The sequence below is a fragment of the Rhodamnia argentea genome, chromosome 1, assembly GCF_020921035.1.
Source record: "Rhodamnia argentea isolate NSW1041297 chromosome 1, ASM2092103v1, whole genome shotgun sequence".
Classification (NCBI taxonomy): Eukaryota; Viridiplantae; Streptophyta; class Magnoliopsida; order Myrtales; family Myrtaceae; genus Rhodamnia; species Rhodamnia argentea.
In genome coordinates this window covers 11,293,824-11,354,771 of record NC_063150.1, presented here as the reverse complement: position 1 = coordinate 11,354,771, position 60,948 = coordinate 11,293,824, and the positions used below count along the sequence as shown (strand labels likewise).

Here is a 60,948-nt window from a genome sequence, read left to right as displayed (position 1 = left end):
AATGTCAAAAAAATTGAGCTTAAATCTTGTCCATGTATTTTATCTCGAGTTATAATAGCTGCCTGCCTAATCTGAAGTATTAATCTTTTTTTTTTCTTTTGCTATCTTATATGAACTACAAACATGTCAACATAAAATTGCGCTTTCTGTTGCCGGATGTCCTTGCTAATTGATTGAACGATAGTTCTCGATCCGTGGGAAATTGGCAATTAGGCAGCCTAAAAATTCATGAACATGTTGACCTCTTCCAAGAGAATTCAATGTGAAAGAGCGTTGCTTAAGTTCTTGCATTGCACGACCAATGCGACCTTCGATAAGAAGAGACCATTTTCAACACATTCCGGTTTTGATGCGAGCCTGGAATTTACATATCTTGATGCACAAACGTCAACTTTTTAGCCTCGTGTCAACCTCTCGAAGGGCGCTTTGATTTTGTTAATTAATAGGCTAATTAAACAAGAGTCCCGCTAGCATGATCATGTAACCGTATCACGGTGGAATGCCAGGGATAAGATCAGAGATGGGTCTTGTCATAACTTTTATATTTTTTTTACCATTTATAATACTTGTGGTTGAGATTACATCGTTACACCGTTACACCGCTCAGCTTCTCAAATCCCATTTAACAACGTTGGGGGGTTGAAGCGGAAAAAAGAAACATTAAAGTGGTTCACCATTTCAAGATTTTGTGCCATGTGTCAAGCGAGGGATTATCTAAAAATTTTCTTGATTCATTGTTAACTTTTGTGTCTCTAATACTTCTTCTTTCCCCCATTTTCTCAACCATAATTCTTCTTCTTCTTCTTCTTTTGTATTTTGTATTTTCCAGCAAAATTTTTAAAAATTTCTACTTTTCATAATGTAAATATTAATAAACCTCAATAGAATTTTTCATATGACTCGTGTAGGATTTGTTGCCCTTTTCCTTGTCATGGATTCTTCTTATTTGTCTCAAATCAAGCCCTTACATTAACTTTCTCGTCTTGAAACCCTTATGTTAATTTTCTCGAATCATCCATGATGATAAATTTCAAGAAACGTTAGTGAATTTCCAATATCATCAGTAAGCAAAATCCAAAAAATAAAAAAGAAGAAGAATTCCCATCCTACTGTAATTGAAAAATTACTAGGATTGCAGATCCTAAACCATCGATCATAGGTGTGACCTTACAGATCCATTCTCGTAAAGGAATGCCAATGATATCTATGAGTGTTTCCATAGTCCTAAAGATCACAAATGATTACTCAACCAAACCAAGAACGTTACATTTTGTTTTTCCCTCTTACTTGGTAATTCTCAGTTACTCTTGATCATTGGACCAAAATCCTTTTGCTGAAACTAGGGCATTCAAAGTCAGGAGATTTTGCAGGTACGCAAATCAACATCGACCATTGCCTACCATCATTAGGTCCTTGTACCTCGTTCAAATAACTATACCACACTTGCAGGAGAGAATCTAGTCCCATGTGGTTTGCAATTATCATTGCCAAAGCAGGGAGAGAGTAACAAAAAGGCACGTTCATAGTTGGAAATGGGTGACCTTTTAATAACTAGGAGATTTAGATGCATCTCTAGTTTAATCCATTGGCTAGGAAATGTAGTTCTTCTGATCAAACTCTTTCGCAAGGAAGAAGATAATGGATTCACATGGGGAGAGGTCATCCTGGTTGGACCCCAAGGCTCATGTGAAAACGAGATGAGAGATCCGAGTCATTGGCGTTACCATCAAGTTGGACTTTTTCACCTCTTCTAGATATTATCATACCTTTAAAAAGAATATTGAGTTAGCATCCACACAATGTCAAGTCGATTCTCACACCGACCTCGCTTGAATCCACTCTTCAACGGGTGCGTGAACTCATTATCGTTCTTCTCTGTCGACCTGCGTTACTGCGGGGATCGGTTTTTCCAGAAGGACGCAGTTGATCATCAGGCCCACATGACTTGGGTATCATCGAGTGCACCAATGATAGCGCGCCAACCGTTTGTACACGATGGAGCCTACCTTCGGAACTACAGGAAAAAAGTGGGAGAGAACACATTCTCGAATAGATACCATCGACAACCGTCCTCGATATTAAAAACATATAAAAGGCACTAAAACAAATTGGTCCCCCCTCCTTTGCGCATAGGGATGTTAACTATTTCCATCATACATGAAAGTAGACCCTTCTCCAAGAAAGTGCATAAAGATAATGTAGGGCATGACCCTTCAACTAGGGCAATGGCAAGACCACATGGCCAGGGTCAAACTTCACAAAAACAGGCCAAGCACAAATTGACATCCCCATTGTCCAACCCCACTTTTGTTTGAGTGGGCATATACATCATCTCTACATCAAGAGAATGTAACGAGATATATGAATCAATTCAATGCAAAAAGGTCCAGCTTGCCCTTCTAGGACCCTACCCTGGTCTTCCAAGAGCAGTACACAGAATGAGACTTGACGGTGCAATGAACTGTTCCATTCCTAAGACCCTGGTCGCATCCATCCGACCAGCCTCGCTGGTGGATGGGATCTTTCCCAGAGATTGTGACCGGATTTTCATCAGGGTTTTAGGTTTTTGATTCGGACAGACCAGAACCGACATTTCTTCAGGAATCAATCTCTATCTAGCCGTAGATCCTCTCTCAAAACTGATACCAGCATTATGTAAGAGAGGGTTTTGTTTTAAAAACAAAACAAAAGGGGTTTTGCTGTGCAGGTGATGAGATTCTTAATCAAGGAATTAAATAACTGCAGCACTTGGAAAAAAGCTGGGAATTAGTGTTGGGATGTGGTTCAAAAGGAGTGAGGATATGACCAAAACCAAGAGATTTGGTGCACAATCCTGATGGGGTTTAGTGGCATTGGGAGGAGTAGATTGGAGCAGTGCATGTGAGGCTCAGTAAAGAAGACAAAATGGAAAAAGAAAAGAAATAAAAAGAGAGAACTAAATAAATATATAGATACATAAATAAATGTGACAAAAAAAAAATAGGTAAAGATAAGGAAGAGGATGTGGTCACTATTTGTCCACTAGAAGAAGGGGAGATGGTTCATGATTTTGATTGGACTAGTCAAGCAATTAAATAATTGGGGTGATCATGTTATACTTCTAGAGGTCACATATCAAAGTGACTCCATCTGATTCATTGAATCCCCATGGAAGCTTTTCCCTTTCTTCTACTTCACTTTTGAACATTTTCCTTTCACTCTTAACCATTTGTTGGGTTTCCATGCCTTCTCAAATGAGTATCATAGACAAATTGTGGTTTCCTTTTGTTGTTCGTTAATAAGACTCGTGGCCATTTTATTGGGATAAAGAGTTTGCTTGTTCCGCTGAAAACTTCCTATTGCTGGAAAATGTTTTCAGGAAATTCATTTTCAGAGAAAATGAACCATTTTCTGACGTTTATTTGTACCGAAAATAAGTTGAAAAGAACCATTTTTATTGTTATTTTTAATAGTAAGTGAAATCCACTAGGGACACCTTGTATTGTTAAAGATTGTTTTTTTCCTTTTTACCTGAAGGGAAAATTGTTTCGTTTTTTTCCCAATCTAAGTTTATTGTTTTTAGTCCATGTAATATGCTTTTTGTTGCTCCAATAGTTTACAGTCATCCAAATGTTGGAAAGTCCTAAAACAACTCTCCGGAATTGGTTTTTCACTAAGCAAACTCATCCTACAGCCATTTCAGTTAAATTTTTTAGATTGAATACTTGCTAGATATATAAGCATAAATATAGACTTTGTACTTTTTTCTTTTCACTTAATTTAAATCTTGCAGCAGATGTACCTTAACTTTTTTTTAAGCTCCAAAGCCTACAATTTTCACAACATATAAATGTTTTTTAAGAAAAATTATTCAATCTTCTAGGATGTATTTAGTAAGCATTAGAGATTAAATAAAGTCAAAGTACGTCCAACGTGAGGTTTTGATTAAGCAAAAAGATAAAAAAGAATCTTTTTTTTTTATTATCTAAACATGCTAATTTTGGCAAGAAAGCAAAAGAGTTGCCTTTTGTTTTAGGAAAATGTTAGGGATGGTATAATCTCTACTGTAGATCCACGTACCGTCATCACATGTTTTGTATAAATGACTCATTGATTGAGAGATCGTGTGGTAAAAAACAATTGATAGTACTATTCTTTATAAAAAATAATAACTAATAGTACTATCGGATCATCAAGTCAACAGCTTCCTTTTATGAAAAACACAAACAAAAACCCTGCTATAAACATATAGAGCTAGTGCTAAAGCACTAATTAGGACATTCATCTTTTAGAGTTGAGATTGGTTGCACAAAAGTTTAGGACTTACGTTAATGTGAGGATGTAATTTGAATATTATACTTGTTAGTGTCATCTCCCTAAATGTAGATAGAGGCTATTCAACTACCTATATCTCTTCTACCCGAATGAGATTTGTTGAATGTATCTTCACTTCACAACTGTGGATCATGGTCCAACTCGAAGTGAAGTGTGCAAATGTCCAAATGATGACGAACTCGCCGTCGTCCGCCAAGCTAGATGGCCAAGACCGACCATTCGAATTGAACACACGGTGGACGCCCTTCAAAAAGAAAAGAAAAACGAACGATCCACCAAACTCAAGATGGCACCCCGTTTAAAACCATGAGCTCAAGAATTATTATCCCGCCAATTCCAAAAATTTCGCTGGGTTTTCAATAAATATAAAGATCTTTAACGTGTCCAAGCCTTTAATTTCAAGGTCACAAGACTTCTTGGTGACGCTGAGAGTTTCTTTTACGAGAATTGGGTGCTAAACACATGATTTTGAGAGACAATAAAGTGCGTGAATCTCCATAACTTTCAATTTCCAGTGACTCTAATTATTGTAGGTCTTTGTGATCCCATCATGTGCTTCATCGATTAAAGTAACAACAATCAAACACACTTTGAAATTGTGGAAGAAGCTTCATACCTTTTTTTCCCTCTCTATTTCCATTTGTACCCTTAATTATTCTATATAATTAGGTAGTCCCTTCATTAATGCATATATCATGTAGTTTTATCCTTATTTTTTTCTTTTTGTCTTCTATTTTATATTGTTCAAATTTTCTAATGTTAATACAAATGGACTTTTTTTTTTTATGTATTTTCTATACTAGACTTGCATATGATAAGAAGTCTAATGAATAAGGTAGCAGATTCAACATAACATAAATATTAGGTAATGAATATCATTAATCACGCTTAGGAAGTCAAATGATGATGGGTTTATAAATTAAAGAATAAAATGACGATGATATCAAAAGAGCGTTATGGGGCAAGTCCTAACCCTGTATCAAATGTTATTAGATAGTGAAATCTAAAAATTTAAGTTTTCACGCGTATATGTCAATAGTCTTCATTTCTTACTTGATTATGTATATTTCCCTCGATACTTGGATTGAGTTTCCAATCGACTTAAGTTAATAAAGAGCAATAATGAATACAGATCGGTAATTAAAAGATGATGACATCTAGTTTTGGCAAAACCCTTAAAACTTGAATGGGAAAAACTGTAGAAAACTCAAATGAAAAATGTTGGCTACTTTTGTTTGCAAGAGTGTAGGTTCTACACATGTTGGCTTCCCATACTGCGTCCAATGGAGTCACCTAAATTTGTGCTAAAATTATCATGGAATATTCACGATTCTTTTGCCTTTTAAAAACGTAATATATTGTTCGTCATTTTTGGTCAATTAGTATTGATTTTATAACATGAATATATAACATAATTCCCTCACAAATGAAAACTTATTTCACCTGGAAGCACGGTATACGCGCTAGTGTCACGCGAACTTTCATATCGAGGAAAAAAATCTGAAGATATAGATAATAGTCGACTATTTCGTTCGCAAGTTCTCAGAGATGACATCTTTGATTCTATACCATAATTAATAGGGAAAAAATCTCCAAAAACCATTAACTACATCCATTGTGATACATTTACCACAAACTTTTTTTTGGTGACACAAAAAACTCTAAAATTATGCTAGTGTGACCCATTTACTCCGATTTTTTTTTGTGATACGAATCCCAAACTTATACCCGTATAACACATTTACCTTAATTTTTTTCGTGACACCAAAAATCCTAAACTTGAATCCGTTTGCATTCCCTAATTTTTTGGCATAAGTTTGGGATTTATGGCAAACGGATTCAAGTTTGGGGTTTTTGGTGTCACGAAAAAAAAAAGTAGCGTAAATGTGTCACACTAAGAGAGATTTGGGGTAAATGCGTATCATGAGTACAAGTTTGGGATTTTTTGTGTCACAAAAAAAAAATTGGCATAACTTTGTCACGGTGAATTTGGTTTAGAGTTTTTGGCGGCTTTTTCATTAAATGATATATGCGGTGTTCATTTAGGCTCTCACTTACCGAAAATAAGTTGCACTAAAAGATAATTAAGGTTTGCATAAATGCTACGAGGGGAGAAGTATTTTGTGCTTACTCAAAATTCTAACAGTTCGATATTGATAAATCTGACGTCATAACCCATTGACATGATACAATTCAAGACATCTTTCCACATGAAATCGCAAAGGCCAAACGAATAAATTGATTAGAGAGTTGCTCAAGATATAACTCAAACATATATATAGATAATTTTGTAGATTTTCTCCAACAATTGTTCTTATACGCAACAGTTCACAATTTTAAAAAAAATAATTAAGAAATCACTATTTACATTAAACTTTTTAAATTATATTTAGAAGTGGTTTTTTGAATATTCGAAAAGTTGTTTCATTTATTATGCTTGACAACTACCCTTCCAAGCACATTGGTTATAATAATATATGAATTCCATATTTTGCCAGTCCTCCCATCAGTAGGACCGCATGAATGCCTATTGATCTTCTTCTGCCACGGAGGAAATCGTTCGGATCCTTCGAAATGCACAAGGAACTTACAGAGCACGTCTGGAATCGTGGACACACGAAGAATTATCGTGGAACCAAACCTAACATGGTTTGACCACGTTACCTATGTGCTTGGTTTGATATATGAGCATGCGGAACTGCTAGAACCGTAAGGATTTTTCTTTTACCGAAGCAGAATAACAGAGGATCGAGAGAAAAAATGGAGATGGATGCATTATTATCAAAGTACGAGAGAGATGGATGGGTCGTTTTCTTGTACACAGTCTCTGCTCTCTCTCTCTCTCTTCCATAACGGAGGACAGTCAGCTTGTATTTGTCACAGGGGGCAACAAAGTTATCCCTGTCAGATTGGCGTGCATCGCTTTGTAGAGAGAGAAAAAGTGAGAGAGAGAGAGTGAGTGGGGTCCCCGTGGTTCTCATCCTAAGCGAGAGAAAAAGCTTCATCCTTTGCTTTGCCCAAGTTATGCTAGAAAGAGGGCGACAATAAAAAATACATCTTTGCAAGAAAAAATGGAAAATGATGCATAAGCTTCTAATATTTTTGGAGGGCTGAAAAGTATAGAGCATTTATAATATGGGTGGTGAAAAAAACTCAGATGTGAACAGAGAGAGGTATAGAGAGAGAAAAGTGGTGGTGGTGGTGGGGGCGGTGGTGCTGATTCAAAGGAAAGTTAAGGGAGAGACTAAGCACGAGAGGAGGGGAGAGAGAGAGCCAGAGGGGGGGAACACTTGGGGCTTTGGCTTTTTGTGAGCAGTGAAGTGCGTAGCTCCGGTGGCTGTCAAAAGGAGAGGAACAGCTCATCTTTCCGAGAGTAGGATTGTCGCTCGCTCTTTTTAATTTTTCCGCTTTCATATGTTTGTGCGTGTGTTTTTTCTTGTTGTCGTTGTTGGGGTCGGGGTTATTTTGCTGAGGTGGGATTGTTCTTCTTGGCTTTTGCCACTGCAGAGGATACAGTGCTCTCTTTCGGCAAAAGGGAAAACACTGTTGGAGTTGCTGTGATCATTCTTGTTTTGATTCTCTATACCTGTTGGAGAGAGGAAGGGGGAAGAAAGATAGAGACGAGGAGGAGAAGAGAGGCAAGTGCAGTTAGGGCATCAGTTAGGTGGGTATTAAGAGATCCCTCCTCTGATTTTCCTCCGCCTCTGTTCCTGAAACTCCATTCTTAATCAGTTTTTTGGACCAAAAAAAAATCAGTTTAAGTGGTTCAATGTGAAATCCCCTGCTTTTTGCTGGAAAGTTTTGCAATTTCTAACTGATTGGTTTCCGGTCGGCGAGCTTCGTAGTCTTGGTCGTTGCTATTTCTTGGTACTTTCTTCTTTTGGAGCTGGATTTTGCATGATCTCTCTCATTCGTTGCGCAAAATTGGCGCGTTGGTGACGTTTTTGGTGTTGGGTTTTTCGAGCTGAGCATGTTCTTAATTGGGTATTTTCAGAACGTGGGGAGTGTTTTTTTGGGTGGATTCGCGGGTTGTGGTCCGAAGTCCCGGTCCTTGATTTGCTCTCACCTTCACCACTAACTTGAAACAATCTTGTTGGAATTGATGCCCTCTTGGTCGTGGTTATCCTGATAGATTCTCTTGAAAATTGATGCCTGTTGTCTAATGCATTGGAGGTTTTGCTCAACTCGTCATCAATACTAAAAGGTTTTGCTCCTGTCTTTGCAGGAGCTGTTGCAGTTTCAAGAAACCCAATGGGGGAAGCAAGATCTGTGAATTGAAAGTGGAGTCTGTTCTGGGTTTTTGGCTTTTTTTACCTCTCAAAGCTCGAATCCGGAGTTATTTGTCTGTATGAGAGTCTTTGGGAGGATAAAACAGACAGGATTAGAGACAGACAGACAAATGACATAGGTGTTGGTGGTGTCAGGTTGTGTGCAAGTGGGGTGTTTCACATTCACAGTGTTGGCTTTGAGAATTTATTAAACCAACCTTGAGGATGCGTTGGCTGTGTCTCCTTTGCTGACCCTTTTTGACCGGGGACTGTGCTCTGTGTTGCTAATTTAGGGGGCAAGTTCTTTTTTTGGGTCTGTTGCCATTCAAGTGAAGTTGAATTTATAATTCCCTTTCACACTCCTCCTCCTCTTGTGTGGCCTTGGTTAGTGAGAAAGATTCGGTCATACCAAGAAATATACATCCACTTTCGCCAAAATTTCTCTTCTTTCATTCTCACTCATCTTGAATTGCACCACGAATTTTAGCAGCCAAAAGTTCACACCCTACATCGGGAGTTTATGTACTTTTCTCCCCTGGAGAGAGAGATTTGCAGTCAGTGGTGGCCGGAATTTATGCGTCGCAGGAAGCTCTGAATCGGTTTTCGGAGGATAAATCGGAGAACTAGATCTTTCGTTTGGCAAGATGAAGTTTATGAAACTTGGATCCAAGCCGGATTCGTTTCAGGGTGACGGGGAAAATATAAGGTAAATCTTTAGATCCTCTTTAGGGAATCTATCATTTCTGGGATGTTTGGGCTGTGATGCCTTTTTTTGCGCTGTTCTTGCTCTTTGGCTTTGCATTTTGAAATACTGTTGACTGTGATGCATCTGGTTTTTTACTTCTATTGTTACTTAATTATATCTTTAAGATTGCTTCCGGAATCTCTTCGTTCCCCCATTTTGTTGTGGTGGCCTTAAATCTCAGGCTTGAGCTATTAGCAACCTATATTTTGCAGACCTGGACTTTTTTGTCTATGGCAAACATTGTTGGAGCTGATTCAATTTGGTATAGGTTTTACGTTCTGGGTCATCTTAGTACCACAAAGACTCGGGAAAGAAAAGGTTTACAATGCGGTGATCACCGTTATCTGTAGTTGCTGTATTACCCTACCTCAACTGTGATGCTAGAAGGATAGAAAGCGGAATTTCTCCACAATGATACAAAATAAAGCCCTATGTTCATCTCCATTTCTACTTGGATTACAATGTCTGCATTTTGTTCGTGTCTTTGTGCTTTATCTTTCTTCAACCATATGTTTGCTGCTTGTCTAGCCTAATTATGTGTACTTGGAGACTTTTCGGAACTTTTATGTTTAATAATTTTCATTTGAGAATAGAATCACCTAAGGTGAATTCTGAGAGTGCTTTTTTTCTTCTCAGATAAAAGCATGAAAAAAACCCTAAACTATGCTCACTGTGTCACATTTATCTTAAACACCAAACATCCCAAACTTGTATTTATATGACATATTCACCCTTCGTCAAAGTTCCGTCAATTAGAACCGTTAAAAATTTACCGTCATGGATGCCGGAAAGCAAACGATATTGACCGACGCCCATGTGGCTTAAGTGAATTAAGGACGATGTTGTTTTGGCTGAAAAATCATTTGACGAACATTGATGGATGGTAAATGTGTCATATAGGTAGAAGTTTGGGGATTTTTATGTTACAAGAAAAATTTCAGGGTAAAAATGTCGCGGTGGGCATAATTTGGGATTTTTTATGTTACAAAAAAAGTTCAGGCTAAATGTGTCGCAATGGGCATAGTTTGAGGGTTTTTTTTTTCAGCTATTTCCCTTTTTTTCTATGGATTCAGTCGATGGGACTGTCCAAGTGAAGTGAATTTTTTTTTTTTTTTCGGGGGGTAGGAAGGCAGACACAGTTTTAGTAGGCATGTCAAGTTGTGGTTTGATGCAGTAAACCTATTGCTCTACTTCCCTATCACCTGTGTAGTTAAAATATAGGTGTCCGGCTTGCCTATAGGACTCGAAATGACTCATTTGTGCATTCGACTTGTAGGATAATACCTAGCTAATCTAACATCTAATCATGCAAGCATGAGTTTAATGCAGCTAGAGATGAACAATGCTTTTCCTAATAATACTTGTGCGGTTGCATAAAGTTAATTTCACAATCATGTGGGGTCTAAGATAAATTAATTGGAACAGAGGAAACTGCCCATAGATGCTTTTAACTGCTGGTTTAGGTTTAGAATATAAGAAACGACCAGCAGTAACTATATTGATTCCGCCTTTCAAGTGCAAAGATATTGTCCTCTTCCTCTTGTATTAGGAGCTGTTCGTTGGCATCTCGTCTGTTTGATAAGAAAGATTACACTCATCTATTTGAGGTAGCTAACTTTTAGAGGGAATCAAGAAAGTGGCCACTTGATATTTTAATTCCTCTATGGTTGTCATGTTCATGCGCTACCAGTGTATTATTATTGCTCTTTGGACCGGCGGGTCTTACTTATATCAAAGCAAGCTGATATTCTCAATGTTTGTTTGGCCCATGTTGGGCTGTGAGTAAACATACTTAGCATCGGTTCTTAGGTTGAGTTTGCCCCCTTTCTTACATTTCATCAGCACTCTCATTGTATCCAAAGTTAGGTCGAGAGATTCTATTTACATGAAAAAGAACATCTACCTGTCAGTTTGGATTTTGAGATTTTCATTTACAAAATAGTCTAGCCTCTGCACCTTGTATTTGCCTTTGAAATTTGACTCTGCAATGGAGAGGTTCTGGTTACATCATCTTTCTTCAAAGAAGAAAAAGGAGGTTCTTTTATCATGTTTATGTGAATTTACTAACATTAGTTCACGACCTGTGTGATGGCCATTATAGCATTACTTGTTCTTTTGATTCTGCTACTTGAGATTTTTATCTTTGATACGACATTGCTAGCCTAAGTTGCATCACGTGCCTCTGTTCTCCGTGCCCTGCTTGTTTTATAAATCAATTATCTACTTGCATACCTGTAAGGGTAAAATTCATCTCATTCACTGCCTCTATCTTTGGTTACAGGTATGTTGCAACCGAGCTGGCAACTGATATTGTGATCAGCATTGGGGACATCAAATTTTATCTGCACAAGGTAAGAGTCAAATTGTGATTATTCAGATGTGCAGTTCTGCTGTATTGACTTGCCATATGGAAATAGAATAAAAATGGGGTCCTTGAGAAGTTTTTAGTATAAACCGTGAATGGAAGTAACTTGTAGCAGCAATTAGTGCCCAGATTCAATTATTAATTGAAAATCAGGAAACAAAGGAAGCTTGTAAATCATCTGGATGGACTTTTATAAACCACACAATTCGGAGCTCGTCTTATTTTGATCTACTTGTGATCGTGAGCAGCTACTTTCAATGATGCTATATATGACGCATATGTGTGCCTCTTGTAGTTTCCTCTTTTGTCAAAGAGCGCGCGGTTGCAGAAGTTGGTCGGAAGTGCAAATGATGATAACAGTGATGAAATCCAGGTTGGAGATATTCCAGGTGGACCTGCCGCATTTGAAATATGTGTCAAGTTTTGTTACGGGATGACGGTCACTCTCAATGCGTACAATGTAGTTGCGGCTCGTTGTGCGGCGGAGTACCTTGAGATGTATGAGACTATTGAAAAGGGGAATCTCATCTACAAAATCGAGGTTTTCCTTAACTCGAGCATTTACCGCAGCTGGAAAGACTCGATCATTGTTCTCCAAACCACAAAATCCCTTCGTCCATGGTCCGAGGAGCTTAAGGTGGTCAGCCGCTGCCTTGACTCGATCTCTTCCAAGGCTTCGATGGACACTTCCAAGGTGGATTGGTCTTACACTTACAACAGGAAGAAACTCCCTTCCGAAAACGGCAGCGAATCCCACTGGAACGGGGTAAGGAAACAGCAGGCGGTCCCAAAGGACTGGTGGGTTGAAGATTTGTGCGAGCTCCAGATAGACTTGTATAAGCGGGTGATAACGACGATCAAGGCAAAAGGTATGATTTCCAGTGAAGTGATGGGAGAAGCGTTGAGTGCATATGCACTAAGACGGTTGCCCGGTTTCGCCAAGGGTGTGATCCAAACTAATGACATGGCGAAGCATCGATCTTTGGTGGAGACTATTCTCTGGCTGCTTCCCTTGGAGGAGGGAAGCGTTTCGTGTAGCTTCTTGCTTAGGTTGCTGAGAGCAGTAATTTTGTTGGAATGTGGAGAAACGGAGAAGAACGAACTGAGAAGGAGAATCGGCCAGCAGCTCGATGAAGCTGTGGTGCCTGACCTTCTGTTCCGGGCCCCTGATGGCGAAGAGATGCTCTATGATGTAGATACCGTGCAAAGTCTAGTCGAGGAGTTTGTGATGCATAATTGGTGTGCTCAGGCTGATCCCTCTGTTGAAAGTGAATTCCATGAATTCAAAATGCCCCATCAACGAGGATCGGAAGCCATGGCAAGGGTGGCGAGGCTGGTAGATGGCTACCTTGCTGAGATTGCACGGGACCCGAATTTGCCGGTGCTGAGATTTGTGGGTCTTGCCAATCTGGTCTCAGGTTTCCCGAGAGCAACTCATGATGGGATTTACCGTGCCATCGACATGTACCTGAAGGTGCGTTCACACGGCAATCTCTGGGTCAAATAAATTCGACGAGAGAGAGCGATAGTTTTGGTTCTTTGGAAATGCGGTAAACTCAAGTGTGGTCTTGTGCAGGAACACCCGGACGTCAGCAAGAGCGAGAGGAAGAAAGTCTGCAAGATAATGGACTGCAGCAAGCTGTCCGCCGATGCCTGCATGCACGCGGTGCAGAACGAGCGGCTTCCACTGCGTGTGGTGGTGCAAGTCCTCTTCTTCGAGCAGATGCGGACCACCACCACCACCACCACCTCCTCCGGCAGCACCACGCCCGCCCTTCCGGGCCCCATCGCCGCGCTGCTCCCAGGCGGGTCCCACGGGAGCTCGAGGTCGGCCACCACCAACACCGAGGAGGACTGGGATGGCGTCCCGACCGCGGAGGAGATCAAGGCCTTGAAAGGCGAGCTCGCCGCTCTGAGGCTGGGAGAGAAGAGCAACGGCGGCGGCGGGAACTGTGACGGCCTCAAGAACAGCAGCAATGCCGCCGAGAAGGCCAAGATGAAGGGCCTGGTCGTCTCGAAGATCTTCTCGAAGCTGTGGTCGAGCAAGGAGAGGCAGGGGGAGATCAGCAGCTCGGACACGTCGGAGAGCCCCGGCTCGGGGAACGCGGGGGACGCCAAGTCCACGCCGTCGAGGAGTAGGAGGCATTCGGTGTCGTAGGTTGATGTGTAGAGAGAGAGAGAGAGGGGGAAGAGAGTAGAGTTTTTTTTTTTGTCCAAGTACAAAAGAATGAGAAAGGAGGAATGGGTCTGTCCATTTCAACATTGATACGAGTTCCTCTGTGGTGGTGTCATTGTTGTGATTCTTTTGGGCTGAAAAAGAGGCCGGTGGGTTTCTGGGGTACTGTAACCGGGAAGAAGATGTTCATTTCTTTCAAAATGGCTTCATTGCCTTCAAATTTCCATAGATGTAGCCTCGGTTCAAATCCCACCTTCACTCAATTTCGGATGGTGTGATTTTAGGAAAGAACTCATTTTCAGAAGAGGAGTGATTAGGAAGGAAAAAGAAGTTTATAGTAATTGGAGAGAAAAAATGACAAAAGGATTGAAAAGGATTTTGAGTTATGAAATTGCTGAGATGTCAGTGAGGGAGCACGAAGACCTGTAAAAATGGGGCACGAACGAGAAAAATATTCGTTGTGTTGATTCATACAATTACACTTGCCCCTTCATTTGCCTTAGCAAGTCATCCTTATTTGGAGAGATTCAAATATTTCCAAATAATAATAATAATGATGATGATGATGCAAAATTGACCGAATCAATTCTACATAGACAATTTTTAACATGACACGAGAACACGATTTGAAGTCAATATGAATTTGTAGAGAGAAACACAAACTTGACAAGATAGGATATGATTACAAAAATGATGGGAATTGTCGATAAGAACGTGACTCGCAAACAAAAATTCCGTGGACTTGTTTTTTTATCCGCCATGTCTCTAATTCTTTTGTTTTTTTTGTGAGAGTGTCCTATCTCTAACTTTTCCCTTTCTAATTTTTGATCTAACTCTTTGTATAGTGTGGGAGTCAAACTCCGCATCTATGATATTAACGTCTTCATCCCCTAATCCATTTATGCCTATTGACACTTCATGATCTCTTTAAAAGGAGGACAAACAGAGAGAAAAGGAGGGTGGGGGCTGGTGATCTTGGTTTGCTAGAAACTGTCTAGTGCTTGACTTACCAAAATTACACGGAAAAGAGAAAAAAAAGTGAGAAAATTACCAAAAAAGTTCTAAACCTATTGTAATTATGCCAATAAAGTCTTAAATCTTTTTTTTATTGCCAATTCAATTTTAAATCTTTTACATTCGTGCCAATTCAGTCTTATACCTTTTACGTTTGTGCCAATTTAGTTTTTTAACCAATTTTGACCGAAAATCACCGACGTGGCCAATTTGTAGTTATATTTCAATATTCCCCCCCCAACCCCATTTTTTTTTTCTTTTCTCTCTTTTTTTCTACTTCTTTTTCTTCTTCTTCCTCCAACAAGCAGCTAAGCCCGACGAAGCTCACCCCCGCTAGCCACCGGCGAGGGCGAGCCTCCCCAAGGCCGCGAGGCCGGACCTCGCAGTCGTTGGGAAAGGTCGACCTCGCCCTCGCCTGTCGAGCTTGGTGGTCGGCTAGAGGAAGAAGAAGAAACAAAAAGAAAGAGAAAGAAAATTTAAAAAAGGAAAAAAAAAGAGAGCAAATGAAAAATAAAAAAATAAAAAAAATAAAAAAAATTATTAAAAATCGATCATGTCGGTGATTTCCAACCAAAATAGGATGAAAGGACTGAATTGGAATGAATGCGAAAGATTTATGACTAAATTTGCACACAAAAAAAAGATTTAGGATTGAATTGACATAATTGCAATATATTTATGACTATTTAGGTAATTTTTTCGAAATAAAAAGCTAGGCATTTATTATATGGGAAAATTATTCATAAAATCTTAAATTTATTCCACAACGGTCAATCGAGTCTAAAACTTTTTAATTTAAACAATTTAATTTTAAACCTTTTCACGATTTTTCAATGCAGTCTTTCTAATCAATTTTGTCCATAAATTGCTTACACACACACACACACACACACACACACATATATTTACAATTTTTTAGAAGTTTCTGATTTTTGCTTTTGTTTTTTCTTTTTGGCTATTTCCCTTCACTTGGTTAAAAATATTGTAAGAATCGTTCATGTCAACACCGGCCGTGCACGTAAGATGATCGACATACACTTCGGTGATTTTTGGCTAACATTGATGAGAAAGACTAGATTGACAAATTGTCAAATGTTTATGACTAAATTGACGTAATTAAAAAATTCAAAACTGAATCGGCCATCATACTGGACTTTTAGACAATTCTCTCTTACCGAGACCTTAGGACGGTTAAAGTTACAATCACTGTTTATCGGTGTTGGATTTCCATTCAAAGCTTATAACACTTGTCCTCCCGACCTTAAATGTTTCATTTGAGGAAGACTATTACTTATCTCCCCGGCAGAGAAAAGGGAGAGAAGGCCGCGACTCGGTTAAAATGTCATTTCGAGTTCACGAGGAATAAATTAGCTTTCGATCCAAACTTCCTCAGTCGTGCACATAATAAGTCTAGAACAGCATAGAGGTTTGCCCCACTTGTTTGACATTCATTCATCAAGTCAACTACGTGCATAGATGTGAGACCCACATGTTAGCATAAGTAATTCGACACGAAAGCTGATCAAAATGTTAAGTAAGACTATTACCAATACACTGAAGTAGCTAGATAGAGGGTCTTTTTTTTTTTCCCCCTCTTTTACATAAAGAAGAAAGAGGAAAAAGAAAAAAAAAATCAATGAGCAATACTTTGGCTTTTGAAATTTCCACGTGTTGCATAAGACCACCGAGAGATGAATGAATTCAAACGCAAAATATCGAAGGATGAAAGTAAAATTAAAATGCTTGGGACACGATATACATGGAAGACTCAAAATGGGAAAAACAATGGGGAAAGAGAACTTTCACTATCTTCAACAATAAGTACAAGCGTATAATCAAAGATCTAATAAGAATAAATGAAAAAAAAGGGGGCAAAAGCGAAAGTAAGCGTCATAATGTGATGTGCAACATATCTCTTTTATAATATATTTTAAAAAATCCTAAGACAAAAGTATATGGTCCAAAATACTTTTATCACTAATTTGAAAGTCAAAACTCAACATGACGGTGGTCAAAATATACCAAAGAGCAAATCGGGAATTCATATAGACATCGAGCTTCATCCAAAGACTTAGTAGAAATCACTCTTCATTACTCGATTTGGTGGGCGTGTGTCGGGCCAAGGCATCTTCTTTTCGTTTTCTTTTGTCATTTGCAGAATCAGCTTCGCTTACCTATGCTTTGTATAAGAAATTAAAAAAAAAATTAAAAAAAATTCATGCCTGCGATGTCCGACCAAATTATCCAAATATACTATATTGACAAATTGTTAAAATGATTAGGACTGAGTTGGCCAAATTAAAAAGTGCAGGACGGAATGAATATCCATACAATGGTTTCATGACTTTTTTCTTTCTATAATTATCCCAGAAGATTAGCGTATACACATTAGATATACACGTGTTCCCCTTAACGTATTAGAACGACAAGTCTTTTGCTCTCGTTTGTTTCGCGAAGCATGAATGATTTGAAAAATATTTTCTAAAAATAATCACTTGTATTGCTCCAAAAAATAAATGAATACCAATTTTTTTTCATCGTTTACGAAATATTGAGACATATACCGTTGTTCATAACCAAAAATATCTTTTTAGTAATTAATTATTTTAAGCGATACATTATATTTTTAGAAAAATATATTATAAAATGTTCATTTTTTTGTAAAATTATAGGAGCAGAAGAAGGCTATGCAAACTCTACATACATGGACGGACGCAATTACGAAGATCACCCATTAGTTTAAAACGTGGTCAAAGGATTTAAAGGTGGCACGGTCGTAACGAAAACATGAACGAAACATCGGAGAATCACCCCGGTCAAAGTGGGGCCCACTAGGCAGCCCACGTGACTCGGCTCCCGCAAGATCGCGCGAGATCTTGCGAAGAGGCCGCACGTGGGAAGTGGGGCTCACACCGGGGCGATGGTCCCGTGAGCCGGGATCACGTGAGACCAACTGACATCTACCGTCCGATCGTTTGGACGTCGATCCATATCCGCCCGATTCAGGGTTTCCATGACCTGGCTGGGAAGAAGGAGATGTTGACTTGAAGACTTTGACGTAAATAAACAAAAAAGAAAAAGAAAAAGAAAAAAAAGCAAAATACTAAGAGCGAGAAACAAACAAAAAGCGGGAAACTTCAAAATTAAGGGGGAGCAATCGGTTCACACATTTCCCTTTCGGCGTGCTTCTCGCTTCCGTTCCCAATCCGTTTTCGCGAGCTTAGGGTTTCGCGGCGAGCTCCTGCTTTCGCCACCGCCAATGGAGGAGGTTAGGGCAAGCGCCGCTTGGGTCGCCAGCCGCGCCTGCCATGTCCTCGTCGACTCTTCAGGTCCTCCCTTTGAGTCGCCTCTTCGTTTTCGTTTCTGCTCTTATTCTTGTCGGGTTTTGGCCTACGTGTGTGCATGCGTGTGACAATCTGGCCGTGGGGCGTTTGCGCAGGGATTGAGAGAGTCGTGGAGGCCATTGGGGGCTCGATTCCTAAGGTGGAGTGGGATTACGAAGGGATTCACTACTTCGACGATGGGCCTCTCACCGTTCAGTACCTCTTTGTTTTGGATGCTTTGAACTTCTGCTTTTGGCCTGGTAATACTGGTTGTCTTTCTATTGTTTTTGCGGATGTTTAGTCTGGGTAGTGTTTTTGGTGTTGCTGCGATTTCCAGAGTTTCCCGTTGTCTTGCTGGTGGTCCTGAAGGAATATGTAGGGTGGATATCACAGTATAGTCTTGTTTTTCTTTTGACTGGCTCTGTTTCGGCCTTCAGGGTCGCTTGGTTATGGTCGAGGGGTCTTTTCTGTAGCCCGACTGCCGGCATTGCCTAGTGAATTGCATTTACTAATCGGGATTTTTTAATGGAAATTGGTAACTGATTAGGAGAAATGGAAAAACAATGCATACTTGGAGAGCGACATGATAGTTGACTAATCTTTATTAATAATTCGCAATTAAGTTTTCCCTGAGTTATTGGCGTGGTCGTCGCCGGTTTGAGTAATGGGAGCCTCTTTTGAATTTCCGGAGAATGCCTCCCATATTGGATTATTTTGGTCAAAAATCACAGGGCAGGAAGGGAAGCTGCTGGTTTGGATGTACTATGATGTGCTCCTTTATAACAATTTTCACAGTGTTGGATACATTTATTGGGTTTACTTGATGATTATATGTTGCAAGGAAGTAGATGAGTTGGTTTCAGTATGGAGAAACTTTGAAATTTGCGTGATATACTAAAAGATTAATAGCTCTCTGCTAACATTATCTCTTTTTGAGCACCTAAACATCTGAGGAAGCTTTTTGCTGATTTATCAAACAAGATCCTTGAAAAAGCACCTGAAGGGAGTCTCTGTTTTTGCCATTTTAGAGTTGCCTTGTGGACATATTCGATAGCAGATTAGCTTCTCCTTTCTTTTCTTTGTTTAATTGAGAAACTGTGTGTTGACCCTCTCTTGTCTTTTTGGGGATTGATCTGAACCCTGAATGAAATGATGTTTTGCATTTTATTCTTTTAGTGCATTAAGATCCAATGTCCAACGACTATAACTAAAGATGAAAGGATAAATATATCATGAATTGCAGTGAAAGTAGAAGAATGGAACAAATATCTCCTTGAGAGCAAGGGAAATGAAAGCAGAGATTAGAGCACCATGCAGAAATATCTATATCATCTTAGTGGTTGCATGTGGACAGTAACATTTTATTTACGCTCAGGAAGAGTGCCGCTCAGGAAGAGTGCCGATAGTTTTAACCATGCTCGGCATTTTGCAGATTGAAAGGGCGTGCTTTTTGTTCTTATCAACTTGTAAATTGCCAAAACTTTTGCTAGTTGCAGGAGAGGACAATTTAGTGACATTATTAGATTAAATAACTTGATGGTGGTGTGGATTTCCGAATAGGAAACGACATGATTTTTCAATGTTTAATGAACATCTTGTCTCTTTGTTCATGTGTGATAGACAAGGATTTGAGTTACGATCATTTGGCTTTGGGGCTGAAGGAAGCTCTGGAAAAAGACGAATCTGCATTTGATGCTGATCGCCTACAAAAGTACACTGGTAATTTGACATCCTCTTATTCCAGTTCTAGTGCTCCCAATTGTATCATGATCCATAACATTGCCATTTATAAGTATATTGTATATTGTTTATTGATTCTATGAGAAGATATTTGATCCGCTTGGCATTGGTACACTATGAATTGATTTAGTTAACCATTGTGCATCAATTTGCTGTATTTTTTAACATGTCTCATTTCATGGGTGGTGGTTCCTATTATAGATTCTTACACTACGTTGGTGAATCCAATCCAGTTAGCAAAACAAGAATTAGTAGATTCTGGTAGTAGCGGTTGCGAGCTTTGATTTTTCTTACTAACTATAATTGTTTGCTTGAACTCAAGCAAAGTTTCGTCTTTGAAGCAGTCGATAAATATTTTATCAATGGTAACGTCAAATAACAAGACTTGTATTAATTGAACTGAACTTTGGTTATTTGAACTGCATTTTGTGATTAGAATATGTTCCTTTAAATTTTGACTCAACAATAGCCGTTCTAGCTTGCCCACTACTCATGGTTAAACATCACGTGCTAAAGGATGAGAATTCTCACTCTTATTTACTCAAGTGTACATTTGAATATGCCTAGTAGCCAGGCAGATTTTCTCTGCTTGAGATAGTTTCGGCTTGCATCTTGTTTAGAGGAGACTTATAATTAAGTAATTATGCTTGAGATGAGATTTTAGTACGTATCTTGGTAATTCCATCTATGCAGGCTTGTTTTAAGTAAGAATTTATTGATGAAATGGTTCACTGACTTAGGTCCTCAGTTACGTGAATTGTTGAAGTGGCCGAGGCCCCTACCTTTGGAGGATGAACGGCTTCGTTTACTGCATGAGGTATACTTGCTTTGAAATGATTGGAGTGTTGGATTCAGTTCAATTTGTCTTGTTATTATTTGTTTGTTTATCAATTTGGAATAATCTGCCTTTGATGGTAGAATTTGATGCATATGATATCTTGAAGTTTCATCTTGTAGGTTGGATATGAATTAGAAAGAAGCTTTAATGGTAAAGCATCGAATCTTGTGAAGTCATGCGGGAAGTCAGCGGGAAAGCTTGTAGCTCTTGTTACCCGTTACTTTCCTGGTATGGAGATTTTATTGTTCTTTCAGTCGGTTATTCTTCTAAATTCTATTGGAACTATGATTGGGTAGATATTTTACGAAAGGAAGACGGTCGTTTTTTAAGATCATTCAACGAAAATGCCAAAGCTAACCATATTACTTTGCTAGGATTTCGAGACCATTCAGTGTACAAAGGCCACCAAGTATTCTTGTATAAGAGAGCTCAGATATTTGCAGCCGATCTATGGGGAGCATTCAAGGGCCAGGGATATGGTGAATTTCACGATATTGGTTCACTTACTATTTTTGCAGACTACATTGTTCCAGCTGTGCTTCAACAGCTGGGAGTCCTAAAATATAGTTCTGCCCTGATGAGCACCATTGAGGCTAACAATGAAATAGTTTCTGGCACTGAGGAGGAAATTGAGTTGCGAGCTTGTTCTATATATGCTGTGGAGAAAATGAGAGAATTAATGAGTAAAAAATTGGGAAAACAGGTAATCACTTCATTCAGCTTTATTTTTTTACTTTTCAACTTTTAGTCAACTGTGGCATTTTCTGAATGAAATTAGTATTTTCTGCATCACTCCATGGTTAGATGATTGTCTGGTAAGTTTTATAATTTATTCAATACAGATTACGTCTCTTAATTTATATCAGGTGATTATTAAGTGATATAAGAAAGGAAAAAGAGAAATGTATCTGTACATCAAGGCAATGTTGACCTCTTTCATGTGTCGATATCAATTTATCAGCATAATAGTTGTTGAACTTTCATCTGAAGAGGCCCTTACCAAAAAAAAAAAACTTTCATCTGAAGAGGCTGGGGTTGAGTGACCAAATTTTAGAGCAATTGTTAATATCTGCAATTAAATACCATGAGATGATTGGCATTATCTTCATGGCACAGATAAGGCTGCTGCTGGTGTAGAAATTGATTCAAGTGACAATTTCTTCTGTATATACTAGAATTCGTGAATATGTTGTCCAGTAGCTAAGTGAAGTTTTGCTAATCTGCGTGGAAGATCAAGAGTGCATTAGTGTTAATTCAATTAGTAGTCCACATTCTTTATTTTTTTCTCTAGAAGATCAGGGCTGTATGCATTCAACTAGTCATAAAGAAAACATTCCTTTTCTAGAGCACCTTTTCAACTCATCTTTCATATTTCTGAAACAGAAGGTGTCTTTTGTCTCAGGTTCTCAGTGTGGAGTTAGATCTTTGGCTTTGGTCATGTGGTGTCCAGAGCCCATCACTCCGGCACCATCGAACGCTTTCGATATACTATTGATCGTATCCCAACAGCCTTCCTGTTCTTGCATATTCGACTACAGTTCCTTAGATATTCTGTTCTGCAGAGGTCGTTCTTTTTCCTCTCCTTAATCTATTTGGAGAAAAGGTCTCTTGGTTCAAAATTTTGCATAGCTTATAGTGTTAACCTGTTCTAATTGATGTAAGATATGACTGAAGGCTTTTTGTGCATAACCTATGCGACATTTTTGGCGTTGTTTAGTGGAATCTAAGCTATTGCATTATCTATGGGCTTTCCTTGCATTGTCATATGAAGGAACAAACATCCATTGATATCTCTCTTGACCGAAAAAGAACAAAAACACGAAAACAAAATTAACTGATATCGCCCCATAACTATTGAATGGAGTGGGATTTTTCTTTCTTGCCGGCTATTTGCATTACTACTAGGAACAAAAAAAGAGTAAACCAATGAGGAACGCTTGGTCCTTGGAGAGGGTTTTTGGGTTATTAATGCTGATGATACGATGAAGCAGCAGATGTATCTGTATCGGATTGTTTATCTGATTGGCCTTGCTCAGTAAGAAGCTTATCCATTACTTAACCGAAATGTAGAGGATGTCCAGAAGCAACATGTTTCTTGCTTTCTCAGGTCTACTTATGTTTTGTACATGTGGAAAAGGAAGAGGTGCAAGCACCAATGTTTTAGTTAACACCTGAGCGAGGACTACATAGTGGCACTCAGGTTCTTCGTTATAGGTAGATTGCCATCATAAGTGCACTTCAGGACATCTGGCTTCCTGACTAGCCGAGGCCCAACTGGAATCTTGTTCTTTGGACGAATATCCTGCAATAAAAACACTTTCTTAGACGGCATACTATCTGAAATTTTTTAAAGTGATCTGGAGTGGTTTCGAGATTGATAGGCAAGAAACAAACCCATGGAAGATAGACCCCATGTAATATCTGGTAACCTTAGTTATCGTGGACTAAAGCGAAAAGAAGAACAAGGAAATGTACTTTGATGGATGAAAAGGTGGTTGACGACGGAAAAGAATATACATCCAGCCATCAAAATTAATTGGTAGTTTGGCAATCTAATATATACAAGTAGAGTAGCATGTCTCATCTAGTTTCTATTTGTTGCTGTCATTTGCCACTTTATGAGCGAACTATCTGTAGGTTCTAGTTGAACGTGGTCTTTTATCAGAATGCGTTGCGTTCATCATCTGAGGAGGATGAGGAGGGGGAGCTTAGTTTGTGACAGAAGTACCTGATCAAAGATGGACGTGGGGATTGCAAGAGTTGCTACAGCATTAGGGGAATCCACGATTCCAGATATCCTTCCTTCACATGGGCAGCAAGATAGTAGAAGATACATCTGCCAGGAAATGTGTTTCTGTCAGTCACACTGGAGAGACTGTTCAAGATTGCTGAAATTTGAGGATTGGGTGTCTTTGTTTTCTGTTCTTCTTGGTCTTGATCCGATTCACCATGGATTACATGATCACTGCTGAGGAATGATATGGACCCGAAGTGGGAACCACCAAAAGATTCAACTGGTCCTTGGTGGATCGAACCCAGGCAAGAATTTCCTGCATATGTGTTGAGTAGCGATTTTAGGTTTCTGTAAGAGATGTGCAAACCTGCTCCTTGGAGTAGCCGAATTTGGAGAGGTAGTCGATGGCGTTGAGTACAGCCCGCTTGTATGCGACGCTGGCATCAAGGTAATGCTGCCTCCCGCTCTCATCGACGCTGATCCCCTCAAACACCAGCCATTCTGAAAATCTCGGCTCCACTGGTCCTATCTCAAAGATTGGGTTCACGTGGAGACGAGTCGGTCCCATTGGCGTCAGGTACTCTTTCATCCCTCCCCTGATGATTTCGCATCTAGTTGACCATAAAGCCAGTATTACTGTTTAGTACCCAAAAGTAAGGAAGACCTACCCTTAATTTGTTGCATGATGAATGAAAGAAAATTTGGAAAGAAAAAGGTAGTCGAAGTCAGGGAAAAAAAGGTCGGTTATAGATGCCCTGTAAGAAATGAGCCTGCAGACATCAGTCCTTGCCATGAGCATTATGATTGGATCTTGAGCATTTACTGCCAAAGCTATATGAGTTTCTACTTGCCAATGTCTCATATTCCATGTGACTAACACAAATTTTCTTTAGAAGAAAGCGAAGTTTCAACTGTTTCAACTGTTAAATAGTACTTTATTACTACTCAGTTAGTCTATGAATTTTTCCTCTTCACCATTGCTAGGGGTGCTAATTTACGCTTTTAATTCAATAGTCACTGCTTCTATTGAATTATAATGTTGCGTGATGCAAAGAGATGAGAAATGAACCATACTTGAGCTCTAAAAAGCCACTCATCTCAATTGCCCCGCAGAAGGCGACCTCACCATCACCCTGAGAGAAGTGCATATCGCCAGTGCTGAGGTTTGCTCCTTCCATAAAAACTGGGAGATATATCTTCGAACCCCTACTTAAATTTTTGATGTCGCAGTTTCCCCCGTTTTCTCTTCCCGGAATTGTTCTTGCAGCTTCCCTCGCGATCCTTTCCCATTCAGGAGTGCCTCCTTGAATCTAAATGATGGTTGATATCGGGACTGATATCAGTTTAAGCAGTTGATAATGACCATTTTGCGGATTAGATCACCCTATGAATGCTTTCATATGAACGATTTTCTATTCCTTGCGTTGATTGCTACGAGTTCATGGTATCGTACCTTGCCGAGGACACAGCCTTTGGTTGATGGTAAGTTTGCTAGTGGCCTTGAATGCAAAACCTCACATAGCTTGAGTGTCTGCAGTCCATTTTCTTCGACCTCTCTTTCCCTGTCGTTCCATATGTTCAGGAGTTCCTTACATGGTGCAGTTCCAATTATTCCAGGGTGAGTCAAACCTGGAAACCTCACACCTGATATTCATATTGGAAATTATCATTCCCCAGGCAAATTGATATAGGATAAATCCAACATGTTACTATGCACTAGGCATTAGGTATGAAGGAGATAAAGCATGTAAAATTAGGATGTGTACCTGGTATTTGTGGCGAGTATGCATAGATTCCTTCAAAATACCATATTGCTTTGGTTGCACATGGGAAATGATCTGTTAGAAACCCGCCTCCATTTTCTCTGTCGAATGATGCTGTGAAACCCCATTCATCGCCCGGTAGAGGACCCAGGTTGCATATCTCGACAGCGAGAAGATCACCAGGCTTCGCCGGAACTCCATCTGTATCCAGAACTCTGATTGGTCCACTCAGGTAATGAACCTGGATAAAAAGCAAACGACCAGAATCAACAACTCTATATTCGCAAGGCTTAAAAGCTCCCTACAGAAAGTCTCTCATAGCACATAGTCTCGGCTATTCCTTAACTTTCAGTTGTCTTTTTGTCACCTGATTTGTAAGCGGAGAGTTTGGAAATTGTTCTTTAGCTCTCTTAGGATTGGCCGGCACTTACTGTCGTCAGATCCACGGATTTCACGTCGAGTGCAGAGTCATCATCTATTATAGCCCCTCCAGTCCAGTCTACCATCTCTGTCCTAAAGAGCTCGCCGCTTGTGACTGCTGCGGTTGCAGGTATCTCGGGGTGCCAGCGGTTGTGGAGGGGCAGTTTTTGGTCCCATGGCTTCTTTGTCAAGTCTATCGGCACTACTAGTCTTGGTGTTGGAGGAGCCATTTACGGATGTGGATGAAAGATTGCAGAGCTTAGAATCTAAGAGGCGATGATTGGGGACTAAAGGTACCGAATGAAATTTGTGATGCATTGGGACAGAGGAGGTTTGACTTCTCTAACATTGTTAGTAGAAGACAAAATTGGGGTGACCCCATTTCAGATGGTCCCCCGAGGAGGAAAAGTTACCATAGGGTGAAATGGAACCCCCTTCATTTTGTCATCTTGTCCTAAGAATCTCAATTGGGTCGGGGGAGTATATTCACAAACGGGTCCAACCCGTGCTAGAAAGCAGATGACTATCCGTCGCATTTGATTTTGGTCTCGATTGAGTTCCTAACGGTGTTAGGAAAATGGGTTAATTACATAAAAAATTCGAAATTGATATAATTGTGATAAATTTACTTCAAATTATTTTTTATTAATTACGAAAAATTCTAAACTGATGCACTTATGAAAAATTTACTCAAATTAATTTTTTGACTATAAAAAAACTCAAAATGGTACACTTGTAACAAATTTATCTTCCGTTATGGTCAATACCACAAAAAAAAAATAATCTCAAACAAGTATACATGTGACAAACGGAGGGTAAAAATCTTAAATTGGTACACTTGTCAAATACCACAGGTCATCCAATTCAATAATTTGACCATAAAATTTAATGAAATCTAAAGAAGGGTCACAAGTATATCAGTTGTGGATTTTTAGTAAACAAAAAATTAATTTGAGATAAATTTGTTACAAGAGTGTTAGTTTGGGATTTTTTGTGTTATTAACCCTAAAAAGAGTGAATCAAGTGCTAAGCCTTTTTATGGGTGGGTTTCCGATGCTGCAAATCCTTCGGGACTCCGACGTGACATTTTTTTAAAGTTAATGGGTTTCTAAACATTATTGTTGGCAGTGAAAATTATATCACTTCTCTTAGATTAGTTGATGACAAACTTGGATTGGCTTGTGCATCGGATGCTTTCATTCGGGAAGATAAGTCAATTAATAGTAGGAGTTTTCAAAATTTTAGTATGAAATAGTTCAGATGCATATTACACGAAGTATAATTGATCGATTACGTCACGTCAATATAGCTATATATTACACCTTTGGCTCCAATGGTCCCAAACCCCCCAAAATGAAGAAATTTTTTCTGAGCTTGGGATCCTTCTCTGAATGATCCACTCGGAATCAGAATGAGAAAAAAAAAGAAAGAAGTTCCCCTAACTCCAGAATGACTTACTATTGACCTTACTTACCTCTCTCTCTCCTCCCCCCCCCCCCCCTGCTTCTGTTCTCTCTCATCATATGAAAGTTTCATTTTAATGATAGAAGATACAACACTGGAAATCGTGAATTCAATTAGATAAGAAAACAAGTGAGAGACGTGTCGGGGGAAATTAACAGCAAATTCCAAGAACTCACGATGGACGGGTCAGCATGCTTGATGTCGTCGATGGTGTAGTTGCGTGTGATCCTGCCGCCGCTGAAGTCCACCATCTCCACCCGGAAGACCTCGCCGGTCCGGACTTCCACGACTGGCGGGATCTCCGGGTGCCACCGGTTGTGAAGGGGAAGTGCCTGCTCGTGGGGCTTCTTCTTCACGTCTATGGGGATGACCAACCGCGGACCATGTTGAGCCATTCCCGTCTTCTCTCCCAAATTCAAGAACTGATAATAAAGTCCACAAAACTTATGGAAGTGTGGGTATTTCTCGGAGCTCAGGAGATGGCGCAAAGGCTCAAGAAGAGTTTTGCTTTAGATATGCAGAATTAGGTGGAAGATTTTGACGGACATTATTGACACCTCCAAAGGTTTGATTTTTCTCTCTCTTCTAGTGGATGGACCACCCCTATACCGATGGAGATCGTGATGGGAAAATAATTGTTAGGAGATCAATTTTGCTGTCACTTGTCATCTAGTGAACATCCATGACCTTCGGTTCGAATGATTACCTTGCTCGATTGAGACAGGACCTACTATGATTTTATACGATCAGACAACGACGAAGCCAACAATGACAACCACAACAATGAGCTAACGTTTTGTTTTTTCTACTACACTCAATTTTATATATTGGTATTTAGTGGCTCAGGACTGTGCTACAAAGGATTGTGATGATAAAGTAGTCTAGCTCCAATACCAATTGATGAATAACGGAAGTGCGTGGAGAAGAAAATTGGGAAAATTACCAAAAAAGTCTTAAACCTATTGCAATTGTGTTAATTCAGTTATAAAATTTTTGTAATTATGCCATTTAAGTCCAATCGGCAAATTTTGGCCGGCCGGGATTGACGTGGATGCTGATCGGCCGGCGACCTAAGATTTTAATAAATTTTTATATTTTTTAAATAATTTTTTATGTTTTTTTTCTTCTTCTTCCCCCCCAAAAAAAAAAAAATACCCACCCCCAGCCCCAACTAGTTGCCATAATCCAGCGACCGACCACGGAGGGGGTCGACCTTGCAAGCCTAGATCCGGGCCGGCGAGGTCGAGCCCCGCCACGGTCGAGCGAGGCTCAACCTAGCCGTCGTTGCCTCGCCCGGCGATCGCGAGGTCAACCCCCGCAGTGGCGGGGCGAGTCGGCTAGTCGCTCCTCCGGCCGGTCGCCGGATTATGCCAACCGGTTGGGGGTGGGGGTTGGTTGGGGGGAGGGGGAGGAAAAGAAAAAAGAAAAGAAAAAGAAAAAACATGAAAAATTATTAAAAAATCATTAAAAAATTCAAAAATATTAGGTCGCCGGTCGGCCGGCGTCCATGTCGGCTACGGCGGGGCAAAATCCATCGGATTGATTGAAATGGTACAATTACAAAATGTTTAAGACTGAATTTGCAACGAAAAAAGGTTGAAGACCGAATTGACACAATTGCAATAGATTTAAGACTTTTTTGGTAATTTCCCCGAAAAAAATTGGATGGGAACCGTGAAAGATGGAGGAGAAACAGAGGTATGCCAATTCAGGTGGGAAAGAAGAAAGGTCAAATACAAACTATTCATTAATCAAATCATCAAGTACAAGTTGTCTTGGCTTTTTCTTAGAAGCAAACCCTAACAAAACAGTAGAAAAAATAACTCTACATTAGGAACTTTAGTAGAAATATATATTCTTAATCATAGACAATGTCAAAATAACTAAATTAAACATAAAAGAGGGCGATTGAAAAAATCTCTGATAGTTCGCTTTATTCTCATCTTATAAAATATCGCCTTAAACTTGAGTGATATTAGATGGCCACACAAAACGTCAGCCCCTCAATTCGTCTGCAGCATAGACCCAAATCATCAGAAGCATTCTGTCTTTAGGATAGTCTGATCTCCAAACTTGGGGGCTTTTCCGTTTCCGATGGAACATGAAAAAAAATTAGGGTTTGGAGACATCATCTTCAGCGAATCAATGATACTTTTGCATTGTGGCTCTCAATGATTCTCTCCAAAGAAAAGGATAGCCAAAGCCAAGATGCTCGGTGACACGTATTCGATGAGACTTCAACGTCTCTCCCTCGCTAAAGTCGATTCACTTGGTTGTCTGGATATTGACTCAACATCGCACCCATATGCTGATGCAAACCATCCCGTTTGATTGCAAGTTCATCTTGAGATGACAACAGCTTTAGTTCTTTTGAAAACTGAATGACATCTTTTTTTCTTGACCAATCGGATGGACCTCGCCATGATCACGTTCTTTCACAACCTTATCCTGTTGCCACAGAAAGATGCTTCTGTCTAATCCTGATTCGTGGGCGCGAAAATGGGAATCTTAGGATTATGCTGGCAATTGTGTCGAAGTTTTTAAGGTTGTGCTTTGTTTGAGAATTTTCTCCTGGTTGTACGTGTTTAGTGGAATTGTTCTTTGTTGGCAATTTGTTGCCTTGGTTACATTTTAGGGCGTGCGTGGCAACACTTCTACTTCAATTGATTTTTCTACTTCTGCTCCATAAGTTGATTTTCGATCAAAAAAAAACGTTTGATAACAAAACAAAATTTGTGCTTACGGAACAAAAATTCCCGGAACATTATTAACACAAAATCTTCTATGAAAAATTATTGATCATAACCTAAAATACATTCTATTTGAGAAAAGTGAAATACAAATATTGAAGGATTTACGTATAATTTTTCATTAAATTATTTATACAAATGGGGACCGAATTTTTGAAAAAATTGTATTAATGGATACGATGATCGAGCTCATATATCCACGCTAAAAGCATGGATAGTTCAGGTGCTTCCTCACTTATGCCTAGAGATATCAAATAGGTGGATTGGGTCGGGTCGAGTTAGGTTAGATTTGGTCGGGTTGAATATGGTCCACCCATATTGACCTATTTAACCAATTTTGACATATTTTTATCCAAGACAAATTTAATAACCTATTTTTGATAAAAAATAAAAATAAAAAAATTTAACGAGCCATACCTAACCCAATCCATACTTGACCCATCCCCGTATTACTTGAATACTTCTACATTTAACCAAATCATAGAATATTTTTTTCTAATAATTTATTACAAAAATTATATTACTAAAACACTTTCGTGCAATTAAAGTTATTTTAATTTTTCAAAATAATTTTTTATTATTAAAAGTACTATTCACTTTTTAAAAATAAACAAAAAATCTATATTTTTTATTTCGGCGACGGTGATGGGCGGCCGCGGGTGGCGGTGGCGGCGGTGTTCGGTGATGGGCAGCGATGGTGGAGGCGTGGTTGGGAGTGATTATAGAGAATGATTCGCGGCGGAGAGAGAGAGAGAGAGAGAGAGAGAGAGAGAGAGAGAGAGAGGCGTTGAGAATGAAAAGAAGTTGAAATGAGAGAGAGTTAGGATAAAATGAGAGAGATATTAATGTCGAGAGATTTCTACTTCTGAAAGAGAAGTGATTTTATTTTTTTACTTCTGAAAGTCGATCGAAAACAACTTCCGAAGCAAAACATTACTTCGAAAGTAGAAAAATAAAGTTGCGTAACCAAATAAATTTCTGCTTCAGAAGTTGCGTTATCAAATGGATCCTTACTCTAAAAGTTTTGAAGCAGAAATTCTGCTTCAGAAGTGTTATTAGCTACCAACTTTAGTAACAAGGAAAAGCACGACTATTCCACCCTTTTCTCGTAGGAATCATAATGATTCTAACTTTTTTTCTGAAAATTTCAAAAACTTATACTTCGTAGAGGTGGAATAGGAAGAGGAGCGCCACATATGGTTTCCTTGACTATTGTGATTTTGGCCACCTGAGCGAAGACTACATAGTGGCGCTGAGGTTCTTTGTTATAGGAAGATTCCCGTCATAAGTGCACTTTAGGACATCTGGCTTCCTGACTAGCCGAGGCCCTACTGGAATCTTGTTCTTCGGACGAATATCCTGCAATAAATACACTTCTTTAGACGGTATGCTATCTGGACTTTCGGGAAGGTTATCCTGATCTGCTTCCGGATTGGTAGGGCAAGAAAACACTCATGGAAAAGTAAGCTTTATGCAATGTTCGGCGGTATAAGTTACGGAAGACTAAAGCGAAGAGAAGGACAAGGAAATCAAATTCAATTTTGATGGATAAAAAGGTGGTGGAAGATGGAAAAGAATATACATCCAGCCATCAAAATCATGAGGAGTAGCATGTTTCATCTAGTTTCTATTTGTTGCAGCCATTCGCCACTTTATGAGCGAACTATCGGTAGATTCTGGTTGAACGGGGTCTTTTTATCAGAATGCGTCGAGTTCATCACCCGAGGAGGATGAGGAGGAGGAGCTTAGTTTGTGACAGAAGTACCTGATCAAAGATGGATGTGGGGATTGCTAGTGTTGCTACAGCATTAGGTGAATCCACAATTCCAGATATCCTTCCTTCACATGGGCAGCAGGACAGTAGAAGATACATCTGTCAGGAAATGTGTTTGTATCAGTCACACTATAAAGACTATATTAAGATTACTTAAATTTGAGGAATGGGTTTCTGTTGGGAGCCTTTCTTTTTTGGCTGTATTAATCTTATTCACCATGGATCACATGATCACAGCCATTGAATGACGTGGAACCCAGGTGGGACACAGGGTAATATTTAACCGGACCCCGATCGGACTGACGAGAGAACTTTCTGCATCTGTCTCGAGTAGCGGTTTAGGTTTCTATAGCATATGTGCATACCTGCTCCTTGGAGTAGCCGAATTTGGGGAGGTAGTCGATGGCGTTTAGAACTGCCCGCTTGAATGCGACGGTGGCATCAAGGTAATGCTGCCTTCCGCTCTCATCAACGCTGATCCCCTCAAACACCAGCCATTCTGAAAATTTCGGATCCACCGGTCCTATCTCGAAAATTGGGTTCACATGGAGGGGAGTCGGTCCCATTGGTGTCAGGTACTCTTTCATCCCTCCCCTGATGATTTCGCATCTAATGGATGGCGAAGCCAAGAATACCGTCTAACATTAAATGTGTTGCATGATGAATGAGAGTAAATTCGGAAAGAAAAAGGTTGGTCGAAGTCGGGGATAAAAGGTCATAGGTGATGGATGCTCTATAAATCATAAGCCTGCAGACATCAGTCCTTGCCATGAGCATTGTGATCGGATCTTGGGCATTTACTATCGAAGCTCTACGAGTTTCTGCTTGCCAATGTCTCAAATTCTGTTTGACTAAAACAAATGTGTTTAGAACTAAATGGAGTTTCAACTGTTTCAACTGTTAAAGAGTACTTTTGCTACTTCTCAGTTAGTTTATGAATTTTGCTTCTTGACCATTGCTAGTGGTGCTATTTTACGCTTTTAAATCGATGGTCACTGCTTCTATTGAACTATAATGTTATGGAATGCGAAGAGATGAGAAATGGACCGTACTTGAGCTCTAAGAAGCCGCTCATCTCGATCGCCCCGCAGAAGGAGATCTCACCATCGCCCTGAGAGAAGTGCATATCGCCGGTGCTGAGGTTTGCTCCTTCCACAAAAACTGGGAGATATATCTTTGAACCCCTACTTAGATTTTTGATGTCGCAGTTTCCCCCATTTTCTCTTCCCGGAATTGTTCTTGCAGCTTCCCTCGCGATCCTTTCCCATTCAGGAGTGCCTCCTTGAATCTAAAGGATGGTTGATACCAGGACTGATATTCAGTTTAAGCCGTTGGTTAATGACGAATTTGCAGATTAGATTGCCCTATGCATGCTTCGACATTGAACGGCTTTCTACCGTTTGCATCGATTGCTATAGTTAATTTTATCGTACCTTGCCAAGGAGGCAGCCTTTTGTTGATGGTAAGTTTGCTAGTGGCCTTGAATGCAAGACCTCACATAGCTTGAGATTCTGCGGTCCATTTTCTTCGACCTCTCTTTCCCTGTCGTTCCATATGTTCAGGAGTTCCTTACATGGTGCAGTTCCAATTAATCCAGGGTGAGTCAAACCTGGAAACCTCACACCTAAGATTTCATGTAGAAAATTGTCATTCCTCAAGGCAATCCGATACAGTAATTTCAACATGTTGCTATGCATCAGGCATTAGGTTTGAAAGAGACGAAGCATGTAGAATTAGGATATATACCCGGTATTTGTGCGAGTATGCATAGATTCCTTCGAAATACCATATAGCTTTGGCTGCGCAAGGGAAATGATCTATCAGAAACCCGCCTCCGTTTTCTCTGTCAAACATTGCTGTGTAACCCCATTCATCGCCCGGTAGAGGACCCAGGTTGCATATCTCGACAGCGAGAAGATCGCCCAGCTTCGCCGGAACTCCATCTCTATCCAGAACTCTGATCGGTCCACTCGGGTAATGAACCTGGATCAGAATTACACGATCAGAATTGACAACTCTACCGAGGTACTCACTTGCGATGGGCTTAAAAGCTCGCTATAGATAAGTCTCTCATAGCACGCAGTCTTTAGTCTCGCTTAATTTTGAGTCTGTCTTTTTATTGCCTTCACTTGATGTGTAAGCAAGAGTTGGAGACCGTTATTTCAGCTTTCTTCGCATTGTCCGGCACCTACCGTGGTCGGATCTATGAATTTCGCATCGAGTGCGGGATCATCATCATTTATAACCCCTCCAGTCCGGTCCAATCTACCATCTCTACCCTAAAGAGCTCACCGGTCGTAACCACCGTGGCCGCGGGTATTTCGGGGAGCCAGTGGTCCTAGAGAGCAGTTTTTGGTCCCATGGCTTCTTTGCCAAGTCTATTAGCACTACTAATTGTTAGAACATATAAGCTTCTCTTGTCCTACATCGGAAGAGTACTAAACTCTTCACCTCTTCCAAGTCTATATTGTTATATCTTCCAAGTCTATATAAAAACTTCACTTGTACATTATTAGCCATAGTTCTTCCATACCAACTTAGATGCCCGGCGCTGCTTCATAAGTAAGAAAGGTTTAGGAGCACCTCGGCAATGGCGAAGACAATTAGTTAGAATAGTATAATATTCAATGAGCGAGACTCTTCTTTTACTAAGCCAATCCCATGGGATAACTCACGCATTCAATTATAAAACCTGCTGGGAAAGCTACTGCAATCACTTCCCACTACCACAATAAAGCAAAGGGTAGAAAGTGACATTTTAACTTATGCAATTCGAACCTTGCTTCTATACATTATTGTAGATTGAAAGCTTTGTCTTAATTTCTGATGCGGAAGATCTAATTTATGGCAACCGCATAAACTTGGCTCTAATACTATGATAAGAAGGAATGACCTACAAGTGAAGCCTTTATACAGGCTTGGAAGAGGTGAGGGGTTTAGCACTCTTCCGATGTGGGACAAGAGAAGCCTATATGTTCTAACACTAATCTTCATTAATCTCGATGTTTGAGGAGCCATTAATGAGTGTAGTAACTATACTGGTGTATGTAGTAACTTAAATTCCCTTTTTTCTTTTTCGGTCAGATCTTAAATTCCCTTTCACAATAGTAACTTTTTGAGCAGATACAGTAAACGACGTAGGAGATTCTACTCCAAGAATGGCCATGGTATCAATCTATATGAGACATTGAGACCGGTAGTTAATAACGAAACTGGGAATGCTCAATTTCTCTGGTAAACAACAAAGAAAATCCAATTCACTGAGTGGTTAAATACTCACAAAGGAAGCATCATAATGCTTGATGCACTCAGCGGAGTACTCCTGTGTAATACCGCCGCCGCAGGCGTCCACCATTTCGACCCTGAAGAATTCGCCAGCCCGTACTTCAGCGACCGGCGGGATCTCCGGGTGCCACCGGTTGTGCAAGGGAAGCACCTGCTCATGTGGCTTCTTCTTCAGGTCAATCGGGATAACCAGCCTTGGACCATGTTGACCCATTCTTTCCTTGTGAAATATGTCCTCTCGGGAAGCTATGAGCTTATGGAAGTATCTAATCATCAATTTATATACGTGAAGTATGGTAATAATTCTAATGAACTAATGATGATTGATCCGACCAAAACAAATAAAATAAAAACTAATGGTGATTGCTGGCTAAATTGTAGCCGTCTGTATGATTAAGCAAAGCTCATATTCGGAGTCGGCAGCTTGATTATATTTGCAGATTCTTAAGCTGTCATCTCAATAGACCTTGATCTGTTTGTCGGTATTCTTGCGCATCAGATGCGTAGGAGTTTTCAACATCTTAATATGAAATTAATTGGGAGCACATCACTAGATGGATCAATTACGTCGCGTCACTATAGCTATACATAACATGATAACACCTTCTTCAAGATGGTCCCCTAGGAAAAGTCACCATGGGAACTAAAATGGGCCCTCACTTTGTCATTCTCCAAAATAACTGACATTCCAAGCATCTCAATTGTGTCATATTAATACATTTACAAAGCACTCTAACGGCGCGTTGGTTTTTTGGAAAACTCCATGGAAAAGGAATTATTGTCTACAAACTGATTTGTTTTCCTTTATTTGTAATACATGACTGAAAACATTTTTTGGTATTTTGATCTCATTTGAAAAATGATCTACATTTCATGACTTTATTTGAGACAAAGAAAAAATCCAAATTTTGAACCTTTTTTTTTTTTTTATATTGTGTTGTTTTCATACTTTCATTTTTTTTTCTTTATTCTTTATTCTTTTTTTCTATTCATTATCATCCACCGGGTTGAGCCTCACCAAGATCTGGCGAGGCTTGACCCGGCGACTCACTAATGAAGAAGAAAAAAAAAAAAAAAAAATTGAGAATGAAAAATTAAAATATTAAGATATTAATATATTAATATATAAAAAATTCAAGATGTTCCGAAAAATGTTTTTACCTCTTTATATTTAGGAATTCCCTTTTTTAATTTTATGTATGAATTTTCAATTATCGAAAAGTGTTTTCCGTTGACTAAGTCATTTTCGTCGAACCACTTAGAATCACATTGAGGAAGAAAAAGAGGTTCTTAACTTTAGAATGACTTACTATTGATCTTAACTCTGCCTCTCTTGTCATATGAAAGTCTCATTTTAATGATAGATGTTAGAATATTTAAATATTAAATCACATTTTCATCTAACGAATTAAGCTTTTTAAACAATTGACAATGGTCTCATAAAATCTCACATGACATCGGAGTAAGGATGTCATGAGTTCGAATCTTCTAAGTCCATGTTTGCCTGCCACTTACATATTTCTACCCTTTGGTTAGGTCAAGGCTCCCTACACCCGAGGGAAAGTGTTAAAATATTTAAATATTAAACTACACATTCATTAATAACTTAAGCTCTAGAATAGTTTGTGGTTTTCATTTAACAACTTAAACTTTTGGAACACTTGCCGGTGATCCCACCAAATCTGTTATGGTCTCAGAGCAAGTCGGCCGCCTTCATTTAACAAATTGAACTTTTAAAAGAGTTGGTAGTGGTTCCACCAAATTTGACATGGTATCAAAACAGGAGTTTCTAAGTTCAAATCTTTTCAAATCTCATTTGCCTTCTCAATTAAATATATCATCGCTAAGTACAATGCAAAAAGACCAAAATAAGCGTGATGAGGAGTTACAAAATATATAAATATTAAATTACTCTTTCATTTAACAATTTAAAATTTTAAAACAGTTGACAGTGGTCCTATAAAATCTCATAGTGGAAGCTACAAATGCTGGAAATCATAAATTCAATTAGATAAGAAATAAGCGAGCGAGGTGACGGAAAAAAGTAATAGCGAATTGGAAAGCCCACGATGGACAAGTCGGCCTGTTTGATGTCTTCGGCAGAATACTCTTGCGTGATCCCGCCACCGGTGCGATCCACCATCTCCAACCGAAAAACCTAGCCAGTCCATACCTCTGCGACCGGCGGGATATCTGAGTGCCATCGGTGTTGAAGGGGAAGCGCCCGCTCGCGGGGCTTCTTCTTCACATCTATTAGGCCGGACCATGTTGAGCCATCTCAAGTTTTCTTACAACCTACGAATCGATGAGTCCACTTGGGAAGCCAGGATATATGGAAGTGTAGGTGCATCTAATGCTCCGTTTGTTTCGCGGAAAATATGACTTTTTCGGAAAATATTTTCCGGGAAGTCATTTTCTAGGAAAATGACTTCCTTTTCCGGTGTTTGGCAAAAACTTGAAAATGTTTCAGAAAATGTTTTCCGCCGTTTGGTAAGGAAAATTCGTCTTATTTTTTTCTTCAAAATAGACTCTGGTGGTCACTTCTTTTAAAGTCTCCTCTCTCTCTCTCGGCTCTCATTTCTAGAGATAGAGAGAGAAATCCGAAAGAGATAGGCGTTGCGCATAATATAATCCCCCGCACCGAGCAATAGAGATTTTGATTTCGGAGTGCACGCAAAGCACGCCACTAATGCTGCAGAAGAAGCGTGAGGCGACAGTGCTCGGAGCTCTGGCACCGTCCCCGCCCACGATGCTGTCGGCGTTCACTGGGAAGTAGGTGGTCCCCGTCGATTGCGTCGCGGAGGTCTTGCGGCGTCTCCTAGAGGCCACTCTCGGCGGTGACTCGGAATTGGCCGTCAAGTGCCTCGCCGACCCGCTCGTCAACGTCAACTACGTCGTAAAATCCCACTCTCAACACGCTTCAATTTTTTTTTTCCTTAAATTTTTCATAAAATTTCTCTACACGAACTCCACATAATATGGTGTAACAACAAGAAGAAGACGATACCAAAATTGGGAAAAAAAGGATGATAAAGACGTCCTCAACAGAATCGTGAAGCGTTCACGTTATGGGACGGCGGGATCTCGAAATGCCAGAGCCTCCCCATGCGCTCCACCTTGTACTTCATGCACGGGAACTCCTCCGCATACGCCCTCTCCACCTGCCGGTTCATGTCGTGCGGGAACACGTGCGTCACCCCCTCCCCCACCCGCCTCCTCACCATCACTGCCGCCGTGAATATCGGCCCCATCCTCCCTGGCGCCTCCATGGCGAGTCCGCCGCCGAGGTCCGCGTGGAGCACGAGGAGTTCGGTACGGACGTCACGGCTCTGCTCCCGGCTATAACTTTTCTTGCTCGAGGCCGGCGATGCCAGGCCTCACCCGGCTAGCCACCGGCTGTGGTCATGGCCGGCGACCGGTCGAGGGAGAAGAAGGAATATTAAAAAAAATAAAAAAAAGACGAAAAAGGAAAAAAATAAAGAAAGTAATTAAAAAATAAATTTTATCCAAAAAATAAAATTGAAAAAATAAATAAAAAAGAAAAGAAAGCAAAAAAATAATTAAAAAGAAAAAATAGTTGAAAGAGAGGAAGAATGAAAAGTGTGGAAAATGTTTTCCTCTTCTCAAAATGAGGAAATCATTTTCCTTAGTTTTAGAAGGTTTTTTTTGTTGACCGGAAAATATTTTCCGTTGACCGCTAATTTTCCGCCCCCCAAACACCGGAAATTGGGGAAAATGTTTTCTGGAAAAATATTTTCCGTGAAACAAACGGAGCCTAAGTAAACCTAGGAGAAGGCACGGAGGCTAAAAATAATCTTTGGTGGAAGATTTTGGAGGCCCATCATTGACACCTCCAATGGTTTGATTTTCCATTCTCGACCGGTGGATGGACCACTCTATACTGATGGAGCTCTTTCCACAATGCCTTTCACAGTGTCATCGGAAAACAATGTCAAGAAGTCATTTGCGGTCCCTCTTCTTCTTCAAGTGAACATTGATGGTCTTCTATTCTGCTAATTACCCTCTTCGGATTTTTCGGTCGAACCCTCTTCTGATTGGACAGGACCTACTACGACTTGATGAGATCAAGCGGGTGCGTAGTGGCTATAACATCTAGAAGAAGACCACGACCACAACAATGGCTACAACGACGAGCTAGCCTTTTTTATCTCAACTACGCTCATTTTGTGCATATATAGACATTTGATGGCCCAACACTATGGGTGCATTACGTTCATCATTCTGAAAGCCCCATGGGAAATTTTTTTGGGGTATATGGCAACCATTCTTAAGGGATTTTGGGTGAAAGCTCGCCCTGGAAGACTGAAAGCTCAATGTTCGTAGGGATCAGCATTAAGTTCAAAATGTTGAAGGCCTCATTAATTAAAAGGGTTAATACCATGAAAAACCCTAAATTGGTACACCCGTGACAAATTTACCCTAAACTATTTTTTCGACCACAAAAAACCCCAAATTGGTACATATGTGACAAATTTACCCCAAACTATTTTTTTTATCACCAAAAACCTTAAACCGGTATATTTGTGACAAATTTACCCTAAACTAATTATTTTGACCACGAAATACCCTAAACTGGTACACATGTGACAAATTCACCCCCCATTAAATAGTCACTTTGTTTTGGCTTTTGGTCCTCTACGGTATGGGAGGACACAACCCTTGGTGCTCCACCCATCCGTGCGCTATGGATGGTGTCATCGTACAAGAAGAGACTACCGAAGGAAGGAGGTTCACGATTTGACATAAATAGGTAAGCCTTAGGGGCAGCCCGTGGCGAAGATCCTAACCATGGAGACCATGGGGATAACCCGGTAACAATGATAGGGAAAGCAAGTCTTCGATCTTACAAAGAAAGGCGATGGCTCGAAGACCTCGTCTCTGATGCTTTTGCCTTCCACAAGACCGTACCTGTCGGATCTCAAGATCGCCTATCTCAAATTGATAAACCTGTAACAAATAGAGGGTTAAAACCCCATATTGGTATACCCGTCAACTATCACATGTCACTAAATCAACAATTTGATAGTTAAATTTAATGAAAATTAACGGAGGGTAAATTTGTCACATGTGTACCGGTTTATGGTAAATTTGTCACAGGTGTACCAGTTTAGGATTTTTTGTAGTCAAAAAAATAATTTGGGGTAAATTTGTCACAAGTGTACCGGTTTGGGGTTTTCCATGGTATTAACCCTAATTAAAAATAGAAAGTTGCCTATTTTACTCTCAAAATCTTACTAAAAATTCAATTTTACCCTTTTTAAAAAAGTGAAACCCTAGGCCATTGTTCGTCTTCTATCTTGAGCGAGGGTGGTCGGCGAGGGGTGGCAACCCCCGATGATGGTCGCCCGGGTCGCACGACCCGGGCGACCCTCACCGGGGTTCACCCGACTCCAAGCGACCTCGGTCAATGGACGTCGGAGGCCTAAGCATTTCGCTGGCTTCGGTGAATGATTTTGATTTTTTTTAATTAAAAATAAAATAGTTCCAACCAAAGCACTTTGCAAATATTTTTTGCCGGACACTAATTGACCCAAAGTTGTCTTTCAGATGAGTTTTTACTAAACATCATTTTTTTTCTTCGAAACCTCTTAGATTAAAGATATTTGCATTTCACTAAAGCTCATTTATAAAGCCAAACCAAATGCACCCTATGTGCTACAAAGGATCACGACGAAGGACGGGCCTTAGCTCTAACACCAATTGATGCAAAGCGGGAGCGCATGGCAAGGATATGTTTAGAATCCTGGAACGGGGAGGAAAATCAAGTAGCAAGAAAGGGGGAAAGAGAATAGTGAAATTTGGAGGAGCAAGAGAGACCTTCAACCAGGATAGAAGAAAGATCAAACACGCAATATTCAATACTTAAATCATCGAGTGTAAGAATGGTTTGTCTCGGCCGACAAAGCAATCCCTAATGAGACTTCTGACCAGAAAAAAAAACCTAATGAGGCTACTCCTATGAAAATAACACTAAATAGGAAATTTCAGTAAAAATAAATTTTTTTTAATTTTTTTTTAAATAGAACACAAAAGAATGGGTATGTGAGCCCGTTCATAAGTAAAAATAGATTTATCTGGATGTACCATTGGTGAGATTGCCAATTCTTTTGTTTGTACGCAATCGAACTGAAAGAATTAGAGTTTAGATGCGTCATCTTAGGCGAATCAAAGTTTTTTCGGTGATACTTTTTGCCTTGTGCCTCTTGACCATTCTCTCCAAAGAAACGGATATTGCCGAAAGCCAAGATGCTCGGGTAATATGTACTCGATGAGACTTTCATCATCTCTCCGTCGTTGAAGTCGATTCGCTTTGGTTGTCTAAATTTTATTCAACATCGTACCCATATGGTGATGCAAACATCCTCGATAATTGCAAGTTCATTGCGAGATGCCAAAAGCTTTTTAGTGCTTTTGGAAAAACTAAGTGACAGCTTTTTGCTTAGCCAATTGGATGAAACTCGTCCCCATCACATTTCATCGACAAACCCCAGCCCTTTTGCTGCAGAAAGAAGCTTCTGTCTAATCCTGATTTGCTCCCACTCGCTGGCCCCGCAGATCGGAATCTTAGGATTATGCCGGCAATTCGGGTTGACGTTTTTAAGGTTGTACTTGTTTTGAGAATTTGGTCCTGGTGTGTTTTCGTGTTGATTTCATATTTAATTATACTAGATTTAGGTGTTAAGTAATTTGGTGTAATCCCTTATCTAAATTCAACATATGTGTGGACATGATCATCACTTTATTCAGATCCCATTAATAAAAATCTCTATATTCTCATATTTCTGATCATGAGTTTGACTGCCTATGGATTTGCTTGCCATGCGCATTAGGCCTGAAGCACAAAATGGATGGGTCGAGCTAGCAATTTCCTAAATAGGATCTAGCCACCGATAAGTTCCGCCCGAACCAAGTCATCTTGCAAATAAAATTGAATACTTTTCAAAACAATGGTCAATCTAGAGAACCATTCAGTAGCGAGCTTTATTGGGTAATCCCGATTTACGTTAACCCACTCCATATGAGCATATGAGTCGTTAGATCGTGTGTGATCCTTTAGTTTCCCTAACAATGCACTCCACTTTGCTCTGAAATCTTTAACCTGATGTAGAAGAAGTCTTTACATTCTTGTCATCAAGAGATATGCAGTAAATGCGAATTGGTGAATCGAGTGATCGACGTTTATATTTATGATAACATATTTCACTTTGAAAAGCGTCCGTCTGATCATGACCATAAGGATAAAATAAATACAACATGTCAGGAGAAGGATAAGGACGCCACGCCCGCCGGTGACTTCGACGTCTCACCTCATCTCTTTCCCCTCGTCACGCGCCGCTCTATTTCATCTCCACTTGACGGGTCACACAAACGCAGGGGTCCATCCAATTTCAACATCCAAAATCATGAGGCCTCAACTTAATTTGCGACGGCATTTTCTATCGGAAGATCAAAACCCTGCACGCCGAAGATCTATCTTGTGACCCGACCATCCATGTCAAGATGTATCGTGTTAAAGTTGGGTCTCTAACTCAAACATGACACGTTCATTAATCATGTCGAAGGTAATGAATCGTAAACGATTACAAGAGATGACACGCTTAATTATTTTAAAACATGAAGTTTTACATGTGGGCTTGTAAATGATGTGTTTAGATGAGTATAAATGCGTCTAAACGTATTATATTGACTAGTTAATCTATACAATCAAATGTACTTAAGTGCGTCACAAATAGGCTAGACAAGTGAATCCCAACTCGACAAATTTATTGTTCCTGCATAAATAGGTTGACACGAAAACACTTAACTGCGTCTTATATTCATGTCCTATAAACGGATCGTATAAAATTTTTTATCGGCCATAAAGCTATCATTAGAACGGGACTGTAATAATTACTCAAAAGTGTATCGTTATTCAATCTGGTTATTTATTTCGAAACAGGCTTTACGAGATACTTGACATATATTACAGCGTGTATGTAATCAGATAATCCAAATTTTAATAGAGGTTTCCTGTGATATCAAGTTTCAACATTACATTAATTGATCACAAGAATGAAGTCGATCCTTGTGCTAAATGTGTGTGCGAATAAGCTTTGCTATCACGCAGATTAGGGTTTCTCCTTTATGTTCAAATGCATGCATGCATAGTAGAAGCCTTGGAGGTCCTTCAACAAGGCTTTGTGTTGGCGATTCTATTTTGTACCTTGAACCAAACAAAGAACAAATCGTGAAGGTTTATTTCTCAATGGCTTCGAGGTGGTGAACAGAGAAGCACAAAACTATATTGGAGATTAGGGTTTTCAACGATTCGATTCGGTTCTGACACCACTAGTGAAGATATGAAAAAAAAAAAAAACAGTAAATACGTTGCTAGGAACGTATCTAAAGTTCGGATAACCGTCCCCATGCGTGTTCTAGTAACGTCTGACATTTTCTTGTAAAACTGTTTCTCAATATCTCACCAAACGCCACGACAAGCTAGTCGGAGTGCGCAGTAGAGACCTTTACGCCATGACTACCTGTTGGAGTGTGCAGCGAAGAGACTTACATGGGAAGATAGCAAAGGGAGAGCATAAGTCCAACCTGTCAACCTATCTAGACCCACCTTCAATTAAAAAGAAAAATAAAAACTTAGGCCGATAAGTTATGTGGCAATTGAAATACATTAATTACTTCACACTATATTCATTCGCTGAGATGGGACTTTTATAACATAACTCACATGTGAATTGCAACAATCTCATATTTACTGATACTATTTGTTAAGGAAAATTACCGAAAAAGTCCTAAACCTATTATAATTGTGCCAATTCAGTAATAAACTTAACTTTTTTGGCTAATTCAGTTCTAAACTTTTTGCGTTGGTGCCAATTCGGAGTCCATTTGGCCGGCCGGCGCCGATGTGAACAATTTTTAATAACATTTTAATATTTCAAAACAAATTCATATTTTTTAACTCCTTTTCTTTTTGAGCCTTTTTTTTTTTTTTGCATCTTTTTTTCCCTCTTACCCCCACCCATTGTGGCTGTAAAAATTGGCCATGTCAACGCCGGCTAGTCAAATGGATTGAATTTGGCACAAGTGCAAAAGATTATTACAAAATTGACAACATAAAAATAAATTTAGGACTAACTTGTAGGTTTAGGACTCTTTCGGTAATTTTCCCCAACTTGTTGGGAGCGCTCAACAGAAACTTGATACTTTCACCAAGGAGATTACCAAGAGAAAGTTTAAGTCTGATCTCACCAATATATCCTATTAAACCCACCATTAACGTGTTTTTGGGTCAACATGATATGGTAACTACTTCACACCACACTCTCCAATGTGAAATTTTATTAATACAACTAATACATGGATCTCAACACTACCAACCACTTTTTAACGTTCGCCAACCAGCCTTCCTCCATATGTGGCCATGATTGCCATGGCAGAACTTCGTATCCTTTCTCTCTTCTTGTTGGCACCACCGGCATTGACATTGGTCGATCTTGCATATTTCAAAACTCTTGCTCGCCAATATCGCGCCAGTCGCAACCTAATCACTATGTAATGAATTGTAGTTTTGAGGCCGATATTCCTTTTCATGGCGGATGCCTCACGAAGCCAATGTCACTCTCCACATGGCCAATGCCTATTTCGGTCGTGACAACCATTGGAGACTCCAACTTTCGATCGTGATGAAGAGTGTCATTATCGGGATAACAATCTTGGTGAGTGCTTCTGCAAGTTGGTCAGCAGTTGAAACGTGAGAAACTCGAAGTAATCCTTTCGCTGGATGGTGATCTCGGACGAAGTGGAAGTCAATTTTTCAGGCGAGAATGGAACGCTAGATTCGCGCTTAGACATGTGGCTCCGACACTCTCGCGATAGATAGCTGGCAACTTGGATTTAACATACTCCTAATTCTTGCCACAGGGATTGAACTCCGAGAAACTTCACATACTGGGTAAGTACGACAGGATATTCAACCTTCGCAGAGGACCGAGCAACCACTTTTTGTTTCTTGGAATCAAATGAGATGAAGCTCGAGCCAAGATACGCAGGATAGGCAGAAGAGTCGAGCTACGATTGCCGTGATTTCCTCTCCGATCTGTGTCGAGTAAAGCATACCTTCTTTGAATATTCAGTAACTTTAGTATGCCATACAAAACGATAATTTTTCAGACCATTCATTTTTTTCGGGAAACAATCGCAACCTTAGACTCTAGGTTCACTTAGTGCTCACGTCCATATATTTTCACGGCTTAATGGATCAGATGGTGTTCCTCCATCAATGCATCTACTATTTTGTTAGGTCGGACAATTTGGTCACCCCTAGTCGGCTGGACATTTTCCAGAATCCTGGATGTGCTGCTATCCAAAATCCTGTACCGACGTGGTTACATCCCTGTCCTGTTGTTGCATGCAAGGCTCGGAGTCACGGTCCTAGCCGGTGGCCTTGGTCTAAGAACTGTGAGACGTGTATTACCATCGTTCACTGGTCTACGATACCACGTTAAAGGTCTTATGGACATTCTCGAAAGTTGCTGGAGACATTGAAAATAACAAGTCTTAGGAAATATGGAACTACTCCTGCATCTACAGATCTAAAATACATATCAAAGGGTATATCGAATAGTGCTCTACCGAACCAGCCACGGAGGACATGTCCTAGAGAAGGTTGGCCCGAGCACCTTGAGCACGTCAAGGACGAAACATCCTGGCTTACACGCGATTGGGAGTGTAAAACCGACAACATTTACACGAAAGCTGTCTTGCCTCGGCTCCAGCTCCGTCTTCGGCTCCATGGACTTCCAAATGGTGTCATCATGATGTTATAGATTTGGTCGTATTTTCTCAATGTAAGCATAGGCTGCCATTTCAAGATTCTATGCCTACCATCGAATTTTTCTTTCTTTGGGGACTCCAGTATGAGATATATATTTAGTTGGACTTTGCTAGAATAACAGTATAAGAGATAATTATGTGAATATCTTTAATCTATTGTAAGATTAATAGCATATTTTGGGTTACATAAGAACAAAGAACAAATAATTAGAAATCGCAGTTCCACTCCTTTAAAAATTTGTGGCCCATAACATACTGTTACTCTCATAGTTATTCAAGATTGTTATGTTACAATGACTTAAGAATATTCACGTAATCATTTCTCTATTTAGATTGGGGGGATTTCTGATATACTATTTAAACATGGTGTAGCCCTCTTTGTTTAAAAAAAAAAAATCAATTTTTCCCTTTAGAAGTGAGAAATCAAGATTTTCGTAATATTTAGTCCTTGATTTTCACTTGACAATCCACTTAGAAGTTAAGATTTCACTTTGTTTGGAAAAAATCTGGTCTTGTAATCCACTTTAATCAATAGGCTTTTTGTTCAACAAATATTTTTCACTTTCAATGAGACATAAAGCTATGAAAAGATTTCGAGACAAAGTTGCTTTATCCTAAGAAAATTTATCCAAAAAGATCTAAACCTATTGTAAGGCGGCCAATTCAGGTGCCAATTTAGTCATAACCCTTTTAATAATTTGCTAATTTGGTCTTTACGGCCATTTTTGCAAAATTCGCTAATGTGACAGTCTAGTTAGCTCCTACCGTCTAGAAAACGCCGACACTTTCCCGGAGCCTTTGTGTAGTGTCGTGTAGTGTCCGACACTCTCCGACATACATTCGACATGTGGTCAACGCTCCAGATAGGCCAACAACACGCGAGTCTAGCAGTCCGACACACCATTTTGATACACACGGGTCCATTTTAAATATTTGCAATAAATTAAGGGTCAAAATGTAGATTTATTAAAAATGTATCTGCTTAGTCATGTATCCAACCACCCCAAAGCTAATATCCCAATAAAAAAAAACGTAATCATGACTAATATTCTTATGTGTACATGATAATTTATCATATATATATAAAGATATATTTAATATGCAATATGTCCCAACGTATTAGAATTATCTACTTTCTTTTTTTTTAGAAATGACGTGTCAGTGTGGGTGTTACTTAGCTGACCGTCCTTTGTGGCACAATTGATACTAGCTTGACAACTTTTTTATTTTTCATTTTTTATGAATTTTTTTCCTTTTATTTTATTTTTCTTCTCTTTTTTCTTTTCGTCTTTCCCTTTTTCCCTCAACCAACCGTGGCCAACCTTTAGGGACCAGCGAGGGTGGGCAACCAAGGGCCACTCTCACCCGATCAGGCAAGAGCGACCCTTGCAAGCCCAAATGCAAGTGTCCCTCGCCTAAGGTCGGCGATGGTGTCCCTTGCTTGAGGTTGACGACCCCTCATCAATGACCAGCGAAAGGAGTAAGGTTGTCCCTTACGTGATAGTCTAACCGACCAGCGTCGATTAGATCGTCATGTAAGCAATTTCCTAACAAAATTGGCCGGAATGACTAATTGAATAATTGTTAAAATATTTAGGACTAAATTTACATAACTATCCAACAAAAAAGTTGGTACATTTGGAAGATTTAGAACTAAATTAGCAAGTTGTCAAAAGTTTTACGACTAAATTGACATAATTGAAAGGTTTAGGATTGAATTAGCCGCCATACAATAAATTTAGAACTTTTTGGATAATTTTTCCCTTTATCATGTATAGTGCTCCCATATGCATCTCAATAAATCTCAACAATTGAAAAGAACCTCATTCTCATAAATAAATTGTCTCAATCTTTGAAGACATCAAGGAAAGTGTCGCTCATGGTAAGTGATTTACATGTACAAAAGTTCCCTTTTTAAAATGTTTTCACCGATAATCACAAGTTGGGGATTGCTATAAGAAAGATTTGATAAAAAGGTGAAGTGAAAAGGCATTAATATGGTTTGATTGATTTTGTAGAAGAATATTTTTCTCTATATTGAATGAATATATACAGCATTACAATCGTTCTTATATATAATATATGCGCTAACTCTAGCATCTCAATAAATCAGGAAAAAAACTGTAATAAAGAAAGAAAGAAAAAATTCCTAATTTATAGAAAACACAGCTCACGCCAACACTCCCCCTCAAGTGAGTGAGAAGATGTCTTCGATATTCAACTTGACGAGTGAGCTCTCCAACGCTCTACTTGACACAGCTATGGTCAAAACATCGGCCAATTGATATTTAGATTTGACAAAAGGCAGCTATATTACTTTAGCATACAAATTCTCCTTAACAAAGTGTCTATCAACTTCAACATGTTTGGTCCGATCATGCTGAGCTGGGTTGTGAGAGATAGCTGTAGCGGCTTTATTATCACAAAATAGCTTCATCCCAAACTCTAGAGGATATCCAAGTTCGGGCAACAACTTTTTAAGCCATAATAACTTACACAACCCCTTCGCTACTCCTCTAAATGCTGTCTCGGCACTGGACAAGGCTACAATTTTTTGCTTCTTGCTCCTCCATGTGACCAAGTTACCTGCTACAAATGTGAGATAACCTAACGTCGACCTTCTATCTGTTGCGTTCCCCGACTAATCCGCATCCATATATCCTTCCATTGCAATGTGACCATTCTTTGCAGACATTATCCCTCTCCTTGGAGCCGACTTTAAATATCGAAGGATACGATGTACCGCATTCATATCTTCTTCACTAGGAGCATGCATAAATTGACTCACAACACTTACTACATAAGCAATGTTTGGGCGAGTGTGAGATAAATAAATTAATCTTCTTACTAACCTTTGATACCTCTCCTTATTAGTCCCAACTTGATCGGGATACTTCCCAAGTTTATGATTCTGCACCATATAAGTATTAGCGGGCTTACAGTCCAACATTCTCACTTCAACCAACAAATCAAGTATGTATTTTCTTTGTGACACAAAAATTCCTTTCTTAGACCTAGCTACCTCAATACCCAAGAAATACTTTAGTCCTCCCAAATCCTTCATCTCAAACTCTTTTGCCAACTTCTCTTGAAGCTTCGAAATTTCTTCAATATTATCTCTTGTGATGATCATATCATCAACATATATGATCGGGGCAATCACCTTACCTTGACTTTACTTCAAAAATAAAGTGCGATCTGAATTGCTTTGGGAATAATCGTACTTTCTCATGGCTGAGCTGAGCCGACCAAACCAGGCACAAGGTGATTGCTTCAAACCATATAACGACCTCTTCAATCTACAAACAACATTCGGCTTATTAACATACTCATATCCAGGTGGAATCTCTATGTAAATCTCTTCCTCCAAATCTCCATGAAGAAATGCATTCTTCACATCAAACCGATGTAATGGCCAATCCAGATTTGTGGCAAGTGATAGCAAAACCCGCACGATATTCAATTTTGCAATCGGAGAGAAAGTCTTCTGATAATCCACACCATAAGTCTATATGTATTCTTTTGCGATCAATCGAGTCTTGGACCTCTCAATGGTACCATCTGCCTTATGTTTAAAGGTGAATACTCACCTACACCCCATGGTTTTCTTCCTTTCTTGCAACTCTACAATCGTTCAAGTTTGATTTTTTTCTAATGCTTCCATCTTCTCCTTCATTGCTTGGACCCATTTTGGATCCTTCAAGGCCTCTCCCACTCCATTCGGAATTCGAATAGCTAATACATTTGACACAAAAGCCTTACAAAATTTCGACAGCCTTCTTGTTGACACAAAATCGGCAATGGAATATCTATACCTCCGTTCTTTCACATTCGGTGAATACCGACTAGGAGGCTTGCCTCTGTTATACTTGTCATGGAGTTTATATCTATCAACCAAATCAGAATCATCAGAAACCTCAAGATCGGGAAGAGAGCTTATCTTAGGATCATTCTCGGGAGAGTGGTCGAGTACCGAAGAAGGGGCAATTTGCGAAGAAGCAGGCTAATCTCGCTCGTTAGGTGTAGATATAGGCTGCTGGTCATCCTCACTTTCAGCTGAAAAATGATTACCCTCCCTCTCATCATCTACCATCGCACCCTCCCCCTCATTGCCTACCATCGAGCCATGGTCTTGGTCCTCATCAAACCGCATCATTAGAACTTTACGTGAGCTGGTTAATGGTCCAACCCTACCCAATCGCACCCTATACTCCACATGTCCTCCTAACTCTATACCCTCCATGCCAATGTCCCACCAATTTTTCCTTTCACTATAATTCTCCTCCCGAAAGCAACAATGAGGTAGAGAAAAATAGGGCTCAGACTCTAGAAAACTCACGTCCATGGTAACATGTGTCTTCTTGGTCATTGGATCATAATAGAAATACCCCTTTTGGTGAGTCCGTAACCAATAAATACACATCGTGCCACACACGGGTCAAGTTTAGTGTGTTGGTTCTTGTGAAGACGCACAAAAGCCACACACCCAAACACTTTGGAAGGTATTGTTAAGATTGAAGGGAGAGGTACAAACTGGGATAGAGTTTGTAATGGAGTTTGAAATTGCAACACACGAGAAGGCATACGATTCATCAAGTGAACGGCTGTGACCACCGCTGCATTCCAGAACCTTTTTGGAACATTGCCGCCTACCGGAAGAGCTCTCACCGTCTCTATAATATGGCGGTTCTTTTGTTCGGCCACACTGTTTTGTTGAGAGGTTTGAGTGTAAGAGGTCTCATGGATGAGACTATGTTCCTTAAAATAAGAAGTAAGGTGTTTATTAATATATTTCCCACCATTGTCCGTGCGGAGAATCTGAATACGAGCTCCAAAGTGAGTGACAACCATTTTATGAAACATGCGGAATATGTTAGGAGCATCATCTTTATACTTCATCCGATATAACCATGTCATAAGTGTGCAATCATCAACAAAGTTTATAAACCATCTCATTTTAGATATTGTAGTAATTGGAAATGCACCCCACATATCAGAATGAACCAAACAAAAAGGCTTGCTACTTTTATTAGAGCTCAAAGGAAAAGAAACATGATGACTCTTTGCCATAATGTATGTTTCACATTGAAAAGCGTAATCCGATAAACCATGAAACAACTCAAGAAACAAATACTTCAAATATCTAAATGATGGGTGCTCTAACCGATGGTGCCACAACCAAACATCTTTCTCCTTGCTAAAAGACCGACCATGAGTGTGATAGGCATAGCTAGAGAGTTGAGATCATTCACAATGTATAGCCCCTTCTTCTTAGTACCACGCCCAATAATCTCCTTCGTGAGAATGTCCTGGAACAAACAGAAATCCGGGTACATAAGAACACGACAATTCAACTCTCAGTAATATGTCCAACAAATAATAAACGGTTGGACAAAGATGGCACAAGTAATGTATGAGATAGAGAAAGAGATGGCGTGAGAGCCACACTCCCAGCCATGGTAATAGGATGGCAATGTCCATTAGCATTATACACACTGTCTCACCGCGGTGAAGTACGGTTGACTAGGTTATTAGGGCCGGTCGTTATTTGATCGGTAGCGCTTGAGTCGATAATCCAGCCACTGTTTCCATCATGACGAGTAGTGAAAAAGATAGAACCACAATTACCTTCGGGAGGAAGGGTGGAAGGATTAGTTGAAGGTACCATCGGAACCAAGGAAAAAGACGAACTCCCAATCACCAAGGATGCCCGGCTTGCACTCTTGCCCGTCTTTGCTTCGATTTTTTTTCTTCTACGATTGAAAATCGTCCCACCAATTCAGGAATCCATGCAGCTTAAAACAATTGTCCCTAGTGTGTTTGGAATTGCCACAATGAGAACTGTCGCCGGGCACTTGAGACTTGGCCTTGACAGTGGACCGAGAGCGCCTACCTCTACCCATAGAATTGCCTCGCCATCAACCTGCAGACAGGTCTCCTCGATTGTCCCACGAGACCATTGTTGTACCCATAGGAAAACCATCGGCATTGGTCGGCATCACGGTTTGGCACACATCTTCCTTGCGGACGGGTGCGTAGGCTTGCTCAACGGTGGGGAAAGGCTGCATCCGTAAGACATTTGCATGAACCTTGTCGAGATGATCATCAAGTCCATAAAAAAAAAGGTAAACCATGTCCTCTTGAATAATATTATTGTAGCGCTCAATATCTGCGGGACACACCATAGGATTAGGCTTGCGGAAATCAATTTCTTGCAAAAGTCCCTAAAGATCATTGTAGTATTTTTCGATTGGTCCTCTAGCTTGCTTGAGTCGTAATACCTAGCGCTTTAAATCACACACTTGGGAAGTATCGGTGCTATAAAAAAAAGGTGGTAGTTACGGAATCCCACACAACTTTAGCGGTAGAGAATCTGATAAAATTGCCAATCAATGTCGGACCCATAGAGTTGAAGAGCCATCATTTCACAAGCGAGTCCTCGGTTTTCCACTTTCGAAAAACAGGATCCGTAGGCAAATGCTGGGGAAGGTCTCCATTGATATACCCCAACTGGTCTTTGCCTATGATTTACATCTCGACAACCTGAGACGATAAGCCATAGTTGGTTCCATCCAATTTAATCGCAATCTAAGATGAAGCCGAATCATTTTGCTGTGTTGGTACTGGAGGAGGAGTTTGGTTCCGAGTCAGAATCTATGTCAATCTGGTAGTCAGATTCTCCAAAAACGCTTCCGTGGTCGAATTCTCCTCTTGATTTTGGTGGAGAATCAATGCTCCTTTAGGGTTTTCATCCGTCATGGATTCGAGGTCGAGTGTGATTGGGCGAAATGAAGTCGGCCGGCGTGAGACAACGGCACAATGAAGAAGACGAGCAAAAATATATGACGGCGGGACCGCCGTAATCGGGGATTAACGTACAATACTTACAAGGAGCAAACTCTAGACTCTAATACCATGTAGAAGAATATTTTCCTCTATATTGAATAAATATATACAGTATTACAATCGTTTTTATATACAATACATGTACTAACCCTAGCATCTCAATAAATTAGGAAAAAAGCTGTAATAAAGAAAGAAAGAAAAAATCCCTACTTTATAGAAAATACAGCTCACGCCAACAGATTTCTCATTTCCATTCAATTCGATTCATTTGTCTATCATGGTACTGGAGTGGCTACAGTGTTTTCAAGTTTTGTAAAATCACATTTGGTACTCATTTTGAAACTACAGTACCTTAAAATTGGGTGAGAAGACTTTTAAACTTACTTCGGGCCATTATTCAATTATAATTGTAATGATACCGTAACTGTGAGAAATTTTGTCAAACATCTTGTGAAAACTAGGTCGGCCACTGTAACCATACAATCAGAGAGAGGACATTGGAACTGCCACCTCAATGGTCTTGACTTAATTTCACTCTAATCCTTCTGTATTTACAAACCCAATGGTCTTGACTTCCTTTTCAAGCTTAAATTAACCAAATATATGATCCATTCATTTAAGATTACCATTAAGTTCTTCCTTCATCTATGGCACTAGGCCCAAAAAAACTAGTCAATCGGAATGTTTTAACAATGACTTCATTTTTCTCCTCCCCACTAGGAATTCTCTATGCCCCACCATGGGGATGCGAATATATGCCATTGATGTCCATGCCCTCATGGCACACACCACCATAACCCACCACAGATAAAACCCAACTTTTTTTTTTTTTTTGGGTGCAAGATTTCAAAATTTCCCATCAAGAGTATCTTACGTCGCAAATGAAAAAGTGGGCTACTTTGAATAAATGAATAAATAAATAAATCGAACGAAAGAGAAAGCCAATCAAACAGGCACTCAACTTTTAGAAAAGTAGGAATCCGACGGTGGAGGGACGACCCACTGCGGAAACACGGAGCCGCTTACGCCCATGACTTTGGAATCTAAACACACCCCCCCAACACCGGGAAGAAAAAAAAAAAGATGAAAAACAAGAAGTGCCCACACGTGACCCCTCCACCCAGCATCTCCTCCTCCACTAACCTGATTTTTTTTTATGTTGATTTCTCAATTTCAACTTGGGAAATAAAGTGACTTTAGAGTTTGAGCAATTCCCACATTATGGATCTCCACACCCTTTTAATTATACAGAAAAAAAATCCCCTAATTAGATATAGAAAGATGATAGCAAGTGATACTTTTGTATGTCTCTCATGGGGAGAGAATAACCGATTATAGTAGTAGCATTCTTTATTTATTTGTTTGTAAGTAATCTTTTGAAAGAGAATCACAGTGGTCAATCGACGGAAGAGAGTTGACAATAGAAGTGCGGTTCCGGGTTTCGTACGAAACCTGCCCATTGGAACAGATTCATTATTTTTTTGAAACTCGAAACCTACCCTACATATCTTAGAACTTGGAACCCGAAACCCTACCCCAACACAGGTTTCAAAACTGGTTCCAGAGTTTACCCAAATTCCACCCGTACTCTTAATTGAACGATCGTAGTGAATCATCGCCTTTAATGACCACCATTTAATGCTTGCTCGATCTACTAGCCATAATTGATATTTAGACACCCGAATTAAACATTAATAAAGTAAAATCCCAATCATAAATATCTTCGGAAATAAAGGCTCAAACTAATGATTCCAGATTTCACACTTATAATGAACTCTCCTTCATCAACTCATTCCGACCTTTGTCCTTCTCTTTGCAAATAACCATTTTTTGAAAATAATTAGTTGTACATTTAGATGTTATCAGCTGACATTACGTGAAACTAAATCATTTCCTACGTAGATCACGTGAGATGCACTTATATAAGCAAGCGTCGATTCAAAAAAGCGCGGACTATATCGGACTAAAGAAGAGAACATAATTACCATTTTCTCTTGAATTTTTACTATCTTATTCGAAAACGCATATACTCTCAGCTTTACAATATAACTAAAGAGAGGTGACTAATGATTTCTTGGCTTCACCAACGATTGAGAACACTACTAAATGAGGGTGATGTGAGTTACTAACACTGTAAATTTACTAATTAACTCGGGTGCATTTAGAGACTCCAAAACCCAAATCACATCTCAGAAAACAATGTTCTTCCGAGTCCCTGGTGTCAGGTAGCTAAGGAGGGAACAACAACATGGATTAGATATTCTTAAATAAAATATTTCAAGAATAGGATCGATCTTATCTTTCAAGGCCAATGCTCCATTTCTTGAATAATTTAAGCCAAACATTTCCAATATTCCCTTCAAATTTAACCTAACCCTGGTTAACCCAATACCCCCACCACCCCAATCACCCCTGCATCTATATATCTCCTCTCTTGCACCCTCCAACCCAATTTTTTCCTCTCTCTCTCTCTCTCTCTCTCTCTCTTGTCTTTCTCTCTACATCCATTCCCTAGGGTCAAAGCAATCCGAGACTGCTTCAAACCCTCGAACTTTCATGTGAAGTGAAGAATCATCTGAGCGGGCGCTGTTACAGTGAAAAGGAAAGGAAGAACAGCTTCGAGATCATCGGTGTGCCTGCTCTTTTTTTCTTGTTTCTTGAATCGGGAGAGATCGATAAGACATGAGCTGCAACGGTTGCCGAGTACTGAGGAAGGGCTGCAGCGAGTCCTGCATCTTGCGGCCTTGCCTGCAGTGGATCGAGAGCCCCGAGGCCCAGGGCCACGCCACCGTCTTCGTCGCCAAGTTCTTCGGCCGTGCCGGCCTCATGTCCTTCATCTCCGCCGTCCCCGAAACGCAGAGGCCCGGTACGTGCACACCTCGGTGATCTCGACATTGAATCACGTCCTCCGATCTCGTTGACATGAGTGTGTCCCCGGTTCAGTTCTCTGACAGCTTAAGCTTTTCTTTTCTTTTACTGTACAGCGCTGTTCCAGTCGCTGCTGTTCGAAGCGTGTGGAAGGACGGTGAACCCAGTGAACGGGGCGGTGGGCCTGCTGGGGACGGGCAACTGGCATGTCTGCCAGGCGGCGGTGGAGACCGTCCTGGGCGGCGGCTCACTTCGGGCCATGCCCGAGCTCCTCGACGGGCGCGGCGGTGTCGGCGCCTCCCTCCCTGCTTCCGACGAGGCCTCGGAGGCCGGCGACTCGTGTGCCGACGAGTGGAAGCTCCGCGATCCGAATCCGGGATCCCGATTCTCGACCTCGAGGTCGAGGGTCTCCCAAAAGCGCAAGAGGCTCGGCGCTGCCGCCGATAACGCTAAGCTCCTCCTTCTCCAGCCGATCGATCTGGATCTCCGCCTCACGCCGACGAACTTTCAGGCCAAGACGAAATCGGCCCTCAAGGCCGACCATCAGACGCGGCGGCCGGGGTCCCCGTCGATGAATTCAGAGGAGTCAGGCACGACGACTTGCTTCGAGAGCTACAATAATGCGGGAGAGCCGGAGATGAAGCTCCTCACCTTGTTCACCTAACCGGAGAGAAGCTTGGGCATCGTCCTTTTCCTTTCTTTTCCTTTTCTTGGGTGTTTCTGACGATCGCGTACACAAGTTAGCTCTTCGGGGTATTATTCTGCTAATTGATCCTCTTTGTTAAATTTTTTTTTCTTTTTCTTTTCCTTTAAGTGGGAAAATCCTAGCCGGAGTAGTTTTCCGGCGAAGTTTTGTAAGTTGCCGGCGAAACCCGATTTCTCTCTCTCCGAGTCTTGAACGGAAAGAGAGAAAAATGATAGTTTGTCGGTGCTCTCTTTCTTCCTCCTCCTCCTCCTTATTATTCACCTCTTCTTGTTTCTCTTGATCATGACTGTGTGACTCCAATGAAGCAGTTTGATTTATGTCAATTCGTGCTTTCTTGGATCTTTCTTTCCTTTCTTTGCGGCTGATGGAGATGATCATGACGCTCTGGAAATGGCGGAAACTGCTAAAAAGTTGGTGAGGAGGATAAGGAACGTGAGGCTTGTTGGAATTATCCATCGTTGTCAATAATTCAATCAGAAGCCAAAACTCGTACTCTAGGATCACCGCCTAACGGAGTTTGAATAGTATGAAAATCAAGTTCAAGCAATTGGGCGTCACGACTCAAAGATTAGATCCCTCCCTATTCTAATATCTTGATAATTATCATGATTTTGGGATTCAAAAGTCTCTGAATTTTCTTGGGTAAATTAGGGTTTAGCTATAGCCATATCAAGTTAATCTCATTTTGAGTGCATGTCCAAAACGTTTCAAAGAATGCCTTTGCCTTGGTCACAACAACAACAACAACTTACCGATACCTATGACCCAACCGAAACTTGTTTAACTACTTTTTCGTTTCAGTTAAGATCGATCCACCAAAACATAAAACCTAAATTAGCAGACGCTTCATCCGATGGAACACCTTTGGGCCGAACAAATCGTGGTTTCCGATTAACCCACTAATCATTATACATGAAAAGCCGGAGGAGGATCGAATAATCAGACAACCAGATCTCAAGAGCTCTAAGTGTCGAGAATGAGAGTTGAGGAGATCAAAATGTTCAAGAGGAGATCGTATTACGTTAAGATCGATTGAATCTATCCTATTAGCTCGGGAGCCCCCACAGAAGCTTCTACGTGGAATTGCATTCTTTTGTGCTTTTTTTGTTTTATTCCACATCCTATTCTTTCTACGCAAACGAACGATTTGGCAGCTCTTCTTATCCACCACGTAAAATAATATTTGATTTTGGCCGGCAAAAATCGAGCCCGTGTATTCGTCAAGAACCCTATCCACTTATCCACTATCTCAAAGGGCAGGAAGGGTAGGTCATTGATGAAATCTTTGAAAATGGTTAGGTGTCTATTCTGACCTTCACTCGTGTAAATACATTATCTTAGAGATTATTCATATGTGTCTGTATGTATGCGTGGCAAAGGGTCATACGACACCCATTTGATTGGAGGAATGTGGGCAATGCTTCCAAGCAATTCGGGGGAAATTCCAGCACACCTTTCTCATTGGACGTTTCCCTCGGCAAAGTCCCGATGTCTATCCCAAAGCCAAGGGTGTCGCATGACAACACTTCTGAGTTAGAATTTTTTTTTCTAAAAGTGCTTCCGAAGCAAAAATTCGTTTGGTTAGGCAACTTCATTTTTCTATTCTTAAAGTAATTTTTTCTTTTCTTTTTTTTACTTTAGAATTAATTTTGAAGCTACTCGAAAAAGTAAAAAAAAAAGTTTACTTCTATTCAGAAGTAGAAAAATCAATGTCTGCTCAGAAGAATAAATAAAAAAATTAATTTCTGATCAGATTTCTAGAGCAGAAGCGTTACCGTAGTGCTTCCCAAAATGCCTTAAAGGAAAGAAGAAAGAAACCACTTGGCGACATAAAGATGAATAAAAAAAAGAGTTGGGTGACTTTGGCTTTTGTACGCCCCTCTCTCTTGTAAGTAGAGGCGGCTTTTGGAGGGTGTAAAGAGGCGTCGAGAAAGACTAGGCAAATTTTATTTTTTTTTAACGATCATAATAAAATGGAAAAAAGCTTTTTTTTTCCCTTTTTTTTTTGGGGGGGGGTTGGTGGGGCCCAGTCAAGTTGAAGGTGGGGTCTCTTTCACGTCTCTATCGGACCAGTGGGGCGACGGAACACCACCTCCCCTCCCGCCCCCTTATCACTTATCAACGACGGTTTTGGCCAGTATGGGCCAAAGGTGGGCGGGGATGTGGGATTAGCTTTTCGAGATTTGGTTTTAGCTTTTTCCCCCCCACACCTTTTTTTTTTTTTTTTTTGGGTTTTGGTCAAAAGCTTTTTCCCACACTAGCTAGTAAGATTTGGTTACGCACGTGAATAGGTGAAAGAGGAATCAACTAAAGACGGGAGGAGGGCAATATTGGAAAATCCGAGCTTTTATGCGCCGCGATTTCGCGATCATTCGAGGCGATCCATCCATTCTGATTTTGATTATTACCGACTCTTTTTTATGAATTTTTTTTTTCGTTTCCAGAATTCGACGTTTCATTTGACATCAAGAGTTTCGGGGCGGAAAATTCAAATATCGACGCATGGGAATCCGTCTAGGAATTCGCACGTGTGTATGTCTGCAACTCACAATCAAAGTTACGTTTCTAAAATTCAGAAAAAGGAAATGCGAAAATATCGCGCCTTTTTCAAACGAGCAAAGCGTATTCTACGATCTCGCTCGCCACGAAGGATCGCGCAGCAGGGACATATTTTTATCGCCGTTAAAACAAGAGCATGCTTGATTGTCTGAACTAAGCATGATCGTTCTTAAAAGTCTCACATCAAAACTGGGGCGTTTTGATCGAACTCGCTTTTATATATATATGATGTATTAACCAAGTAATGAATAAGAAAATTCCCTGACGAAGAAAATGTAATGAATAAGAAAATTGGACTTGACTTAATCAATATTCTCCTCTTATCTTGGGACGTGGTGGGACCCCCCCACAAACCCCACCACATCGACAATTCCCAGGTGCAAGTTGCATTGCACGCTCCTTTATTTCATTTATTGATAATCTTTTTTTTTTTTTTTCATTCGGAGAACCCCCAAGGAAAAAAAAAATAATTGAAAAAGAGGAAATTAAAAAGGTGTAGGGAGGAGGAGGAGGAAGCTTCGCATTCCACAAGTCACGCGAAGAAAAAGGGCAAGAGAAAATTTGCGATGCGCTGCGCCTCGCCGCGTTTGGAGAAGTTGGGCCCCACGCGCGGGCCCCGTTGTGTGTCCTAGCACTGTCAGCGCCACCTCAGCTTGCGCCCCACTTGCGGCTGCTGGCCGTGGTCGCTGGTCTTGTCGGGGAGCCCCCCTCTCCCAAACCAAGTGGCTCTTTCTTTCATTTTTCATTTTTTTGATAATCAAGGTGGGGGGCCTAAAATGATTTCGATGGTAATTGAGTCTAAGTGTGCGATCTAGGGCAAGATTCTCGCTTGGGCTCCTATTGCTTTGTCCAGTCGCTTTCCATTTCCAGATTTTAGGGGGCTCTTCAATCGGATGGACGAATTTGGTGGGGGTTAAACTAAACTATGCTATTGCTAGTGTGAAATATTTCTTGAAGAAGACCAAGTTGCTTCGCCTTGTCCCTTTCTTCTGCCCCCCCCCCCTCTTCGGTCCCCGGTGTCCTCCTGTCTTGTGGGATGGTAAGTCCCTGGAAAATGCCAGTCCGTTTCCCCCCCCCTACAACGACACGGAATATCGCTAAGTTGTGGACTCTGTATGGAATCGAAATAAGAGGAAATTGCCTGAAAAGGTCCTGAGCTTATTGTACAACGGCCATTTCGGTATTAAACTTTTCGATTGTACAGATTCAGTCCTAATCCTTTTGACAGTTTATCTATTTAATTTTAAACCTTTCAATTATGTCAATTTAGTACTAAGCTTTTTTAGGATTTGCCAATCTAGTCATAAACCTTTAACCGATTGCCGTAACAATCATTTCTGTCTTATGTTGACTGAAAAATCGATGATGTGACGATCTTGTCAGCACCAACCATCGTACGTGGCGTGGGCTTTGCTGACATAGATGATTTTTTCTTTTAAATTTTTATGAAACCTTTATTGACTTTTTTTTTTTTTAATCTTTCCTTTTTCTCTTCTCTTCACAGGACCGCCAGGGTCGCCAGCAATTGGCCGAGGGCCGCCGACTACTAGAAGTGGACCGACGACCCCCGCGGCACTTGGGCGGGGGCCACGAACCCCTCATTGTGGCTGACGAGAGCATCGCGGGCCTCGTCCAAGCCCTCGCCGACCACAATCGAGAAGTTGCTTGCAATGCACTGTCATTGGCTCCATTGTCAGCCACAATTGGGAAGTTGCAGCGATTCATCATGATTGACAAAAAGAAAAATAATTTCTTATATTTGTAGAAAATGCGAGGTTCGAAGACCAACACAATTATGCTTCCAGACAATATGACAAGGGTCTCAAGTTCACTATAGAATATGATAGATTCGAACCGTAACAAGTTAGCCTACCGGCAGGTATACAAGCCCGTCGTTGCAGGTCCACCGGCGAACCCGAAGTCTTGAAAATCTCTTCTTATGAGATTAAAAAAAAGAAAAAAGAAAGGAGGGTAGAGAAGGTGGGAATGCATAATTGAGGGTTCCTAGAGATTGTTCTCTCATATCTTTATGCAGACAAGACAGGGAGGAGGAAGGCCGGTGTGACGCGGAATTCACCACCGCTCTCTTTCCATTGAACTTGGCCAAACACGACAACTTCCCAAACTTCTTGGTGCAGTCGCAGC

General features: G+C 40.3%; 5 protein-coding genes across 10 annotated transcripts; 3 read left to right on the top strand and 2 right to left on the bottom strand.

Moving 5' to 3' along the window:
- Positions 1 to 7,540: 7,540 nt before the first annotated feature.
- On the top strand, positions 7,541 to 30,710 carry LOC115747095 (BTB/POZ domain-containing protein NPY5-like). Of its 5 annotated transcripts, none has more exons than XM_030683153.2 (6): positions 7,541 to 7,687; positions 8,540 to 9,288; positions 11,609 to 11,678; positions 11,988 to 13,166; positions 13,269 to 13,919; positions 30,656 to 30,710. In XM_030683153.2, exons 2-5 carry the CDS (start codon positions 9,227 to 9,229, stop codon positions 13,848 to 13,850), a joined length of 1,893 nt encoding a protein of 630 aa, XP_030539013.1. In that variant the 5' UTR covers positions 7,541 to 7,687; positions 8,540 to 9,226; the 3' UTR covers positions 13,851 to 13,919; positions 30,656 to 30,710. The 5 variants fall into 5 exon arrangements, with proteins under 5 accessions (XP_030539013.1, XP_048129323.1, XP_030539011.1 ...); XM_048273366.1 differs by having other exon boundaries at positions 7,571 to 7,687; positions 7,822 to 9,288; XM_030683151.2 differs by lacking the exon at positions 7,541 to 7,687 and adding an exon at positions 7,721 to 7,978.
- Positions 18,008 to 22,537, top strand: LOC115747099 (queuosine salvage protein-like). The gene is made up of 7 exons (XM_030683156.2): positions 18,008 to 18,211; positions 18,322 to 18,465; positions 19,826 to 19,924; positions 20,686 to 20,762; positions 20,903 to 21,011; positions 21,158 to 21,486; positions 22,186 to 22,537. The coding sequence occupies exons 1-7, from the start codon at positions 18,142 to 18,144 to the stop codon at positions 22,276 to 22,278; spliced, it is 921 nt and encodes a 306-aa protein (XP_030539016.1). The 5' UTR covers positions 18,008 to 18,141; the 3' UTR covers positions 22,279 to 22,537.
- Positions 22,781 to 37,313, bottom strand: LOC115747097 (formamidase-like). Of its 2 annotated transcripts, XM_048273368.1 has the most exons (8): positions 37,282 to 37,313; positions 27,341 to 27,593; positions 25,284 to 25,521; positions 24,971 to 25,161; positions 24,592 to 24,827; positions 23,885 to 24,128; positions 23,512 to 23,619; positions 22,781 to 23,085 (listed from the first exon to the last, which is right to left on the bottom strand). In XM_048273368.1, exons 2-8 carry the CDS (start codon positions 27,557 to 27,559, stop codon positions 22,966 to 22,968), a joined length of 1,356 nt encoding a protein of 451 aa, XP_048129325.1. In that variant the 5' UTR covers positions 27,560 to 27,593; positions 37,282 to 37,313; the 3' UTR covers positions 22,781 to 22,965. The 2 variants fall into 2 exon arrangements, with proteins under 2 accessions (XP_048129325.1, XP_030539015.1); XM_030683155.2 differs by lacking the exons at positions 27,341 to 27,593; positions 37,282 to 37,313 and adding an exon at positions 25,712 to 26,003.
- LOC115747098 (formamidase-like) lies at positions 31,055 to 33,587 on the bottom strand. Its single transcript, XM_048273369.1, has 6 exons — positions 33,435 to 33,587; positions 33,122 to 33,312; positions 32,741 to 32,976; positions 32,054 to 32,297; positions 31,680 to 31,787; positions 31,055 to 31,273 (listed from the first exon to the last, which is right to left on the bottom strand). Exons 1-6 carry the CDS (start codon positions 33,475 to 33,477, stop codon positions 31,154 to 31,156), a joined length of 942 nt encoding a protein of 313 aa, XP_048129326.1. The 5' UTR covers positions 33,478 to 33,587; the 3' UTR covers positions 31,055 to 31,153.
- A 17,828-nt stretch (positions 37,314 to 55,141) lies between the features above and the next one.
- LOC115747091 (LOB domain-containing protein 37) lies at positions 55,142 to 56,567 on the top strand. The gene is made up of 2 exons (XM_030683146.2): positions 55,142 to 55,536; positions 55,655 to 56,567. The coding sequence occupies exons 1-2, from the start codon at positions 55,353 to 55,355 to the stop codon at positions 56,200 to 56,202; spliced, it is 732 nt and encodes a 243-aa protein (XP_030539006.1). The 5' UTR covers positions 55,142 to 55,352; the 3' UTR covers positions 56,203 to 56,567.
- The last annotated feature ends 4,381 nt before the right edge of the window (positions 56,568 to 60,948 follow it).

Excerpts from the sequence above, each read along its gene's own strand:
- LOC115747098 (XM_048273369.1), bottom strand. The coding sequence starts at position 33,477 with ATGGTATTTCGAAGGAATCTATGCATACTCGCACAAATACCGG. Across the intron at positions 31,788-32,053 it reads TCGGCTACTCCAAGGAGCAG|ATGTATCTTCTACTGTCCTG; the intron begins GTATGCACATAT and ends ATTTCCTGACAG. Across the intron at positions 31,274-31,679 it reads CCACATCCATCTTTGATCAG|GATATTCGTCCGAAGAACAA; the intron begins GTACTTCTGTCA and ends TATTTATTGCAG.
- LOC115747091 (XM_030683146.2), top strand. The coding sequence starts at position 55,353 with ATGAGCTGCAACGGTTGCCGAGTACTGAGGAAGGGCTGCAGCGAGTCC. Across the intron at positions 55,537-55,654 it reads CCCCGAAACGCAGAGGCCCG|CGCTGTTCCAGTCGCTGCTG; the intron begins GTACGTGCACAC and ends TTTACTGTACAG.
- LOC115747095 (XM_030683153.2), top strand. The coding sequence starts at position 9,227 with ATGAAGTTTATGAAACTTGGATCCAAGCCGGATTCGTTTCAGGGTGAC. Across the intron at positions 9,289-11,608 it reads GGTGACGGGGAAAATATAAG|GTATGTTGCAACCGAGCTGG; the intron begins GTAAATCTTTAG and ends CTTTGGTTACAG. Across the intron at positions 13,167-13,268 it reads CCATCGACATGTACCTGAAG|GAACACCCGGACGTCAGCAA; the intron begins GTGCGTTCACAC and ends GGTCTTGTGCAG.
- LOC115747099 (XM_030683156.2), top strand. The coding sequence starts at position 18,142 with ATGGAGGAGGTTAGGGCAAGCGCCGCTTGGGTCGCCAGCCGCGCCTGC. Across the intron at positions 21,012-21,157 it reads TGTTACCCGTTACTTTCCTG|GATTTCGAGACCATTCAGTG; the intron begins GTATGGAGATTT and ends TTACTTTGCTAG. Across the intron at positions 21,487-22,185 it reads GTAAAAAATTGGGAAAACAG|GTTCTCAGTGTGGAGTTAGA; the intron begins GTAATCACTTCA and ends CTTTTGTCTCAG.
- LOC115747097 (XM_048273368.1), bottom strand. The coding sequence starts at position 27,559 with ATGGCTCAACATGGTCCGCGGTTGGTCATCCCCATAGACGTGAAGAAG. Across the intron at positions 25,522-27,340 it reads AGCATGCTGACCCGTCCATC|GTTCATTACCTGAGTGGACC; the intron begins GTGAGTTCTTGG and ends CTTTTTATCCAG. Across the intron at positions 25,162-25,283 it reads ATACTCGCCACAAATACCAG|GTGTGAGGTTTCCAGGTTTG; the intron begins GTACACATCCTA and ends TATGAATATCAG.